The 72089-nt window shown below is 39.8% G+C and overlaps 1 pseudogene; it reads right to left on the reverse strand.

Annotated features, from left to right (window-relative positions):
* Positions 1-510: 510 nt before the first annotated feature.
* Positions 511-59444, reverse strand: LOC122733954 (annotated as a pseudogene).
* Positions 59445-72089: the final 12645 nt, after the last annotated feature.

The raw sequence follows: 72089 nt of genomic DNA on the forward strand, positions 1-72089 counted from the left end.
CAATTATAAATATAAATCACAATTATGGTAGTAATTTTGTTGGTGTAATATAAATTAAACTGCTCTAACTGCAACATGCACAACAAAAGTTACAGACTATGGTACTTTAACTACCGTTATGGGGTTGTAGAGATTATCCTGCACCTTTTGATGTTAAAATAGGAATAGGTGAATTTTTTAAAAAAACAAACTCATTGTGTTTCTGGGTTGAATAAGTACCAATTGTTAAGAAATTGGGGAGTGGGATTGAAATGAAGAATTAGGAAGAGTTCTTAAATAAATGATTTTCAAATTCTTTCCGTGGAAGTGCAATTGGCAAGTGCAAAGTAAATATAACCACAAGATTCATTTACTGCTCGATATCCAACCGCAAGATTATGCAATTTCTAGCAGTGGCTTGGATATTAAAATTGTTTTAAACAGTTGCATTCAAATCAATCACTAACAATTTTTGCCTTAATTGGTGACTATTTTATTCAAGAGGTACTCCTGAATAATAATAACAATATACTAGGGGAAGTTATTCTTGATTTTTCTTTTAAAAAGCTTCCTTATGTGTTTTATATCCATATATTTTAGCTTTGGAGGGAAAGTAAAGGATGAGTATTCAATTTCTTTTTGTTTGTCCTGTGAGAATGAACCTGATTTAATGCCTAGAGGAGTCCCTGTGGAATTGTTCTCAAGAAACCAGTAGAACGAATACTGATCCTGAAATTCATTTTCATTGGTAATGTGCTGGACAACTCCTCCTTGTAAAAGTATCTCCATACAGCACAATTTCATCAAGGTCAGAGGCAAGGCCAACTTCAGCTAGCCAGTTCACCAGGTCATAGCCACAGAAAATTCCTTTAGAAGTCTTTGCACTACACCTGCTTTCCTTGACAATGCTTCTAACACAGAGATGATAGTGATAATGGACAAATTGCTGACAGGTCATTCTGATTTCCTCCTGAATGGGTGATGATCCATTTTCTGCTGTTTCTTTATTATTCCACAGAAATTCAAACCTTCTTTTGAAGGGCAGAATGATTAAATGTTTTTCTAACCCAAAGTTCCAAAGAAAATTAAACCTTAATAAAAATTAAATATGGCACAAAAACCATAATAATAATAGCTAATGTTTTCTTTTTTCTTTCTTTCTTTTTTTTTGGGGGGGAGTGGGGCAGTGAGGGTTAAGTGACTTGCCCAGCATCACACAGTTAATAAGTGTCAAGTGTCTGAGGCTGGCTTTGAACTTGGGTCCTCCTGATTCCAGGGCTGGTGCTTTATCCACTGTGCCACCTAGCTGCCCCCTGTAATAAGAATAATAGATAACATTTTTATAGTGCTTACTATATGTTAGGTATCATGCTAAATGCTTTTCACTTTCTCATATGATCCTCACAACAACCTTGTGAAGTAGGTGTTCTTATTATCCCCATTTTACAGATGAGGAAACCAAAGCAAATAGAGATTAAGTGACTTGCCCAGGGTCACACAGCTAGTAAGTGTCTGAGCCTGGATTTGAATGCAGGTCTTTTTGACTCCATGCCCAGTGCTCTAGCAACTGCACCAAGAACCAGGTTCCTGGTTGAGCAACCACCACAAACAACTGGAAAGATAGCCAGTAAGCTGACAATTAGTAGTAAAAACTAGCAACATATGTCTAGCCAATTGTCTCCAATCTGTAGAAACTGTTCTTCCTGAGCTAACATGCAGCTCTGAGAATTACACTGATTCACCCAATGCTCATTTGTCCCCAAGGATGGAGTTAGGGTTTCACCTGGACTGGTATTTGCTATTGGTTCTACAGCAGAAATGGCACAACTCAGCATTGTCTACTGAACATGAACAGGAGCTTTTCCCGATAGTAGAACTTGTAAAAGGTTTTGGTTCCTTTACTGGCATTGGTCTCCTTAACAGCAGTCTTTTCAGCCTCTCCTCTTTGCTGTTCTGAGAATGATGATCCAATCTCTCATAATTCTCTTCCTATATACTCTTGTTAATGAGTGATATGCCAGATACTAATATGCCACAAAATACAGTGATTACTTGTGGTGATCATCTGATCTTTCCCATAAAAAGTCTGAATTAATGTTATCACCATTATGTTTTCTAGATATCAAAACAATATCCACAAGAAGGGCAGGGATTTCTCATCCAGGTACAATGAAAATTCCTGCAAGAATCTATATTGTCTCTTCTTCAACAGAAGCAAAGAAACTGATAGAAGCCCTGCCTGTAGGTAAGTGCTATATTGGAAACTATATAACAGAACAAGCACCAGAGTTTGTTCAACAAAATTTTTCTCTTTAACAAAATTCCACACCACCATTCCAGAATAGACAATAGACTGACAATGAATAAATTAGTTGTTATTAGATGAAGAAGCTCTTTATATTTCTAACTCAGAAGTAGAAGAGCAAGAGACCAGATCAAGGAGACTAAACTGATCATACTTATATCAAAGCTAACATTCTGGATGGCATATACCATTTGCTTTGGATCTATGGAGGGAATGGTCAGTAACCAAGCAGAAATATCTATCTATCTACCTATCTATCAGTAACCAAGCAGAAATATCTATCTATCTACCTACCTACCTATCTATCTATATCTATCTATCTATCTATCTATCTATCTATCTATCTATCTATCTATCTATCTATCTATCTATCTATCTATCTATCTATCGAAAAGTGCTTATCACCACCCTTGGGATTGTAATCACTACTTCCATCTTGAACACTGTGTTGTGAAGATAGGCACTCTCAGTGCTACTTGAAAGACTCCATATAAAAAATGCATAATTTGATAAGCTAGTATGATTTATTAAACCACTGATCTTGTTCAGGAGCTCCACCATTTCTCTACGCAGAAGTGGCATCACCAGGAGTTTAGCTGTGGTGAGCAAAAGTGTTGCAACAAATGCAGATTTCTTCAGTTTCTTTATTTATCCCACCATTGTGAGACCAAGATAAAATAGTAATGATCCAGAAAAAGAACTCCTAAACCTATCTAGAAAAATTTCTAGAAATGTCTCCAAATAAACTAACGTGTTCTGACCAAGAATAAGATTTAAGGCGATTCCAATAAAGACCATAAATGCTATTGGGTTCTGCAACACATGCAGAAGTTCAAGTCCAACTATTTATATTTTGCTTTAAGATGCATCGTAATTCTCTTTCCATTTTTGTGTCTCAAGGAAGATAAATCCCATAGGGTTTACAATCCTAAGAGATAAAGGAGCCATCAAATAAATGCATTCAAGTTATTCTGAATAAGTAGATATAAAGCTTCAACCAAAGGATATCCCAATACAAATTCTTTATATAGCAAAAATAGGGAAGAATCCAGCTTTATCAAATTGACTGTCAGGAAAGGCAACTAATAATATTAACATATGCACAATAAAAATACAGAAGCTTTGGTAACTAAAATAATATAAAGGAAGAAACAATTTATTTTAGAAAAATTAAATATAACCATGTTTTTGAATAGTAAAGCTGGAAGTGTGAAATGGAAAATAAAATTCCCTAGTCCTTTGGCCTGAGTTGATGCTATAATATGGTCCCTTCCTGCTATGTATTCACAAGGGATTATACTGAAGCCTTTTTTAATCTCTTATTTTTTTCCAATTACATGTAAAATAAATTTTAATATTAGATTTTTTGAATATTGAGTTCCAAATTCTCTCCCACTCTCTTGCCCCTCCCCCTTATTGAGAAGGAATGCAATTTGATATCACTTATACATGTACAGTCATGCAAAACATATTTCCATATTAGTCATGTTGTAAAAAAAAAAGCACAGACCTCCTCCCCCCCCCAAAAAAAACAAGAAAAATTTTAAAAGTTAAACAAATATATGCATCGATCTGCACTCAGACTCTATCAGTTCTTTCTCTGGAGGTAGATAACATTTTTCATCATGAATCCTATACCAAAGCATTCTAACAAGCCTGGGGAAAAACGAGTTTTTGACATTGTTGGAGGATTACTAGTAGAACTGAATCCATAGGCTACTGTTGCTGGTAAAGACTTCGTCATGTTGACTGATGAGGTGAAGTTAATTGGTCAGGTCAGGAAAAAAATCATTTTTCTGAACTAGACTACTCCAACTAAAATTCTGAGGATGAAATGTAGCCCCTGGAGACTCGAAGCAGAGAGCGTGAAACTGTGCAGGGGTTCGTCCTTCTTTAATCTGGTTCAAGAAGCCACTACAGACATTGGTCTGTCTTATGTTAAGAGCCTCTTGAAAGATACATTAGTCCAAGACCAGATGTTCCACAGCCTCAGGGCCAGTCATCCGCTCACCAGAGCCTCAGGCTTGGCTGGAGTTTGGCGGAGTGCTGCATAGGGAGACAGTCCCAGCATCTCCCAGCTCCCCAGAGCCTACCCACAGAGCAGCAATGGCTGGTGGCTCCAAAGGCACTTTCCTTGAAGGGAGAATGAGATACCCCTTCTTCATGCTTCCGAGAGCTCCAAGCTTCTCTTTCTGCGGGGTGCCCCCCCAGGCTCCTACCCTGCCTAGCTCAGAACCCACCTCTGTGGAAGCACATCTGTTTTCTAATTCCAAATGGGTTCTCCTTGCAGCATGGCAATCATTCTATTACTCCCTAATTGATTCCCTCACAGTGGCTATGCCAGATGATCTTGTTTCTCTTCTAGCCTCCCACAACAGACCTTCCTTCCACCCTCATAGCTAAAGCTTTAGTTTCATATTTCCCTGAAAAATTGAGACTATTTAACATGAGCCTCCCTTCTCACCTTGTCTTTCATCTCAAATCACTGAGACATCTTCCTCCACTATCACCTGGTTCACTCAGATATCACACGAAGACTTAACCCTTCTCCATGCCAAGACAAAGTTCTACCTGCCTCTTTGATACCATCCCCTCATGTCTTCTCCAACAGATTGTCTTCATAATCATCCCCACTCCTTTTGTTTGTATTCTCTCTCTGCTGGCTGCTTCCCTACTACCTATAGATATGCCCGTGTTACTCCCTCCCATTCTTTAAAAAAAACCCTCCCTCGGTCCAACCATTTCTGTAAAGTATCATCCTATATCTTTCCTCTTTCCTGGCCTGTTCTTCAAAAAGTCACAATTGGTACCCATATTTGCTCTCCTCTCATTCTATTATAAACCTTCTGGAATCTGGCATCCATCCTCATTATTCAACTGAAATTTCTTTTTCCAAATATGCCAATGATTTCTTTTCTTTTTTTTTGACTGAGGCAATTGGGGTTAAGTGACTTGCCCAGGGTCACACAGCTAGTAAGTGTTAAGTGTCTGAGGCCGGATTTGAACTCAGGTACTCCTGACTCCAGGGCTGGTGCTCTATCTACTGCACCACCTAGCTGCCCCTCACACCCACCTCTGTAAACTCCAAATCCGACGAGCTTTCTAGTATACTGTGCTGCCTTCACCCCATATATCCAATCAATTATCAAATCTTACTCTTTCTACCTTCACAACATTTCCCACATCTGATTATTTCTCTTTTCTCACCCAGCTCCCACCTTAGTTTGGGCCCTCATCATCTCTTTTTTTTTCCCTATCTTTTCCTTCTCTTTTTTTTTACATATAAGGTATTTTATCCTCATCATCTCTTGCCTAGATTATGCCAATAGCCTCCTAATTAGTCTTCCTGCTTCAAGTTTCTCCCTCTAGTCTATCCTACAAATGCTGCCCGAGTTGTTTTCCTCAAATATAAATCTGACCACTTGACTTCCCTTTCTCAGTAGACTCTAGTGTCTTCCTGTTACCTCTAGGATAAAATACAGATTTCTCTGTTTAACTTTTAAAGTCCTTCATAACTTTATTCCAATCTACCCCTCTAACTTCATTGGACCTTACTCCCTGTCTCACATTCTAAGATCAGTCAGATTGGCCTTTTCTTTTTTTTTCCTTACACACAACACTCCTTATACAGTTTCTTTACCTTTGTACTGGCTCTTCCCTATGCTTCAAATATACTCCCACTTTCCCTCTACCTCATAGAGTCCCTCTCTTTCTTTTAGATACAGCTCAAGCACAATTGCTTTAATTTCATATTTATTGGTGGTGAATTCACCCTTTTCATTTTTTGATCCTGGTAATTTGGTTTTCTTCTTTCCTTTTTAAAAATCAAATTAACCAATGATTTATCTATTTTATTGATTTTTCCATAAACCAGCTCCTAGTTTTATTCATTAATTCAATGTTTTTCTTACTTTCAATTTTATTAATCTCTTCTTTGATTTTCAGGATTTCCAATTTGTTAAGTGGAGATTTTTAACTTGTTCTTTTTCTAGTCTTTTTTTAGTTGCATGCCCAACTCATTTTCTGAGTTTGAGGTCTGAGCTGTCCCCACTACTACTGCTGACTTCTGAACTTCCTTTTTTTTACATTGCCCAGGGCCTCATTACCTGGGAAAGGCAACTTGCCCATCTCACTGTCCCATGCTCCTGTGCAAGTTTCCCTCTCATTCCTTTCAGGATCTAAAATCCAGGATTAGTTAGTGGGTTACCAAGCTTCTGTTTTGTACCTGTCCTTGTTGCAGTGCCCTAGGATCAGTCTGGGGGTGTACCAGTATGGTTCTGGGATCATGCTCCTGCCCCAATTCTGTCCCCAGTGTCTGCAGACCTCTCCCTCTGTCTCCCTATGCCAGCCAGGGATGGACAAAGGATTCACTGTGACTTTATTTGAATTTCTCTATCAAGATTTGGTCTGGTGCATTTTAGAAATCTGTTTGGAGGAATTGCTGACAGGAGCTCAACTGCATTGTTGCTTTATACTCTGCTATCTTGGCTCTGCCTCTCCAACAAATATTTATTAAGTGGTCTGCTTTATGTAATGTGTTCCTTTGGGTTGGGAATACAAAGATGAAACAGAAACAAAAAGTTCCTGCCTTCAAGGAACTTATATTCTACCCTTGGGATACAAGGAAAATGGAGGGGAGAGAGAGAGAGAGAGAGAGAGAGAGAGAGAGAGAGAGAGAGAGAGAGAGAGAGAGAGAGAGAGAGAGAGAGAGAGAGAGAGAGAAGCCTACAACTGGAGGGATCAAGGAAGGTTTCATGGAGGAGGTGAATCCTGAACTGAGTCTTGAAGGAAGACATGAACTCCTAGTTGTAATGAGGAAGGCATGAATTCTAGGCATATGAGCTTTGGGAGGAGTGTACTTTTGGGGACTAATTAGTAGTTCCCTTTGATTGTGTTTGTGAGGAGTAGTAGGAAATAAGGCTAGAAAGTTAGGTGACAGCCAAATTGTGAAAGGCTCTAAATGCCAAAGCAAGAAGTTTATATTTTATCCTAGAGCAGAGATTTTTAACCTAGGGCCCATGAGCTTGTTTTTTCCCCCTTAAATTTATAATTACATTTCAATATAATTTATTTCTTTTGTAATCCTAGGTAGAATTCTTTATATGTTTAAAATCATTTTCCTGAGAAGAGGTGCCTAGGATTTTCCTAGCCTACTGCCAGGAGGGTCCAGGATATACAACAAAGGTTAAGAAGCCCTGGGCTAGAGGTAAGAAGAAGCTAATAATGTTTTTTGAGCAGGAGAGTGACATAGTAAAGAAAGTCCTGTGCTTGAGGAAGATTATTTGTGCAGCCCTTTGGAGGAGGTGTGGAGAAGGAAGAGACTAGAAATGAAGAAATAACTTAGGAGGTCATGGCAGTTGTCTAGGCAACAGGTGATAAGGGTGATAAGGCCATGAATTAGGGTGATGGCTGTGTGAATGGAGAAAAAGAGATGGATGTGAGAGATGCTATGGAGGTAGAATCAGCAAGACATAGTAACTGATGAGATATAGGGGATGAAGAAGAGGAAAAAGTCATGTTAGGATTTCTAGCTTGTGAATGTTAGAGCCTAGAGAGATGAGGAGTCTCTCAACAGAACCAAGGAAGGTTAGAGAAGGAATGTATTTTAAAAAAGAGAGAGAAGGAATGTATTAAGTGTGGGGAAGGGGAAATGAGTTCCATTTTGGACTTATTGAGTTTTAGATCCTAATGGGACATTGAGGAGGAGATATATCAGGCAGTTGATGATGTAAGACTGAGGGCTAGATACAAAGATATGAGAGCCATTTACCTAGTGATAGTAACTGAACATTGGGGAGATGTTGGTATCACCAAGAGAAAGCAAGTAGATAGGGAAGAGAACAGGGCCCAGCATAGGCATGGGATAGTGTTCATGCTAAGTGGGGAATAAATGGATGGTGACCCAGCAAAAGGGAGACTAAAGAATGGGTGGTAAGGTAACAGAGGATACTTTCTAGGAGTTTGTCCATGAAAGAAGGAGGATGATAGTTCGAGGTGACATACAGGCAGGAAAGCTTTTTAACCTTATGAATCTAGGTTTTACTAATAATTAGTGAAATATTACTAATGAAATTACATTTCCATTTGATATGAAACCATAGGGAAGTGGGGGGGAGAGTAGGGGTCAACCACAGCCCACAAGCCAGGGTTAGAGTTAAGGTTATATCTTTGAACCAAGGAGTGGAATTCAGTTAAAACAGATTTCAGTGGAAGAAAAAAAATGTTGTGGTTGTTTGTCCCTCATTTTCAAAGAGGACCATTGACATCATGGGCGATGTCTTGACTTGGATTTAAGTGAGGCAGAGCTGTGCAAGGAATAAAAAATACATATAAGCAGAATTGTAACTTGTGTGCAAACACATCAGGGGGTGTGCTACTTCTTCCCTGTATCAGTCTTCTAACTAGGGAATGGAATGTATGGGAGACTCCAGGTCCCCTTTAGATTAGTTCTGACATAATTAGCAGGCAGCAAAGGTATCTACTAGAAAGATGCTGCTTTTCCAGACCAGGTGTGGCCTTATGCTGAGAATACAGCATAGCTATAGGACATCTCTGGGATGAGCAATAGGCTATAAAGTGGTTCCCTACACCATGATTCCATACCACCCAACTCAGTTTGCCCCAGATGGCAGACTTTCTAGTTATAGTTCTGCCCCATGTTTCAAAATGGACCCCTTTGATGGCTTTAGACCCAGAATATAGTTACCTCAAACCTCTAGTACGTTATAAACCAACTGATAATCCATGAAGGAGTTCACTGACATTCAATAAGACAGTTGTGTAGGGAACAGTAGAAAGTATACTAAAGCAGATCTAAAGGCAGATTCTTTGCATCCTTTGGGATCTATTCTCCCCTTGATATGCATATGTTTCCCAATTGGTCTTAATTGAGTCATTTGCCCCTATTGAGGGCAGAACCAGGCCTTTAACATGCTTGGCTGAATTATTCTTATGTAGAGAAGAGATAGTGTAGGGGCTATAAAGTTTTTATTGCAGAGTTAGGATTGACTGAATTACATTATTCACAAGTGGGAATCCTCTTTGGGGTGCCAGATTGATAGAAGGAGAGGTCATTCCTTCCCTAGACCTATTCATAAATGAGCCTCCATTGAGCATCCCAACAAAGGCCAATTAGTATTGATTGTGCCTGCCTGGTTTGCTAAGGGTGGACACCTGCCCTGTGGCAATGGGCCCTAGACCACCAACTCATGCCACCTCTGCACTTATCCCACCCAGAAGTCATCTGAGTACAACAGCTGACTGGGAAGCAAACACCGTGCTCTAATCCTTGCTCCAGCACCTGCTATATTGAGGACAATCCCATTGCTTCAAGGCACATTTTCTCCTCCTCTCAATCTTTATGAAATCTGAATGCATTGTTGTCATTGTTAAGGTGAATCCAGTACAATAATCTATCCTGTTCTTTAAAAAGAAATCACATTGATTGACAGTGTACTTTTTCTTGTTGAATCATTTCATTCACCTTTTGTTTGGGGGTCCCTTTGGTGTGTTCTAGTTTGAATGTTGTGCCATTGACATATCAACGTATAAAAATGTACTTAACCAATGTGATTGTGGCTATCAATTGAATGAAAATAATTTCTTTCTTAGGATCCCAGAGGATTTCACAGACATTACATCATTCATTCCTTTCTGAAAACACTCTGTGGAGAGTGGGTATTGTTCTCCCCACGTTTCTTTGGGGAGCTATAATGATTTAGCAATTATTTAATGAAAAAAACAAAGGTAGAGCCAGATGTTGAGAATGTAGTCCAGAGGGACAGGAAGTAGTCAGGGAGAAGAAGGCTCATAAACATTTATCCTACCGTCTGTGCCTACTTTTTTGCTTCTTTGGAGGCAAAGAGTTAATATTTAACCAAGAAGCTGATGCCTCAGTGCAGCTGGTAGTGATTCAATGAGAACCCAGCACCCACATGTAGGCACACAACTCCCCCCCCCAGGCTTAACATCTGTTCTTTCTTTCTCTCATTTGGCATCTTGGTAAAGGTCCTGGAGGATCCCATCCATTACTAGGAATTGGAAACTTAAATCTGGAGATATTCTCTGTCTCTCTCCTTTTTCATGAATAATCAGAGTCCTAAACTGATATTTCAGAAATCAGATCCAATTCATAAATACTGAATTCTGAATGCCTGACTACTTTTGATAATCATCTGAGTCATTTGACAGATGTGGAAAGTGTAATTTTATGTTATGCCCAATCTGCATCGAATTACTTGAATAATAGCACACACTGTATTTATTTTCCTTTCCAAAACAGTAATCAAACACTAGGGAATAGACTTGAGAGAGGAATTGAAGGGGTTATTCATTTTCCTGATAATTCGAGGAGTGACAAACATAATTTATTTTACTTGGGTGCTGCTTCTGCAAATATTCCATGGAAAGTTCCCCACATCTTCCTGAATGCATCCTTGTACAAGTCTGGCCTTTCTAGTATTAGGATTTGGAAAGCATTTAATGAGCTCAAGACACCAGTTTCCCTCCTGGGTCCATATTGTCCAATGGGGACCTGGTGTTTGCAAATACCGTTTTGATTGACACATTAATGAGCTTGTCTTCCTTCAAAAAATGTCCTTTTGCTACAGGGGGAAAAAAGGCAAATTGATAAGTTTCTGGTTTATGAGTTAAAGAGCTCAGCTTCTGTTTAAATGAAATCCCCATGGAAACTTGTATTTCAAAGGTAAGACTGGAGAAGAAAAGCTGCATGTCAAGTTACAAAAGGGACAAGCCCTGTACAGACAGACAGAGTGATGGCCTTTGCTAGAGAGAATACCACATAGAAAGTTAAGTGGGCAGGTGTTCCCTGGCAGCTTGAGAAGGGAACATCTACAGTTGATTTTTTTTGCCCAGGCTTCAGTGAAAATTAGTGAGGAAATGAGAGTGAATTGTTGTCTAGAAAATGAAGTCGTCCTTTCAGACCATAGTCTAAAGAATTGAAAGATAATTGGGACAGTCCATCATGAAAGCCTAGTGCTCTTTTCTCCATTCACTTAAACATTGGGGGATGAAGGGGAGGGTCGGAGCTCTGGGAAGGCAAGAAAGCATCTGATATCATACCCTCATTTGAGCATGTTCTATGGCTCACATTTAGCAAGGTCCTTTGTATCTGAAAGTAATGCTCCTGGGGGACTCACAAACAGTCTAGATAAAGGATTGCACTGCCCTGGCTCCCCCCATTTGAAAGAACTCTATGCTGTATCTTTCCCCCTTTGCCTCCGGGGCACAGTCAGGAATTCTGCTAATGCAGCCTCTAAGGAGGGGGATCCTTGCAGAGGGAGGTTTTTTGACTTTGTGTGTGAGAGATAATTCTTGCCATCTTTTCCTTCTGTTACAAAGCTCAGCATTTCAACTTCAGTTAGTGACTAGGGTAAGGCAATAGTCTTGCTCCATATGTGTGTGTATGTGGGGAGAGAGAGAGAGAGAGAGAGAGAGAGAGAGAGAGAGAGAGAGAGAGAGAATGAACGTGTGTAACCCAGTTTCCTTCTTAGTGGCCTACTGCTTTAGTGTCTCCCAATTAGATCTCAGGCTGATACAGTGAAAGAACCATGGGTTGAGAAGTGCTGGACCTGACTTCCAGTGCCTGTGATGTCTGCTTTTGGAGAAGTTTTTGAACCTAGGTAAATCATTTCACCTCTCTGGACCTCCGTTTCTTCATGTGTAAAGTGGGAGGGAGTGAACTAGATTTACTCTAAGGTTCTCTTCCAGGTCCAAATTCTGTAATTTTATTCTATTTACCTCCCCTCCCACTGTTTCCTTTTTGCTCACTGTTAGGTGACTGTGTTGGAGTCCTGTAACTGAGATCTGACTCCAGAACACAAGAAAGACTGGATAAATTGTGAAAACTTGAATTTCTGGGTTATTCCTATAATGGTAAACAATTGAAGATGATCATAGACTTAGAACTGGAAGGGACACGAAATGTCTCTTATTTTAACCCTCTCATTTTTACAGTTGAGGAAACTGAGACTCAGAGAGGAGCTATGACTTACCCAGGGTTATAGAGCTAGTGAGTGGTCAAGCAGGGATTTTGAATACTGTTCTCTGACTCCAAATCTGGAGTTCTTTCCACAATAACATACTGTTCACCCCCTATGAAACTGCCTAAATCTAAGACCATAACTAGGAATGTTTGTACCTAGGGTAGCTATGATGAAATTCTCCCTTGGTTGAGAGAGGGAGGGGTGACAAGGGAGGCTCGAAAACTGCCCTGTGAGAAGTAGGAGGAAACAGAAAACATGAAATTTTGGTTGAAAGTCCCTGCTAGGGAAATCTCAGAGTGGGAGAATATCTCCCCAGCAAGTCATCTAATAACTTCCTATTTTAACTAATTATTCTTGCTAAGTCCTTTTGTTCCTATAACTGCTGAAGCATGGAAGTGCTGTTGACCTCTAAAGTAAGCACCTTGGGGCATAGTCCTGGCCACCCCAACCTGGTTATGGCTCTGACTGAATTTTCCAGTTTTGCCATAGTTGAGATACAGATTAGCTTAAGTTACAGTTAAGTATCCAGTCCATCTCCATAGACTAGATAAACTCTAACAATGTCTTGTTTCCTTTGCTCAGACCTGTAGACAATTAATAGTACCCATTTATTACTGATGAATACTGTCCAGAAGTAGATATAGGTGTTATGGAACCTCATCCTTACTACATATAGCACTTCTGATTTCTCTAAGATAATGGAGAAGAGAGGAATGGGGTCAATAAACTATAACTATAAGGTGTTATTAAGTAATGAGACTTTAAAAAATTAAATGTTTATTTATTTAAAAAAAAATTTTTTGGCGAGGCAATTGGGGTTAAGTGACTTGCCCAGGGTCACATAGCTAGTAAGTGTTAAGTGTCTGAGGCCGGATTTGAACTCAGGTCCCCCTGACTCCAGGGGTGATGCTCTATCCACTGCGCCACCTAGCTGCCCCTTAAATGTTTATTTTTAAAAAAACAGACAGACCAGGCCTTATAAATCCAATGTGTGTTGTTCTTTGGAGTAGTCTCCTTAGTACCACACTGGGTCCATCAGAGCTGCCAGGGCTCAGGCTATTTTGAGAATTACCCTCAGAGCCAGCTTACAAACTCCCCAAGAAAATCAGTGTCCTTATGTAGTCACACCTTATTTTTGAGACATGAAGAGATTCTTCCAGCTAAATCATCCACTTTTTACATCAGATTTTTTCCAAGTTACTTTTGACTAGTTTTAAAATCCAATCATAATTGTAACCAATTTTGATATAGAAGACATAATGGAACATTCTTCCCTCCTCTTTGTGGAGAGGTGGGGGTATATGGGTGTGGAATGGTACATATGCTATTAGTTAGTTTTATTTAACTTTTGTTATAGAAGAGGGCTCAATGGCACAGTGGGGAGGTTGTTGGGGCATGTAATGTCATTTCTAGTGATATAAAATGAAAAGTCATCAAGACTTTAATTACATAAAAGGAAAGGAAATAAATTTCAATCAACCAGAATGTTAAAGGGTAGTTCTTACTGTGTGATCCCTAAGAAGCTTAAAGACAGAAAGCTGGCATCCCCCCAGACCCCCAAAGTAGCTCCAGCTGCCACTTCTGTAGCCATCTGCTCTTGTGTTGGTGGCCCAGGCCTGAGTACACAAGGTTTCCTCATCACTCTGGATGGTACTGTTTTTCTAGTTAACTGGGGGTTGTACCTTGCTTCTCTTTGAGAGTGAAAAGAGAGACAGGCTTGTCTTGTTAGAGTTGACCTGAGTCTGTAATAATAAGAGACCATGTTGGTAAAAAGATCTCTGAGGTACTCTGATCTGCTCTAAAACATTCACTGTCATGCTTTGTATTTGTGCCCAAACAGATTCACTTTAAATGGTATATAGAAGCATGGAAGCTGAGTTAGAAGAAAACTCAAAAGCCATCCAGTCCAACCCATATGTGAATACCCTCTTCAGTACCCTAGTCACCATACGGGATTTTCAATGATGGGGAACATATCATATGAGGCAGCTTATTCTACTTTCAGCATCAAAATGTCCTTCTATCAGACCCAAATCATCGCTTTGCAAGTACTACTTATTGTTTCTTTGGAGCCAAGCCAAAAAAATGTCTATGCAAAAAAAAAAAAAAAATTCTGTGCCTTCTTCCACATGTCAGTTCTTCAAATACTTGATGACAACAATCATGTCCTACCCTAAGGACATGAGTCATCTCTTCTCCAGGCCAAGCACATACAGTGCCTGCATGGTTTCCAATCTTCTTCCCATGCTGGCTACCCTTCTGGGGACATGCTCTTATTGTCAATGTCCTTCCTAAAATGTGGCACTCAGAACTTCTTTAAGACTTGATGGAGGGGGCAGGTATGTGGTGCAGTGGATAAAGCACCGGCCCTGGATTCAGGAGGACCTGAGTTCAAATCCAGACTTACTAGCTGTGTGACCCTGGGCAAGTCACTTAACCCCCATGGCCCTGGAAAAAAAAGACTTTATGGAGTTCAAATTCAGCCTCAGACACTTGACACTTACTAGCTGTGTGACCCTGGGCAAGTCACTTAACCCTCATTGCCCTGCCAAAAAAAAGATGATGAAAGAGGCCAATCCCACTTCAGGTTGCCTCTTTAGTCAACTTGTGAGGAAGACTCAAAGCTTGATGAGTCCCAAAAGGGAACTGGCCCCTTGAATAGTCCCTAAGAGGGGCTGGCAAAGGCTGGAGCCCTCTCACCTCCCTCCTCACTTTTTACCTTTCTTACTTCTATGCCTCATCCCTCACACAGAGCAGGACATTCATCTCTACCAATAAGGAGAAAGTCCCATACTAACAGGCTTTGGGACAGGGGTTACGTTCATATACTACCTATAGACCACCTTGAATACTCTTGAGTACCATTCATAAAGAACTACTGGGGCAGCTAGGTGGCACAGTGGATAGAGCACCGGCCCTGGATTCAGGAAGACCTGAGTTCAAATCCAGCCTCAGACACTTAACACTTACTGGCTGTGTGACTCTGGGCAAGTCACTTAACCCCAATTGCCTCACAAAAAAGAACCACTGTGCCATCTTCATTTTCTGTGGGGTAAAATAAAGGCTGTTTTCTTCCAAATATGCATTTGTAAGCTTGAGTACTTACGTGGGATCTGGGGACTTCTGTTACTCACATCTGTGGAAACCTTGGCACAAGGCTCTCTAGAGATTTTCCAGAGTAAATTCTGGATAGAACATAAAAGACAAAAGAGAATAATGACCTTTTGGGGTCTGTCTCAGAGACCAGACCTGATCCATGTGAACTGAGAGTTTGGGGGTACCCTGAGCCATGACTCCAGTTGCATCACTAACAAGTTAAAAATCTTTTGACTCTTTGAAAAATCCCCACTCTGCTAGTTACCATGGGTGAGAAATTGAAATTAGGCTAAGGTTAATTAGGAGCAGGCTTAGGACATCCTGAAGAAGGGCAAGTTCAGAGACCTGAAGTTCTCTAACTGATAGACCTTGGAGATATTCACACCTAGACCCCTTTGCCGTTTTCATGGTAGTAGCTATAGTATACTCAGTATGAACAAAATCAGAACCATACAGTGCATTTTGTTGAGTATATTTGTATGGTCCAACACAACCTACTGGCATTCCTGAATGATAGCTAATACTGCTCAGAGGATCCCTCCAAATCATATACAAGGAGGAGGCCCAGGCTATTGGTCACTTATCACCGTGTCTCTGAGTAGCCTAATTTAGAACGCTCATAAGATGTCCTAAACATAGCTTCCTTCAACACCAGGCAAAGGGCCTTATTCCCATTTCAGACATTTCTTCTGTAGTGCACATGCAAACACGGGCTCTCCCTCTCTCCCTGGAAGAAAGTCACTTTAGCAAATGGTTATATCTTGTTACTGTGACATGATGGAAGCAGCTGCCTAGCAAATATAATAGTACTAGCCACATCGGAGCTGTCCAGCCCTAGAATCACCATGGCTACCTTGAGTGAAAGCAGACTTTCCGATGAAGGGGGAGCTCATTGAAAGAGGTGCCAGCTGCATTTTCTTTTGGAGAGGTGGAACCTCTTCAGAATGATGACTATCAGGTGTTAGCTTTACAATCAGACAATCACTCTTCTCAAAACTCCTCAACTTGCTGAGAGGTATTAGTGACCTTCTCATGACCCTACCCCTATTCTCCAAACCTTTGCCCCCAGTGAATAAAATCAAGAGTGAGAGACTCTTTGTAGATATCTGTCTAGTACTAACCGTGTACAAGTCTATCCTCAGTGGGGAGGTTAGTATATGAAGAGGGGCTTTTATATCTCTCAGAATTAGAATTAGCAAACGTAACATAGTCTTCAGCTACCTACCTAGTTCTCATCACATCATTATAACCAGTTCTACCTCCTTCTGTGTGCCAAATTGGAAAAGAATAACTAATATTTATATAGCTCTTTTCATACATACTCTCATTTGCTCCATATGACAGCTATATGAAATAAGTATAACAGATATTTTTGTGCCTTTTGTACAGATGAGGAAACTGAGGCCCAGAAAGATTAAGTGACTTGCCTGGGGTCACAAAGCTGGTATCTGAGGCAGAATTCAAAAAAATTGAAAATTGAAAAGGTCTTCATGACTCCAAAATTCATCATTTTATCAACTGTTCTATACTGACTTTTTTTGCACCGGGGTGGAGGGTGAGGGGGGCCTAACTAGCATCAATTGATTATATAATGGCTCATGAATGAAACCTACAGACCTACAATGTCTTGTTCTATGATGGAACATTAGCCTTCATGCCTAAGGTTAGGTAGTAAGTACATCGTCTCTACCATTTCTGCCTGGAGACTATTGAAGTCATTGGGGGTAGAGTCAGTGGGGTTGAAGAGACAAAGCATGAAAACCAAGTCCCTAGGAAGAGATAGCTTGGGGAGATAAAGAGACCACCAAGTATCCCCTGTGTAGTCTGAGTGTAGACAGATGCAATTCTTGTCAGACAGTGGAAATAAAAAACAATTTGTCGTAAAGTACTACAAGGGAATCAAGTTTGGGAAAGTTAACCAAAGAGTTAATCTTATGGAGAAGAAGTTTATTGGGTGTGTAACTTCCAGACCGCAGGATTTTGACTTTCTCATTCTATTATACAGTCTACATGTTTCTAATAAGCGTGTTACTAACATCCTGGAAACCTTGACCCCTGGCCTACCCTTCCTCTCAGGAAGGCTTAACTTTGCCAGAACTAGTTAGGAATCATCAACAAATAGTGTAGTTACCAAGATTTCTAAGATACTGTGGTGTCGAGTGCTATTTCAACAATCACTTGATTTATGTTTAACCCTCATTAGTGACATACCAATGTACACTAAAATGTAAGTGATTTGTAATTGGAGGGTGGGGAAAGAGGAGGAAGTCTTGCCCAAATGAATAAAAGATTTGAATTAGAAAATATTGTAAGAAAATAATCATGATGGTAAAAGAAGAGCGAAAGAAAACAGTTTTGTTAGGAAAATATTCTCTATACTTCCCATACAAGTGGAGATGATCGATGGTGATTGCTCAACATGCACCAAACTGGAAACAATAGTAGTGATGGATAAACTTTGGATGTTTTATTTACCATGAATCCTAAATTGTTGGATTATCAATGAACAACATATAATTTATATATTTGTACAAGTGCTTTAAGGTTTGCAAAGCACTTTATCTGACTCAGTCCTCATAACAGCCTTATAAGATAGACACTATTAGGCATTATTAACTGCATTTTATAGCTAAAGAAACTGAACCTTACAGAAGTTAAGTGATTTGCCCATGGTGACATAGGTAGCAAGTGGGAAAACTGAGATATAGTATGAGGGTCTGGTCTTGGGTTCTTTTTTTAAATTTTTCATGTGTGTGTGTGTGTGTGTGTGTGTGTGTGTGTGTGTGTTGGGGGGGGGGGAATGAGGGTAAAGTGACTTGCCCAGGGTCACACAGCTAGTAAGTATCAAGTGTCTGAGGCCGAATTTGAACTCAGGTCCTCCTGAATCCAGGGCTGGTGCTTTATCCACTGCACCACTTAGCTGCCCCATGGTCTTGGGTTCTTAATGAGTAAACAGGATAGTGAAGGGCCTTGAGTTTATGCCATATTTGAATACTTTGAAACAATTGGGAACGGAAACTTTTAACTGCATGAATGGAAGTAGACTGCACACAAGACAACTCAAGAAAAAAAAATTCACACCAAACTAAGTAATGATTGAAAACAGAACAAAAGCTCTATTAGAAGCCAGTAGAAAAGGAGAACACCAACAAAGCCAGCACTAGCACAAGCAAACAAGAAAGTATCCTCTCAGCAGGACCATGGAAGGACCAGAGACTTAGTCTATAAGGCTCTGTGTCTGGAGGCTGCAAGAATGGAGGGCTCCCTGGAGAAGCCACCAGAATGATTAAAAGAACCTGGGAAGTGCAAAAAGAGTAGGGGTGACCAGTGGGTCTCATCATAGACAAGGAAAACCCAGGCAACCAGGGATTCCAAGGGACCTAGCATTCTGCTGAGCTACAATAGAGGCCTCTGAAGACTCAGTCTTCTAAACAACAAAGGTGCAGGGGGTCCTAACCCAGGAGATGCTGGAGGTCAACACAGAACCACAGGTGACCTAGATTGAGACAACCCAAAAGTGCATCAAGGGGCAGTGTTTGGCCATGGTACAAAGCCCCACTCCAGAAAATAAAGCTGGAGATATGAGTAAATTAAGAAAGACAAAAAATAGTAAAAAATAATTATTGTTGATCTAGAAATACTCCATAATTTAACTTGGAAGGAGAAAGCAACAACTGGAAGGAGGAAACTCAATTTTTAAAAACATGGATATTAAATAAGTACTACATGAATGCCTAGAGAAAAAATGAGACAAGAGATTAAAAAAGGTTCTTGATAAAAAAAAATGGAAGGATAATAAATTACTTGGAAAAGAAAGTAGTTAAGCTTACCTAAGTAATGGATTCCTTGAGAACTAGAATAGGCTAAACAGAAATCAGTGACTTTGTGAGAAAGCAGAATATTATTAGAACAAAATCAAAAGATTGAAAAAGTAGATTATGTAAGATATCTGATAGAAAAAACAACTGATTTGTAAAACAGGTCAGGGAGATTTTATTTAAGAATCATTGGACTCTCTAAAAACCATGATTTTTATTTTGAAAAGCCTATATACTATATTTCAAGAAATAATAAATAAGAACTGCCCAGATCTGTTAGAACCAATGAGCAAAAAATGATGGAAAGAATCCACTGGAGGGGTAGTGCCAACATAATGGAATAGTAGAAGAAGTACAACCTAAATTTATCCCATGACTCCTCCAAAAAAAATCTAGAAATCAGACTGAGTCCTGATTAGGAAATCCAAGAAAAATTCATAAGAAGTAATTTTTTTAGCCCAAGAAGGCATAGGGAGACAGAGACATCTGCAGACATTGGGACAGGCTCTAGATAGAAATGGCCATACAGAAGAACATTCTAGCACAGGGAAAGATTATGCACCAATTGGCTAACTTTTTTTTAAAGAAGAAAATGACATTTTCCAGTATCAAAAATGAAAAGGGGGAATTTACAACCAATGAAGATGAAATAAAAAGTTATCAGGAGGTAATTTGCCCTACTATATGCCAATGAAACTGACTATCTAAGTGAAGTGGATGAACATTTACAAAAAATTCAAGTTGCCCAGATTAATGGAACAAGAAATAAAATAAATAACCTTATCTTAGAGAAAGTAACTGATCAAGCCAGAAATGAACTCCCTAATAAAAAACCCCAGAACCAGATGGATTTATAAGTGAATTCTACCAAATATTTAAAAAACAATTAATTTCAATACTACATAAACTATTTGAAAAAATAGGTAAAGAAGGCCTACCAAGTTTCTTCTATGACACAAATAAGATCCTGATAACTAAAGCTGATCAACGTGATAATATACCATGATCTTCCATAATTCCAGAGAACTGAAAATGATGCATGCTACATACCTCCTGGACTTAAAATGCAGAATGAGAAGAACATTTTTGGACATGGTCAATGTGGGAGTTTATTTTGTTTTTTATTCATATTTCTTAGATGAGTTTTTATCATTTCGTTGAGTGAAGTAAATACTTATTAATTAGAAAAATGATAAAATTAATTTGTTTGAAAATGAAAAAAAAAACTGGGAATGATTACCTTGGGTGAAAGAAGGCAGGTTTTGATGGTACATGGTAGTTGTCTTCATTTGAAAGTTATCTGGGCAGCTAGATGGTGCAGTGGATAGAGCACTGGCCCTGGAGTCAAGAGGACCTGAGTTCAAATCTGGCCTCAGACACTTAATACTTAACTAGCTGTGTGACCCTGGGCAAGTCACTTAACCCCAATTGCCTCACTAAAAAAAAAAGAAAGTTATTGTAAAAAAAGAAAGAAAGTTATCATGCAGAATGGGAATTTAGAATTATTCTGCTAAACTAGGAAAAATGAAGGGAGTCTGGGGAGTTAGAAGGAGGGAATTTTGATTTGATATAAAGAAAAAAGCTTATTACTATTTAGAGCTGTCCAAAAGTGGGCTACCTTAAGTAAGTTGCCTATCTTTGGAGATCTTCAAGCAGAAACCAAATAATCACTAATTTAGGATATTGTAGAAAGAACGGATTCTTATTCAGTAATGGTTTGGGTCAGATGACCTCTGCAATAAACACCCACAGAAATGTATGGGCATATATCTCAGTGGGTTTCTGAGCACAAGGATCCCAATTGGTACAAACCACTCTAACAATGTAAAATGTCAGTTGACTCTCCAAACTTTTGTCCTCCAGCTCCTATAGTCCTACAACTCAATAGCTTTAGACTCCACTACTAACTTCAATGAGAACATAGCCCAGAGATTCAGCACTTGGCTAGTGCAAAGCAAATGAGGCATTCTCAGCACAGACTCCCAATCACTCCTGTTTGAGATCTGCTGAATGATGACTGAAGCCTTGGGTAAGAGAGATGGGTTCACTTAAGAATAAGTATCATATGGGAGTAAGGAAAAGGCCAAAGAAACCCAGGACCCTACAGAGTGCTGGGGAGCCAGAGCGTTTTCTGTGGTCACTCCCTTTGCACTAGCAAGGATGGAGATGCTTCCCAACCCATTCAGGCATTGATAGACTCCCGAGGAGATAGTGGCCATACTCCAGTAGTCACTGTAGTACACTGGCTCCGATCAAAGACTGGGCCCTGCCAACCTGCCCAGAGGGGACAATGGTAACTTTGATGAGAAAGAAGCCAGAAGCAGACTGAAAGCCTGAGGACCTAAGAGAATACAGGTACCTGCTGTGATCCCCACAAAGGGAGGGGAGGAAAGAGACTTCTTTACTATCTGCAGGTTTTCTTCAGTCAAACAGCTTTCTAGTCTCACTGCCCTGCCATCCCTGGCTAAATGTTGACAGATTCATTTGTGGGTTAGCTCAGAGAGCATAAGCTGTGTTAAGCACTGGAGATACAAAAAGAAAAGCAAGATAGTTCCTATATTCCAGGAGTTCACATTCTAATAGGAGGAAGCAACAAATATAGAAGATTGCATCTGTAAATCCAATGATAGGTCCAGTGGTCCTAGACGAGGGCAGTATAGTGTAGGGAAATGAGCAATGAACTTGGAGTCAGGAAGACCTTGGTTCAAATCTCAATTCTGACTCTTACTAGCTATGTGAATATGATCGAGTCACTTCTCCCTGAGCCTCAGTTTCCTCATTTGTTAAATGGAAAATAATAATATTTATCCTACCTGCCTCAAAGAGTTGTTGCAGTGAAAGCATTTTGGAAACTTTAAAGAGCTACATGAACATGAGTTCTTGTGAATATTAGTACCTCTACACTAGATTTTTCCAAGCTTAGAAACAAATAGTAAATTAAGCTCAATTCATCAAACATGTATTAAGCATATACTCTGTATAAAGCACTCTAATTGGAACTAGAAATAAAAAATATTAAATGACTATTGTGCTATAAGAAATGATGAGGAGGCAGATTTCAGAAAAACCTGAAAAGACTTAAGTGAACTGATACTGAGTGAAGTGAGCAGAACCAGGAAAGTATTGTACACAGTAACAGCAACATTGTGCAATGATCAACTGTGATAGACAGCTCTTCTCAGCAATACAATGATCCAAGGCAATTCCAAAAGACTCATGATGGAAAATGCTCTCCACATCCAGAAAAAAGAACTATGGAATCTGAATTCAGATTGAACCCTACCATTTCTACTTTTTTTTTTGAGGTTTTTCCCTTTTGTTCTGAATCTTCTTTCACAACATGACTAATGTGGAAATATGTTTAATGTAATTGTACATGTATAACATACATTAGATTGCTTTCTGTCTGGGGAGGGGAGAGAGAAGGGAAGAAGGGAGAAAAATTTGGAACTCAAAATGTTACAAAAAACAAATGTTGAAAACTATCTTTACATGTAACTGAAAAAATACTATTAAGATTGAAAAAAATATTAAATGGTATTGCCTCAAGTGTCTTACATTCAGCTGGAGGAGAGAGGCTGGCATTTATATAGAATTGGAGGGCCTCAGATATGTCTTTCTGGGCAGTCTGCTAAGCACTTTACAAATTTTTTTTTTTGGTGAGGCAATTGGGGTTAAGTGGCTTACCCAGGGTCACACAGCTAGTAAATGTTAAGTGTCTGAAGCCAGATTTGAACTCAGGTCCTCCTGAATCCAAGGCCAGTGCTCTATCTACTACGCCACCTAGCTGCCCCCATTTTACAAATTTTAACTCATTTGATTCTTGCAACAACCCTGGGACATAGGTGCTATTACTATCTCCATTTTACAGTTCAGGAAACTAAGGTAAACAGAGGTTAAGTGATGGGCCTAAGGTCATACAGCTAGTGTCTGAGGCTAGATTTGAACTCACATCTTCCTGACTCCATCCCCAGCACTATTCACTATGCCACCTAGCTGCTGTAACATACATACTTTTATACTTTGATAGGTCTTTGCTCTCATCAATGTGACTACTCCCTGCAATGATGCAAATAACCATCCATCCATCCATGCTTTCTCACCCTATGCAACTCTTGTCTATCCCTTCTCATAAATCCCCTGTAGAGAATCCAGCCAGTTTGAGAGAGGCTGTCTTTTAAATTCCCTAGATACCAGTACAGCACTTGGGCTCTCCACGTCCATCCATTACTTTGGCTATATGACTAGCTCACTTCTTTTCCAATCATACCTGTTTCTGATGATGTCTTTTCTGCTACTTATTGAATATGTCATTGATGGTCAAATGCCATAGCCCACCAGCTATCTGTCTTTCCATTGCCCTTTGAATTACCTGTAATTTTGCTTCCTCAGAGATTCCATAATTCACAGACAGGCAGCATCACCAGGAGACTGTTGGTAATAAATTGTGAGGTTTTCTATCAGGGGCACCTTGGAATTGTTGAAAAGCACTGTGCAGTTTCCAAATAGAGTCTAGCTCAATCCCCTTTTCTTTTTTCATTTCCAGGCCCAATGTGTTGTTTATCTGTAGCATCTGCCCAAGAGTGGATCACTTGAAGGGCTTCCTCTGTAGGCTGTCCATCTAATGGCATGGTGTCATTTGGACAATAGGCATTCTCTACTCAGGTTGCTTTTCCTGTGTGAGTTGCCAGGGAGTGGTAGTGTGGTATAATGGAAAAAGCAGTAGACTTGCAGCAGTCAGGTGAGATTTGGATTCAAATTCTTCCTCTCATATTCATCAGTTGTGTGACTAAGGATAAGTAATTTAAATTATTATTATTAATCTCACTTCCCTCATCTATAAAATAGAGGTGATAATATCTATTCACATCACAGAGTAGTTCTGGGGATCACATGAAATTGTATAAAGTGCTTTTATAAGCATTAAAATGCTATATAAATATTATGATGTCATAGATTTAGAGTTTGAAGGGATCTTAGAATGTATTGAGTACAACCCCTTCATTTTTTTTTGTGAGGCAATTGGGGTTAAGTGACTTGCCCAGGGTCACACAGCTAGTTAAGTGTTAAGTGTCTGAGGCCGGATTTGAACTCGGGTCCTCCTGACTCCAGGGCCGGTGCTCTATCCACTGCACCACCTAGCTGCCCCTCAACCCCTTCATTTTACAAATGAGAAAACTGAGTCTCTAAGCAGTTAATTGATTTGCCCAGAATCACATAGCTTGTAAGTGTCTAAGGAAGGATTTGAACTCAGATGGCATAGAACTCTGATGCCAAGCTGAGTGCTCTACTATATTACCTAGCTGCTTATAAAAATAGGAGTATAGTTGGTAGGGTGCAAATCCCATTGTGTTTCCAGTCCATCACTTTAACCATTTAACCAAAACAACAAGCTTGTTTTCTGCATTTCTTAGATGCCATGGGGAAAACGCGGTCTTACTCTACCTTTTACATTTCCTCTCGCATAGATCTGTTATCAATCTGGGAATTCCCTCAAGTGGTACAGATGGTGACCAATCCATGCCTGCCCATCCTGTTCAACTCTTATCCATGTCCTCCCACAAGTTTGCTGCAAGGGGTTCACCCAGAACCTCAACATTCTGGAGACTTTTCTCACTTTCTCCTGGCAGCACAAGGTTACCAATGAAGTACTTGGGTTATTCACCTGTTATAACTTCCCCTTTCCATGTGGCCAGCCCATCTCTCTCTCTTTCTAGTGTAAAATTCCTTGATGTCGTCATTTATTCCTATTCCTCTTCAAAGCTCCTAATTAGTTATATCTTGTAATAATTAATATTATAGACCAATCTCTTTTGAATGGCCATGTATTTTATTGAGGAGACTGTAATATTTTAGGGCTCAATGGAATCAATATACAATCACCTACAAACATGGAGAGTTTGAGAACTTCACAATTTATAGGGAATTTGTCTTCTATGTGAATTCTGTATAGGACATTAATCAAGAAGCATAAGTCACTTAACCTCCTTGAGCCTTGGTTTTCTCATATAAAATGAAGTGGACTAGATAGCTTCTGAGGTCCCTTCTGCTCTGGATCTTATGATCTTCATCCATGATAAGATATCCCTTTTCCACTTGCCTTCTAGGTTCTGGAGATAGAAATGCAAAAGTGAAACAGTCTTTATCCTCAAGGACCTTACATTGGGAAACACCTTTTGTGGTTTCATGTCTCCTTGTTTTATGCTTCATTTGAAACATATCCCTAAAGGGTTCTTCAAATGCAGTCAGTTTCATCTTTTATTGTGATATTTGGTACCTACATATCCTGTGTCCTCCAAGTCTTTTTATTTTTTTACTGAGGCAATTGGGGTTAAGTGACTTGCTCAGGGTCACACAGCTAGTAAGTCTGTAAAGCGTCTGAGGACGGAGTTGAACTCAGGTACTCCTGACTCCAGGGCCGGTGCTCTATCCACTGCACCACCTAGCTGCCCCCCAAGAAAGTAATTAAGCTATACAAGTATGAAACTTGTAGGTAATATATAAGCCATTGATCTCTCCCATTTCTTAATAATGAGCCATATATTTCAACATATTGTTCATTGACATCTCTCATGCCTACTTTTGCACTGAATTCACCAAGTATATGTTGACTTAGGAATATATTTTCTAGTTTTCTGTGGAATTTCTCTCCTTCATCTTTTGCAATAGATTTTGGGGCATAAGGTACAAGTGTCTTCATGATTTCTTCTTTACTTTGGGTGTATAATGGGACTGACTCTACAAACTCCTTGATTTGTCTCTTCAAGAGGAATGACATTATTTGAGACTTGGAAGAGACCTCAGTGGCCATCTAGTCCAACCTTGATTAAAAGAATCCCCACTTAAATATATCCAACAAGTGATACTAGGTGATGCAGTGGATAGAGTATTGAACCTGGAGTCAGGAAGACCTGAATTCAAATGCAACATCAGATTCTACTATCTGTATGACCCTGGGCAAGTCACTTCACTTCTGTTTGTCTGTTTTCTTGTCTGTGAATTGAGGATGGTAATAGCACCCACCTCAGGTTGTTTTAAGGATCAAATGAGATAATATTTGTAAAACATTTAGCACAGTGCCTGGCATATAGCTGGTACTATGTAAATTCTTATTCCCTTTTTGCCTTCTTAGCATCAGCTTGATTGTTGTTTGTCCTTCATTCTCTTTTTTTTTCTTTTTTTCTTTTTCAAGGCAATGAGGGTTAAGTGACTTGCCCAGGGTCACACAGCTAGTAAGTGTCAAGTGTCTGAGGCTGGATTTGAACTCAGGTCCTCCTGAATCCAGGGCTGGTGCTTTATCCACTGCACCACCTAACTGCCCCCTTGTCCTTCATTCTCAAAGAGTACCATGACATCAAGGGGATGTCTGACTTGCAGTGAATTGTATTTAAGTGAGGGAGAGCTGTGCAAGGTCACCAACCTTACTCTGTCCTCCAAAACCATCTGGGTCCAGTGGCAAGATATACATCAGGATGACTGGAGATGGCTCAAGATGTTTAAGGTAATTGGGTTTAAGTGACTTGCCCAGGGTCACAAAGCTAATAAGTGTCTGAGATGTGATTTGAACTCAGGTCCTCCCAACTTCAGAACCAGTAATCTATTTACCGTGCCATCTAGCTGCCCCATCTCAGCTTGAAAAACTCCAAGGAAGGAGAAACCACCACATCCTGAGACAACCCATTCCACTTTTGGACATTTTTAATTGTTGGGAAGACATCAAGCATAAGTTGATCTCTTGGCCATTTCTACCCCATTGGTCCTGCTTCTTACCTCCAGGACAAGACAAAATAAGCTATGTCATCTATACAACAATTCTTCAAATATTTGAAGATGGTTATCATGTTTCTTGAGTCTTCTGTGGGCTAAACATCCCCAGTTCTTCAACTTTTCCTTATTGTTGCCCTTTGCCTCTTTGATTGGAAGGTGGGACCATTGTTAAGGGCTAAAATTCTAGCTAAACTGTCTAAAATATCTAATGAGTGGTCGCCAATAAATTATAAGCTTTAGCAAGAATTAGACTTTTAAGCATTTATTAAGGAGAATGAGAATTTGGTAAAGAGAGAGAAAGGCCTAGATTCCTATCTATTAAAGGGAGAGCACATTTCTAGCTTCACTCTCCACCAGAGTCCAAAGGAAAGAGAGTCAGACCGAGCCACCAGTCTCTTCCTTCTTCCTTCCACTAGCCCGCGTCACTTCCTGACGCCAAAGAAAAGACTCCTGGTCTTGCCTTCAAAGACCTTCGCTTCATGGGCGGAACTCTTCTACAGTAAGTCTCCAGCAGGTGGCGTCATTCCAATCGTTACACCATGAACTCTAAGCCTCCATTTAAGGAAAGAGTTCAGATCAGATATCTCCTCATTTTTCACCTCGCTGCACTACTTTGGGATTTCTCTTACTTCTCTACTGTGATCTTGTGTTGGGTACCTTCTCCTCCCCCTTCCCAATTTTTCAGCTTTCTTTTGTATGGGGTCTTCTCACATTCAATTTCAAGCTCCCTGAGAGCAGGGGCTATCTTTCTTTTTCCATAATTGTATCCCCAGCACTTAGCACAATGCCCTGCACATAGGAGGTGCTTAATAAATGTTTACTGATTGATATGGAACCCTTGGGGGTTGCCTTCTTCTGGATACTGTCCAGCTTGTCAGTGTCACTCTTTATAGGCATATGCATCACTTTTCATTGTAACCTGGGAATTTTTTTTGCAGGGCAATGGGGGTTAAGTGACTTGCCCAGGGTCACACAGCTAGTAAGTGTCAAGTGTCTGAGGCCGGATTTGAACTCAGGTACTCCTGAATCCAGGGCCGGTGCTTTATCCACTGTGCCACCTAACTGCCCACCTGGGATTTTTTTTTAAAAGGCTAACATTGAATTTTCAGCAATAAATAGCATTGATGGTATACATCAAACTAAAGAAATTAAAACGTAACTAAATATAATTCTTAAAAATTTATAGTTAAACTTTACTTAAAACTGTAATATTTACTCTTATCTATTACTGTAACACTACAGTCTCTCCCCATAATTTTCCTTCTAATCTGGGTTGCATTGATTTTGTTTGTACAAAAACTTCAAAATCAAAACTGTCCGTTTTACTTCTCAGAATGCTCTCTATCTCATTTGGTCATAAATTCTTCCCTTCTTCATAGATTTGACAAGTAAACTATTCCTTGTTGTCCTAATTTGCTTGAGCTATTACCCTTTATGTTTAAGTCACATATCTATTTTGATCTGGTATATAGTGAAAGATGTTGGTCCTTATGCGATTTCAAACTGGATATCCTAGAGGAATCTCAAATGCAGAATGTCCAAAGCAAAACACATTACCTTTTCCCCATAACCTCTTCCTCTTCCGAACTGGAAGCAAGAACCACTGTCTTTACTCATTCTTGTTGGTAGTTCTCATAGTCCATCTTTTTGGCAAACTGATTTTTGTCCCCAAAACATTGAAGACATCTATTAAGATATGAATTACAAGAAAAGTATGCGGGTCAGTTATATAGCTTGAGTAAAGAATAACAGATAGCCTGGATGCTTTTCTAGTATCCAAGAAGTATTAAAAGAAACAGAGGGAAATATCTAGTGCATTGAGTAAAGCCTTTGTGAAAGCTTTATCAAAAGCTATGGACAAGAATCATACAGAAGGTAGGGATAGATCATTATCTGCACCTGTTGAGGGAGAGATTACCCAATTCATGAGATCACAGATCCATTAAAGTGCATAGTGATTTTCTTATAATAATTCTGTGATATAGACTGGCCAAATATTGTTCCCATTTTACAGGCAAAGAAACTGAGACTCAGAAAGGTGAAGTGATTTTCCCAGTTTCACATAGCTAGTAAATGTTGGAGCTAAAATTTTGAATTCAGCTCTCATGATTTTGGATTCAGTACTCCTTCTATACCCTGTATCCTAAAATGAAAGCCTAGAATCATTAAGTAAATTGTAGAAATTGAATAGGAGTAGGAGATCTGACTTCTAGGTCTACATCTGGTACCAACTCTGTGACCTTGGACAAGTCACTTTGATGTTGAATCACCCTACTATTCTCTGCAAAATGAAGGGGCAAGGCTAAAGAATCTCTGAGGTCCTTTCTCTCTCTGACAGTCTAAGTCTACCAGATGAAGAAGATTTCTTCATCTATGAGATCATTACTGCATTAAAAAACTCCATTTCAATCAACAATGTTTATTGATTGTTGATTGATTGGTCTTATAAGAATCAAGATTAGAATGCATGATATCTTGCATGTGAGAACATTATCAAAAATTGTTTCTTAGTTAACTGTTTGCCTTCTTGTTTTGTTTTTACAAAAACTTTTTTTTACTTTCTATAATCCTCTCTATCCCTTGTTTGCTCATGAACTTTTTCCTATCTAGTGATCCAAAAGTTGATTCTTTCCTTGTCAGTCCTAATTTGTTTATGATACAAACATTTATATCTAATTCCATTTGGATCATATTTTGGTATATAGTGTGAGAAGCTTGTTCTATACCTAATTTCTGCCAGACTGCTTCCAATTTTTCTAGAAGTTTTTATCAAATGGTAAATCCTAAGTCTTTGGGTCCAACCTCTTATTTTGTAGAGGAGCAACCTGAAACTCAGAGCATAGTGAATTCCAGTGGTATGCTGTTAAATATTTAACAACTGGCTTTCTGGGAAGGGTGTGTGTGTGTGTGTGTGTGCTCATAACACTCTTTTAAGTTTAATTTACATTATTAACATAATCTTCATCACTTTCTTAAGACTAGACAACAGGGCCAGCTAGGTGGTGTAGTGGATAGAGCACCAGCCCTGGAGTCAGGAGGACCTGAGTTCAAATGCGGCCTCAGACACTTAACACTTACTAGCTGTGTGACCCTGGGCAAGTCACTTAACCCCAATTGCCTAACCAAAAAAATAAAAAAAAAAGACTAGACAACCAACAAAACAACAAACCAAGCTGTGATTTGCAGTGTTTTCCTATTTCTGAGGTAAATAAATGCTCACACTGAAATTTTAATAATTGTTTCTCATTTATAAGCTGGTAGTACAATAAGCCACCTAGCTATTGAGCCTTAGAGTTAAGACCCAGTTGTTTGTTTGGTTTTTTTTAAACTCCTGGTCCAGTGTTTCTGTTAAATGCAATCAGCACATTTCTCAAAGAATCACAAAATGTCAAAGTTGGATGGGACCGTAGTCATTTAGTGGAACCCACACCAGAAAAATAATTCTTTCTACTACTCTTTAAACAAATTGTCATCCACCCTTTGGGAACCTTCTATGAGGTTCTACCTCCTAAGGCAGTCTATTTCACTGTCAACAATTCTAATTGTTAAAAGCTTTGGCTCACCTCAGGCTAAATTTATCTCTTTGCCACTCCCACAGATTTACCTTAGTTCTGGGCCCTGAGGCCAAACAAAACAAGTCAGACCTCTTTTCCCCTTGACAGCTTTTAAGTACTTTTATAGGCTCCATGCACAAATCAGGTAAATTTCTTTTCCTGTACAGTCAGTTGAGTGTCTGGTAGAGACTGGTCCATATCGAGTCAGAAGACCTAGGTTTGAATTCCATTTTTGCCAACCGTGTTACCTTGAGCTCGTCTCTTCCCATTCGTTCCCCTACCTTTTCTGTGGCGTGAGAGGATTGGTCTCAATTTCTAAGGGCCTTCCTACTTCCAAATACAATGATGCCTGCTTATTCTCTTGCGTTCATCTGCTGTATTTGTTCCGTGTTGTTTTCTGGCCTTGGCCTTTGGCTGCTATCATTCCCAATCCAATGGTAATTTAAGAATAATCTGTGATCCATTCGGTTCTCAGTATTCTCATGGGCATGAGTGAAGTCTGTAAGTCTCTGAAAGAAACTGCTCCGTTGATAGCTTTGGCATAGCAAATCATTTGATCCATCTGTTCTCAATAGGCAGCATCAGGGCAGCTGTCGGATCAGTGAAAAATAGTTTTGCTTTCTTAATTTCAGAAGTGATGTCATCTTGAACTTTGTGGACCTACAAGCCCATAAATTTATTGTGGATTTTATTAGCTAAGTGCCCTTTTATTTCACTCATTGCTCCTGGATACAGAATAGGCAAATGTGGGGCATTCTGAGCAGTGGCTTTTGTGAGCAGCAGCTCTAGAGACTGAGGTTGGCAGCTGCTCCAAGGTACTTCCCTCCATCTCTTCAAGGTTCAGGTCCAGTGCCATCTCCTATAGAAAGCCATTTTGGATTCCCCCATCTATTAGTGCTTTAAACTGTTCCCTCCAAATTACATATATGTCTGTATCTCTGTGTGTAAATTTGTATATGTGTGTCTATCCATCCATGCATCCATGCATCCATCCATCTATGGATTAACTTTTCTGGTTTTTTTCCTGTCTGCCATCTTGCCTCCCCCCCCCCCCCATTTAAACTCCTTGAGGGTAGGGATTATCTGGAGTATTTTGCATTTGTTATTGTATCTTCAGTGCCTGGCACATGGGCTTCTAGATCCAAAGCTGGAAAGAAACTTGGTGGCCCCAGCACATGTCGCAGAGGAGGAAACTGAGAATCACAGATGTTCAGTGACTTGCCTCAGGCGGAAGTAGGGGATATGAGTCCTCTGACTCTGAATTCAGGACTAATTCAACTGTATACATAGAGAGTGCCTAATAAATGCTTATGGGATTGAATTGGACTGACAGGAGACCTGAAGTATTTAAAGATGACAAAGCAAACAGGGATTCCTATAGGGAGCCAACATTTGAAATGGAAACATGTACCTTTGGCTGAGCCCATTACTCTGTGTGTGTGTGTGGGGGGTGGGGGAGACTGATGGGAGGAAATTCAGAAAGGGGAGAAGAGGCAGGACAATGGAGAGTAGCAGCCAGTTCCTATTCTCCTGCTAGTAGGGGCAAATTAGGGACTCATTTGTTGTAAACTCCTTTTGACCTTAAAGGTGCACTCAGGTAGGCCCAGGCAACCAGATTTGGACTTTCTCTCCCAGGCTTTCTGAAGACCGAGAGCGACAAGCCCAGGGGGTTTTTGTGTTTTCTAAACAAAGCCCTTGAGGAGAGTGAGCAAAGGGGGAGGGTCTGAGTTTTGTGGGACAAAGGCCTGGGGCGGGGCCCAATGGAAATACAGTTCAGTGGGCCTGAATTGATATGCTCATCCTTTAAACCCCTAGGGCTAGGAGATCACAGGGCATGAAAGTCCATCAAAGAGCACTTCTCTGCCTTGATCCAATCCCAAACGCTGGAGCAAGGGAGCGGAAGGTTGGTGGGGGTCTGCTGAGCCCAAGGAGGCTTCTGCAGATTAGTGGCAGCCTTTCTTAGGCCCCTTGGAAGCCCTCTGCCCAACAAGTTGTCATTCAGAGTTTCCTTACCAGCTTGGTTGGGGGGGAGGGAAGGGAGGGGGAAGGAAATCAACAGACTTCTCCTAGCATCAGGCTTGTCCAAAAAATAAATGTGTTGGGTGGTGGTAGTGGTGGTGGGCTGGGGGGAGAGGGGGGCCCAAATTGAACAACCAGCTGTGGGCCACTTGTTGCTTAATCCTCAGTGGCAAGGTTTGCTTCACTTGTGATTTCAGGCTCTGTCCCCAAGTGTGGCCCCCTTTATGTTGTGTACAATTTGAGGTCCAGCAAAAAAGCCTGTCTCTGTGGGTCTCTCATTGCTGCTCCCTCTCCTGCATACCCCATCCCCCATGGCTAGTTTCCAGTGTTCTTATTTGAAAAAGACTGCTGGGTGGAGTGGAAGAAGTGGCTGGTCTGAAATCCAGGGAGACCTGACTTCTGTTACCCAGAAACTCAGTAGCTATGACCCTGTGCAAATCACTTCCTTCACCTCTGAGAATGGAGATGAGGATGAGATGGTGGGAAATAATACCTGTAGTACCTGCCTCCCAGAATAGGGTTTTATTTTGTCATAAACATGGAGCTAGACTTAGGATTTCATCTTTATAGGGAGTTCTAGGTAAGGAAAATCCCTTTACCAATGCAACATTGCAACTTTCGTACAACTTATTGTCTTAAACAGATGACCGGAAGACTTGAAAGATAAAGTGAACCCACTTGAGTCACAGCCAGTATGTGTCAGAGGCTCAACTTGAACCCATATTGTTGGGACTCCCAGGTGGGCTCTCTACCTACTGGGCTGTCTCAATCCATAATCCACCCTCTATCAAAGAATCAAAAAAGAGGGTGTGGAACAACTCTATATATGTCAGCTATTCCTCCTAGAAGCCAGTAATTGATTTGGGTTTTTGTTGTTGTAGGGAGAGAGGCAAATTCTGAGATACTGAGTTTTATTTTATTCCCCCTCCTTGCCTTGCACAATACTTTTAATAAATGTTTGGAGTTAGGAAGATTCCTCTACCTGAGTTTATATCTGGCCTCAGATACTTATTAGCAGTGTGACCCTGGGCAAGTCACTTCACCCTGTTTCATCATAAAATTAGCTAGAGAAGTAAATGACCAACCACTCCAGTATCTCTGCCAAGAAAACCCCAGATGGAGTCAAGAGAATCAGACAGACTGAACAACAGCAAAATGGAAGATGTACTGCTAATAATAATTGACTTATAGCCTTTTTTTCACGTAGAGGCTTTCTAAGCTCAGTTGTTCTCATGTGAACTTCACAATAACCTAACCCTGTGTGGTAGGTGCACAAATTTCTCAGTATCCCCATTTTGCAATTCAGCACACTGAGATGCCAAGAGGCAACATGACTTGGGTGGGCAGTCCCCTAGAGAGATGGAATTGGAAGTAAGATGCCCAGGGTGGGCCTCTTTTAAAGTGGCTTCTCAGTTCACTGTACTTGTTTGCACATCTGGCCTATACCATGAGATATATTACCTCTGAAGATATATTACCTCTGAAGACTCCAAAAGTTTTGTTTGACTTCCAAAGTAACAACAGCCCTGGAAAGTCTCTGAGCCCAGAGAGGGTGTGCAGAGCTCCAGTTTGCATAAAAGGAATAGCTGGAATAGTGATGAAACAGTTCCCCAGCGGGGTTCCTATACTAATGGAGCAGAGACGTAGAATTATTGCCCAGGAAAAGATTAAGCCAAGTCTGAACAACACTGTGATTTGTGAGTATAAACAGTTTCACTATAGGTGAAGCAATTTGTACTCAGTAAAGAGTTTACCTTCCACAGCCACTTTTCCTGATTTGTAAATTGTAATTGATGTGAAATTCTTTAAACCCTCCAAGGATTTCACTCGTATAGAGGGAACCAGGCCAGATGACTGAGGATGAACGTGCTTTTTTTGGTAGTGAATCAGTGTTGTTCAAACCAGATTATATGACATTCAGGAAAGGAAATGTGTTTTACTGTGAATCATTATATAGGCACTGCATTTATTTTCAATTTATTTCAACAAATATTTCTTAAGCGCCAATATGGGAGACAGAGTCATGGGGAAGAGGGCAAGACACAGTTCCTACCGTCAAGGATCTTATGTTTTCATAAGATGGAGGTAGAGAGAAACAGGGTATAATTCCATACATATACAGAGATGCTCAATTTATGGCACGACAAATTAATATTATCTCATTTCAACTAGGTACTCACAGCTGCATGGCAATCCCTTTTTTATTCACTCACTGACTTTGTCCCAGTTCTCCCAGGGCTGTTCCAAACCCTCTCTTTCCTCAAGCCTCCTCTTCCCCCAGGTGTCCATGCTTCCTGCTTTACAGAGTAAACTGAAACAATCCATGGTTACCTTCCTTCTTACCTCAAAATACCTTCATAGTTTTTCAGACCCCGTTTCCAAAATACTTCCATACTTCCTCGTCCTCATTTCCTTCACTTGAGTGTCCCAGGATAAGATGGCCCTTCTCACGAAGGCCACTCGCTCTGGGTTCTTGGTCTCATCCCTTCCCCTATCCCACATGGAAGAGCTTATCCCATTGATCTTTCCCGAAGCCACCCTCTTCAGTCTCTCCCTGTGTGCTGGCTATGTACCTACTCCCTGCAAACATACTCAGGCCCCTCCCATCCTTAAAAAACCCAAAACTGTATTTGAGCCAGTCATACTCTCAAGTTATCATTCTGTAGCTGTGTTCCTTTTCATTGCCAAATTCCCAGAAAGAATTCTCTGCTTGCTACCTCTACTTTTTAACTCCTTTGCAGGCTGGCTTCCCCAATAATCTCCTTCCTTTCACCAAGATTCCATTAGTCTTTTTTTTTTTTTTTGGTGAGACAGTTGGGGTTAAGTGACTTGCCCAGGGTCACACAGCTAGTAAATGTTAAGTGTCTGAGGTTGGATTTGAACTCAGGTCCTCCTGAATCCTTGGCCCATGTTCTATCCACTGTGCCACCTAGCTGCCCCACCATTAGTCTCTTAATTACTAAATCTGATGGTCCTTTCTCTGTCCTCATCCTGTTTGAATTCTGATCAGCATTGTAGATCATATACTTCTCTTCCTGAATACTCTGTGCTCCCTTGACAGTGCTCTTTTCTGGTTCTTGACCTGTTGTTCTCCTTTGCTAGAGGATTTTTCACGTGGTACTTACTCTCTGACTGTAGATGTCTCTCAGGGCTCTGTCCTATCTGTTCCCTCCCTCCATTCTTTCCCTTGCTGACTTGCTCAATTCCCATGGGTTCAGCTATCATGTCTTTGTAGATAATCCCCAGATCTATATACTATGAGGAGTCTTCTTTTCTTGGTATCCCCAGCAATTAACACTGTATCTGGAATGTAGTGCTTAATAGATGCTTGTTGATTAATTAATTGATCACTAGTGTCCCCTTTTACAGTTTTTCCCATCTGCAATATTTCCTTTATATAGTGGCCAAAATAATCTTCTTAATCACTAAGTCATTTCTTTCCTACTCAAAAATCTTCATTGGGAAGGGGATGCCCATCAGCTGGGAAATGACTGAACAAATTATGGTCTATGAATATACCACAAGAAATGATGAAGGGGATCATTTTAGAGAAACCTTGTAGGAACTAATGAGCAGTGAAGTGAGCCAGGAGAACAATTTATACTATTATGATAACACTGTAAAACAGTTTTGAAATACACAATGACCAGCCACAATTCCAGAAGACCAGTGACAAAGTATGGTACCCACTTCCTGACAAAGAGGTAATAGACTCAGAACACAGAATAAGACATATATACATGGACGATGCTGGAATTTGCTTTTCTTTACCATGTGTATTTGTTACAAGGGCTTTGTTTTTAATTTTTCTTTTTCAGTGGTGGAAGAAAAGTAGAGAAAAATGCATTTTTGTTCATTAAAAAGTAAAATATAATTTTAAAACAAAAAAGTGACCCTGGGCAAGTCACTTAACCCTCATTGCCCCGCAAAACAAAACAAAACAAGTTAATGGGATGTTCAGCTGCATTGAAAGGCATGAAGTCCAGAAGAAGGGAGGTAAAAGTCCTGCTGTCTTTTGCCATTGTCAGACCATGTCTAGGGTTGTTTATTCAGCTTCCTTCTAGGTACCCCATTTTTAAAAGACATCGATAAGCTGGAAAGGGCCCAGAGTAAGGATAACCAAGATGGTGAAGGGCCTCAAGTTCTTGGAATATGAGGTTGAAAGAACTAAAGATGGTGAGCTTGGAGAAGAGAAGACTTGGGGAACATATTAGCTGTCTTCATGAATTTCAAGAGTTGTCATGTAGAGGAGGGAATAGGCCCATTCTGTTTGGCCCTAGAGGGTGGGACTAAGTAAGAGCAATAAATGGGAGTGTGAAAGAGGAGGATATAAGGTGGATATAAAAACTCACTAAGTATGAGAGAGCTGTCCATAATCAGAATGTATTGCCTTCAGGAGGTAGGAGGTTCCTCCATACTGAATGAAGGTGTTCCAGTAAAGGTTGCCTGTGGACTTGTCAGGGATGTTATAGAAGGAAATTCTTATTTAAATATGCATCAGACAAGGTAGCCTCTGAGATCCCTTCCAACTTTGTAATTCTGATTAGAAATTCTATATTTAGTGGAAAGGACACTAGTCCTGAACACACACACACACACACACACACACACACACACACACACACACATTCTGCATTTGCATTCATGCCCTGTCTAACCCTTGGAAAGTCATTTGCTTCTGTCAACCATTTTCCCCATCTGTAAAATGGGTCTGGTGGTACTTGTACTACCTATGTCACAGAGTTTTTATGAAGAAAGTCCTTTGTGATTAATAAAGGATCAGCAAAATGGGAGCTGCTTTTATGACTAAAGTAGGGCTCATTAACCTGTATTGTATCCTGAACCCCTTGGGCAGACTGGCAAAGCCTATGGATCCCTTCTCAGAATATTTTCAAATGCATAAAATAAAATCCATACAATTACAAACAAACCTAATCTTATTCAAATGCAATTAGCAAAATATTTATAAAGCAAGTTCACAGACCCCAGGTTAAGGACTCTAGAGTGTTGCTAGCCTTAGTGCTTTTTCAGTCTCTCACACTTTGCTTCTTCTAGGCCTTATTTCCTAGTCACCCTTGCTAGAGGTTCTCACAGATATCAGTCTCAAAGCAATGGATTGGATTTGGCAGTGGTACAGGTGTTTTTAGTGATGCTAGAATATATGTTCTTAATTCTTGGCTATAAGTAAGAATGCATTTGGACCTAGACCTGGGGTTCTTAACCTAGAATCCATGAACTTATTTTTAAGATCTTTTATTGACTGTCCTTATCAAAATCCCAAAGGGGTCTGTGACACAAAAAAGATTAAGACCCCCTGGCCTAGAAAGATATTGTGCCCTTCCCACTTGCTCTTTCTACAGTGTCTCCACACTGATGCATACTTTACAGTTTCATTTTGGAGAAGAAAACGTAAAGCCCAGAAACTGTCTACTTAGCCTTTTGTCATACTATGTGCTACCACTAAACATTGGAGGGCTTGACTTTCTTTGGGAATTGTACAAAGGTAGACAGCAAAAGAAAAATCCTTGCTTCATTGGGATCATTTGATAACTTTTGGGGAGATGGAATACTAGAATTTTCATCTGGTGTTTGATTGGATTTGACAGATTTCTAATATTCTCCCATTCCTCCTGGGAGCTGGGGGCAGTGTACATGATGTGGCAGCTAGAAATCAAGGGTGGAATAAGTCTCAAGTAAAAATGCATTCTCTATGCACACAGCCTGGGAGATTTGGCACCTCTCTCATGGTTTGGAACTTGAGGCAGCCAACCTGAATGATGGGGGTGGGGAGAGAGAACCAAAGTTGGGAATCCACACCATGTGTTGCTTCATTAGAATCCGCTTACAAAAAAAAAAGAAAGAAAGAAAGAAAGAAAGAAAATGGGACTCATCTCATCAGCCTGATTTTATGGTATCTGATTAGACCACTATTTTCTCAGCAGGCCTCTTTTCTTTAAACTGTTGACTATGGATGGCCTGCTGAATAGAATGAACTTTGGACCACTAAATTGCAACATTATGGTTATTTAGTGTAATTTATGGGGGGAAAAATGAGGGAAGCCATGATCACTTACTTCATATTGCTAGTTGCTAATGATATCTCCATTTTATCCGAACAGGTAAGTGTTTGGTGCATTCCCTCCCCCTTTCCTGGCTGCACTGTCCATCCACCCCCCACCCCTTCCCCGTCATGGAACACTGTTCAATGAGAGCCCAAAAGGAATGGTGTTTACCACCTGTATAGATTGTAAATTTAAAATTAATAGTTCTTATACAAGTATTTATAAACATCAGCTATCAACTCCCTCTTGATACAATTCCATATTGTAAGTGTGCTTATTTAATAAGTCCCTTGATCTAGCGCTTTCCTTGTAATTACACAGAAATTGGTAAAAGCCTAAATTGGCTATAGTGGTTTGCCTTGTATTGTCTTCCTTCTTTTGAGACACAAAGGAAGGTGGTGAACTGATGTATTATTTGTTTAAAGCATCCTGATGATTAAAAAGAATGTGGAGTGCCTTTTTTCTGATTGGTCGAGGGAAAAAACCAAGGAAATAGGCTTCCAGCTATCCTTGCTATTGAAAAACAAAAAGACATATCATAAGACAACAGAGGATGCAAAGCAGGAATACTCCAGTTTGATGAGGGTGAGAGATGCAAATTATTTGTAAGGAACCCAATGCTGTTGCCAATGATTTCCAACTCTCCTTTGGTGCACAAAAGACTGACTGTCTCCAGGGATCCAAAGGAGTCTCTCGAACATGTACAAACATACTTTATTTTATTTAACTACATTTAAAAAAAATTATATAGCACTTTCTCTTTTTTTGACATGTAGGCAGACAGATGAGATTGGGAGTAGTATCAATAACATCAAAATCAGAGAAGAGCTAAATGGAAGCTGGGCTTTGGGTAATTAAAAAATCATCCTAGAAAGCAGATAATAACACATGCCTCCCTCCTTTTGATAGTGACGTGAGGGACTGTGAAGACAAAATGTTGCATACATTGTCAGACATGGTAACTGGACTGGGTAGTTTTGCTTACCCACTTTTCTTTTGTCACAAGGAAGGGTTCAGTTTTGAAGGGGAGGGGATAATTCTAGGAATTATTGTGATGTAGAAATAAAAGGCATCAATAAAACTTATTCTTAAAAAAAGTAAACTGAGTATTCCACCTACAAAGTGGTTGAGAATTACCCCCTCTAAGTCTACAGTTAAGCCTGTTATCTTACAACAAAAACCATTTGGTGACAATGATACCCAGGGCTCCCAATAGCTACCTCCTAGATTGTAAAGACTATTAGTCAACAAATATTTATTTATTAAGTATCTGTTATACACCAGGCACTGTGCTAAACTCTGGGTATACACAGAAAAAGCAAAAACAGTCCCTGACCTTTAGGAGTCTATATTTTTTAATTAATTAATTAATTAATTATTAGTGAGGCAATTGGGGTTAAGTGACTTGCCCAGAGTCACACAGCTAGTAAGTGTTAAGTGTCTGAGGCCGGATTTGAACTCAGGTATTCCTGACTCCAGGGCTGGTGCTCTATCCACTGCGCCACCTAGCTGCCCCCTGGAGTCTATATTTTTAAAAAATTTGGAAGCAGTTGGGATGAAGTGACTTGCCCAGGGTCACATAGCTAGTAAGTGTCTGAGGCCAAATTTAAACTTAGGTCCTCCTGACTCCAGGGCCAGTGCTCCATCCACTGTGCCACCTAGCTGCCCCGAGGAGCCTGCATTTTAATGGAGAAGACAACATATGCTTGTAAATATCCACTCCCCCCCCTCCAAAAATAAAGTTGGAAAATGACATCAGGAGCAGTTCACAAAGGTTTTCTGTGATAATGTAATCATAATGGCCAGGAACAGCACTAGGAAAATCAGGTTCACTGAATGGTTAATATGTCTAATGTTGTCACCAATCCCCATCATAGATCTGGACCATATGAATTAAAACAATTAAGAAGTCACAGGCCCTTGCATGCAACCTATGCCAAGGCCTGTGTTGATACCAGACCTCATCCCAAGCATTTAGTGTTCCTAGGCCCACCAGTGAAAGCCTCGCCCACCTTAGAATCGCATTCAGGGGGGATAATACCAAATATTGGCTTTTTTAGAAACCTGACTGGGGTACTACCATCTTCTTCCATGGGGCTTGAAGAATACTCCTCCTCACCTTTATCCAGGATTTAAAAATTACTACTAAATAAATGAAAGAATCTGGTTTTTTTCTCCAAGTAAACTTTTAGTCATCATGATTCCAAAAAGATATTTTTACCTCTTCTCTGTCATTAAAAAGCAAAGTCCCTCCCAATAATTTTACCCTTTAATCCCCCAGACCCTTTCTGGGAAGGAGTTATATGAATCATCTCAGAGAAAAAAAAAACGTGCTAATCAAGGGGGACCTGAACCAGTCCTCCAGGTTGCATGGACCCTTTTAAGAGGACAAACTCAAGAATCAAGTGACCCTGTACAGAGAATGGAATGAGGAAGAAAGAGCCAAAAGGATCATCTGGGAATTTATCCAAAAGTAGTCCATCCTGCTCATGAAAGTCCTCTTGAAGGGCAGATCCAAGAAACCACTGGAATAGAGAGCCCTCCTTCTTCTTGAGGTAGCACTGATTTATCAAAGACCTCTGGAACATCGGCTAGTGAACCCTGATACTCAAGAGTATGATGAGAAAGCTGAAGTCCATCCAACTATTCTATGATGCCAGCTTCCTGAGGATTTTATGGAAGATGGTCAAATGAACAATTATGGTAGTAATGTGTGCAGTCCTGAAGCTTTGCAGTGAAATAGGCCCCCCCGATGAGAGGCAATACAAAGGGGCCCACAGTGAAGAAGGTTGTATTCCATAAGGGCTGATAATATCTACAGCAGTAACAAACTTAATTAGCACTGCAATCCCATATCCTGAATAGGTATAGCAAAGGCAAATAAACTCTCAGGTAGAGGAAAAGGGCCAATCAGCTAACGAGAGGCAGGTCGGAGGCCACATAACATTATACCATACTGATCTCTCAAAAGTGGATACTGATTGGCAATGAAGGGCAATGTTGGGCAGAAGTGGCTACATCATTGTTGGTTAAGGGAGTCATATGGTCCCATACCCACTACAACATAGCATCATGGTCCCCATGTCCATATTGATGCTGAACCTAATCTCCAGCCCCAGCTGTTCTTTGAGGTCATGAATGAACCTGGATATTCATTTTGTGAGAGGGCATAGGATGGGCAGGACACAAGAGCCTCTCCGTTTTGGGGTCAGAATTAATGGAAGAATTTTACTGTTGTTTCTCACAACATATAATTGTTTTGTTGTTGTGGTGGTGGTGGTGGTGGTGGCGGCACATAGCCCAAGTGTGCCAGGAGCAGCCTGGAGTGGACTTAAGCCAGAAGTGGGAAGTCCCTAACTAGCTGGGTGGGCAAGAAGCATCACAAGTCCAAGGTGGGCCAATAACAAGGGTTGTATTACTGAAAGCCCTTATCGCCTCATGCCTAGTCTATTACAATAACTTACTGGTTGGTCTTCCTGCCTCAAGTATCTCCCCACTCTATTCCATCCACTATTAACCTGTCAGATTGATCTGCTGAAAATACCCCACCCCCATTAATTCAACTTAAGTTGGTCTTATTCTATCAAAATCATATGCCATAACTTGTTCAGCCATTCCCCAACTGATGAGTATCCTCTCAATTTCCAAGAGCTGCTATACATATTTTTATATACATAGGTACTTTTCCTTTTATGTCTTTGAGGTACAGACCTAATAGTGGTATTTCTGGGTCACAGTTTTATAGCCTTTTGGGCATAGTTTCAGATTATTCTCCAGTATGGTTGGACCAATTCATTACTCCACGAGCAGTTCATTAATGTACCTATTTTCTCTCATCCCCTCCAGCATTTGTCATTTCTGATAGGTGTAAGGTGGTACCTCAAAATTGTTTAATTTGTCTTTCTCTAATCATTAGTGATTTAGAGTATTTTTTCATATGACTATAGCTAGCTTTGATTTCTTCTTCTGAAAACTGCCTGTTTATATCCTCTGACCATTTGTCAATTGGGGAATGGTTCTTATTTTTATAAATTTGACCCAGTTCCCTATATATTTAAGAAATAAAGCCTTTATCAGAGAATCTTGCTATAAATCTTTAATATTACTTCATTGTCGGTGGTACTTTTAGCAAAATGTAGTTTCCCTGATTATTTCTTTCAATTAGGTCTAATTTTGCTTTTGTTTCATTTGAGATCATGTTTGCCACACTCTCTTCTTCATTTCAGCTGATGCAGATTAGACTTCTCCATCCCTTCATTTCAACTCTTTGTGTGTTTTTCCATCCCAAGTATGTCTCCTGTATACAACATATTGTTGGATTCCGGTTTTCCAATCCATTCTGTCATCTATTTCTGTTCTTTGGGTTAGTTCATCCCATTCACCTCTTTATGGTTCTCTTGAGTCTTCTGTTTGAATGTCAAATTTTCTATTCTGCTCTGATCTTTTCATCAGGAATGCTTATAAGTCCTCTATTTCATTAAATAGTCATTTTCCCTCTGAAGGATTATAATCATTTTGTCTGGGTAGGTAATTCTTGGTTATAATCATAGTTCCTTTGTTTTCTGGAATATCATATTCCAAGCCCTCTGATTCTTTAACATGAAAGCTGCTAAATCTTCCGTGATCCAGATTGTGGCTCCATGATATTTGAATTGTTTGATTCTGGATGGTTGTAACATTTTCTCTTTGACCTGGGAGCTCCGGAGTTTGGCTATAATAAAATTTCTGGGAATTGTTATTTTCTGGTCTCTTTTTGGAGGTGATTGGTGGATTCTTTCAATATCTATTTTACCCTCTGGATCTAAGATATTGGGGTAGTTTTCCTTGATAATTTCATGAAATATGAAGTCTGGGCTCTTTTTTTGATCATGACTTTCTGGTAGTTCAGTAATTCTTAAATTATCTCTATTTGATCTATTTTCCAGGTCATTTTTTTTCTAATGAGGTATTTCACCTTTTCTTCTATTTTTTCATTCTTTTTGCTTTGTTTTATCATTTCTTGAAGCCTCATAGAGTCATCAGTTTCCATTTGCCCAATTCTAATTTTTAAGGGCACAAGGGATAGAAAAGCGGGCCTGAAGTCAGGAAGACCTGAATTCAAATAAAACCTCAGATACTTACTAGCTATGTGATCCTGACAAGTCACTTGACCCTGATTGCTTCAGTTTCAAAATCTGTAAAATGAGCTAAAGAAGGAAATGACAAACCGCTCCAGTATCTTTGCTAAGAAAACCCTAAATGGGGTCATGAAGAGTCAGACACTACTAAAAAAGAGATAGCTAGATGCCACAGTTCATAGAGTACTGGGCTTGGAATAAGGAAGACTCATCTTCCTGAGTTCAAATCCAGCCTCAGATGCTTACCACTATAGTACCTTTACCAAAAAAAACAAACCAAACCAAACCAAAAAAGGGGTCAAGAAGACAGGGATATGACTGAAAATAACTAAATAACAAAAACATTTTTAAGGAGTTCTTTTCTTCAGTGAATTTTTGTGCCTCTTTTACCATTAGACCAATTTTGTTTGTTTTTTAAGGTGAGATTTCCATTCAGTATTTTTTGTGCCTCTTTCACCAAACTGTTAATTCTATTTTTGTAATTTCCTTGTATCATACTGTAAAAGAATTGTTATTTGAGGTTTTTACTAATTTCTTTTCCCAATTTTTACTCTACCTCTCTTATCTCTTTATTTCACTCTTTCAGGAAATCTTGCTGACCTTGTGTCCAATTAGCCTTTTATCTTTGAGACTTTGCTTGTAGCTATTTTCACATTGTTATCTTCTGTTTATGCCTTGTTCTTTCTTGACACTATAGTAGCTTTTTATGGTCAAATTCTTTTTTTGTTGCTTTCTCATTTCCCCAGACTATTTCTTCACTTTCAACTTTATGTTAAAGTTGGGCTCTGCTCACCTAGGGGTGGGGTGGCACTGTGCCAAGTTTCAGGGCTTTTTTGCTACTGTTTTCAAAGCTAGTTCATGGGGGTCTGTAATTGTTTAGTGCTTGCAAGGTAGCATTATTCAGGGAGAAGTATAGTCACTGCTCTTCTGTTCTGCTCTCCCATATTAACCCAGGAAGGGCCCCTGTTACCCTGAAACTGTAAGTACTAGCACTCTTCTTGGTCCTGGAACTGTGACAATGGCCCCTGCTACCTTATGACTGACCACAGGTACTCCTCTCCATCCTGGAACTGCAACCCATAACTATTTTTGGGCAATAGAGTTGTCAATCAGTGCCAGCTGTACCAGATGCCAGCAAAGGGTTCCCTGTAACCTCTTTCTGACCAGTTTTCCCACCCCCTTACCATCTCTGGCCTGAGAGGTACTGAAGCTGCTACTGTTGCTGCCACCTGTAAGACTCACCACTTGTGCTCCTGCTTCACTTCAGGCTTGTTGTGCCCACCCTAGTGTTAGAGGCCTCTCCTATGGACCTCCTAAGTTGTCTTTGGCTGGAAAATTTCCTCCCTCTGATTTTTTGTTGGCTCTGCTGTTCCAAAATTTGATTTGAGGTATTATTTTAAAGTTGTTTGGAGGGGAATGTTGGGAGAGTTCAGCTGGGTCCTGGACTATACTCAGCACTGCCTGCCCCCCATCCCACAACCCCCCACTAATTTGATTTTCAAGATTTGTATTTCAGTGTTTGGTAGATGAGTTTTAATTTGTTGGTTTTCTAGGGTTTATTTTTTTAGGTTCATGCCCAATTCATTGATTTGTTCTTTCTCTGTGCTTGATGTAACCATTTATAAATATAAAATTTTCTCTATGTTCAGAGATGACTGCATCTCTCAAATTTTGGTATGTTTGTCTCATTGTTATTATTATCTTCAATGAAATTATTGATTATTTCCATGATTTGTTCTTTCACTCACTTGTTCTTTAGTATTCGTATTTAGTTCCAATTAAGTTTTTTTTTCTTTTTTTCCTTTCTTTCTTTCTTTTTTTTTGTGGGGCAATGGGGGTTAAGTGACTTGCTCAGGGTCACACAGCTAGTAAGTGTCATGTATCTGGGGCTGGATTTGAACTCAGGTCCTCCTGAATCCAGGGCCAGTGCTTTATCCACTATGACACCTAGCTGTCTCTCCAATTAAGTTTTTTTTTTTTTAAGTGAGGCAATTGGGGTTAAGTGACTTGCCCAGGGTCACACAGCTAGTAAGTGTTAAGTGTCTGAGGCCGGATTTGAACTCAGGTACTCCTGACTCCAGGGCCAGTGCTCTATCCACTGCTCCATCTAGCTGCCCCTCCAATTAAGTTTTAATCTATGCTTCAAAGACCCTTTATTGAATGTAATTCTTACTGCATTGAGATCAGAAAAAGATATATTTAATATTTTTGCTTTTTTGCATTTATATATGAGATTTTTATGCCCTAATTAATACATGGTCAGTTTTTGTGATGGCATCATGTACAGCTAAGAAATAGGTATGGTCCTTTCTATTCCTATTCACTATTTTCCAGAGGTCTTTCATGTCCAACTTTTCTAAAATTCTATTCAGTTCTTTAACTTCTTTCTTATTTTATGGTTAGATTTATCTAGGTGTAAGAGAGGTAAATTGAGGTACTCCCCCTCTATAGTTTTACTGTCTATTTTCCCCTGTAACTCATTTAACTTTTCCTTAAAAAATTTAAATGATATGCCATTTGGTGCCTATATTTTCAGTATTAATATTAATTTATTGTCTATGGTATCTTTTAGCAAAATGTAGTTTTTCTGTTTATCTCCTAATTTGGCCTATTTTTGCTTTTGCTTTGTCTGAGTTTGTGATTGCCATCCCACCCTTTTTTACTTCAGCTAAAGCATGTTAGATTCTGCCCTTTCTTGTAAATCTTGTATAATCCCAAGTGTGGCTCCATGGTACTTGAATGTTTTCTTTCTTGCTTCTTGCTGTCTGTATCTTTTCTTTAACTTGCATGCTCTGGATTTTGGCTATAACATTCCTGAGTTTTACTTTGGGGATTTCTTTCAGGGTAGTTTTCTTTTATGATTTCTTGCAACAAGATGTTTAGATATTTTATTTTGTTCATATCTTTCATAGATGGTAATTTATTCTTAAATTATCTCTCCATGATATATTTTCTAGGTCATTTGTTTTTCCTATGAGATATTTCCTATTTTTGTCTGTTTTTTCATTCTTTTTATTTATTATTTTATTTCTTAATGTCTTATGGAGTCATTGACTTCCATTTGGCCAATTTTAATTTTTAAGGAGTTATTTTCATTAGTAAGACTATATACCTCTTTTTACCAAGCTGTAAATTTTCTTCATATCTTTCTTGCATGGCTCTCATTTCTTTCCCCCTTTTTCCTCTACTACTCTTATTTGGTTTTAAAAGCATTTTTTGCTCTCTATTTAATTCTTTAAAAAAAAAAAAGAAACCTCTTCTAGGAATTATTGTTTTGCTTGTGTACAGTCTGCATTTTTCTTTGAGACTTTGTAAATGTTCAGCTGGGTCTTGTCATTACCATCTTCTTTGTGTCTTGAGCTTCCTTGTTATCATAGTAGATCTTTATGGTAATGTTCTTTTTTTTTTGCTCATTCTTTCAGCCTACTTCTTCACTTTTGACTTTATATTAGTGCTGGGCTTTGTGGACTTGTGTGTTTTTCTGGTGTGGGGTGGATATCTGGCTTGAGTGCTTTTACATCCTTCTGCTGCTTTCACAGATCAATCTGAGGACCTGCAAGTTTTCAATATTCCCACAGTGGTGTGATATGTGGTGAGGTCTATTTATTGCCCTCCTATTTTGAGCTCTGTAAATTCCTGATTCAGATTTGGGTCTATTGACTTTGTGGGTAATTGAGTTTCAGTAAACATCTCCTGGACTCAGTAATTTTTTGCCTGCTGAGAGGTTTGAAGGTTCAGAGGAACTGAACTGCTTGTTCTCCTTTATCTTTATCTTTTGCCCTTGTTCTATGGAAGACTTATGTGCCTACAAGGCTAGAACTGAGTTATCACTGCTTCTGGGTAGCTACCTTTCTGGAACTTGTTCCTTGCTCAGTGCTCAGCTAGGACCCCACATATTCTGACATCTCTTCTTCATCCTGGATCTGTGACCTGTAACTAGGTGATAAGAAATAGAGCTGTCACATGGTACCTGTTTCTGCACTCAGTGCACAGAATTACATTTTAGGAAGATCATTTTGACAACTGAGTAGAGGAGGAACTTGAGTGGGTAGGCAGTGAAATCAATGAGAAGGGTATTGCAATAGTACAGGCTTGAGGTGATAATGGCCTGCACTAGTGTGGTAGCATTGTGAGAGAACAGAAGGGGACATGTACTAGATATGTTAAAAACATATCTAGGGGGACAGCTAGGTGGAACAGTGGATAGAGCACTGGCCCTAGAGTCAGGAGTACCTGAGTTCAAATCTGGCCTCAGACGCTTAACACTTAGTAACTGTGTGACCCTGGGCAAGTCACTTAACCCCAACTGCCTCACTAAAAAAAACATATCTAGGATTCTAGGATTTGGCAACAGATTGTATGTACTGGATGTGAGAGAGTGAGGAGTTGAAGATGACAGATAGGTTATGAATTTGGGTTCCTAGTAAGACAGAGGTAACAGAAAAATTAAGAAGAAATAAGGGTTTAGGGGGAAAGATAATGAATCTAGTTTTGGATGTGTTGACTTTAAGATGTTCTATAGAACATCTACTTTGAGATATCCAGGTGACAGTTGAAGATTAGACACAGGAGTTTTGGAGAGAGGTTAGGGCTGGACAACTATATCTGAAAGTCATTTGTATAGAAGACTGTAATTGAAACCATATGTGCTGATGAGTTCCTCAAGTGAAACTGGATAGAAAGAGAAGAAAAGATGACCTAGAACAGAGCTTTGGGGTAATTCTCACAGTTATTTTCCTTGACCTGCATAAAGATACAATCTTTGGAATTCCAATCACCTACTGATGAGGCTGAATGGCTCAGCGTGCAGTCTGAACCCAGCCAGGGACAGTGCTTCCAGCACCTGTCAGAGTCTTCAGCATCAACAGCTTCTGAGGCTCTGATCATGGACTGGTGAGGGGGTTCGGTGGTAGGCCATGGTGAAGTGGAGGCAGTATCTGCTGGAGTTGGGGCAAAACACCCTGGGTCTGAACCAGTGGGCTGAATCGAGTGGTGGTGGCCCAGTGGAGGAGGGGCAAAAGCACACCAAGCTTCCAACCATAGAAAATCAGAGTTCAATCAGACTTCTGTTTCTGAGTCAAAGAGAAAGCAGCCGTGATTACTCACAGGCCAGGCAGGCTAAGAAGCCCAGTCACCCCCTGGGCCATGCTGTAGCATGAATAATGTGTCCTGGAAGCAGCGCTACACTTTAAGAAGGAGTTAAAAGCCAAGAAATAGTAAGCCAGGATGAGTAGGTAGAGAAAGCAGAAGACCATCAAAAGCTTCTTGGGGGGAAAGGTAGACCACAATACAACCTCAGAAGAAGAAGATAATAACAGGGTCAAAGCTCCAACATCCAAAGCTTCCAAGAAAACTATGAACTGGTCTCACGCCATGGAAGCTCTCAAAAGGGACTTTAAAGAGAAAGTAAGAGAGATAGAAGGATGATGTAGAGAAAGAGAGGAAAGAATGGAAAGAGAAATGAGAGTGATGTAGGAGAGTCATGAGAAAAAAGTCAACAGTTTGAAAATGGAAAATGAGATTAAAAAACTGTCCAATGAAAATAATTGCCTAAGAATTAGGATTGAACAAATGGAAGCTAGTGACTTTATGAGAAACCAACACACAGTAAAGCAAATCCAATTGAATGAAAAAATAGAGGGCAATGTGAAATATCTCCTTGGAAAAACAGCTGACCTGGAAAATAAATCTAGGAGAGATAATTTGAAAATCATTGGACTACCTGAAAACCATGACCAAAACAAGAGCTTAGACACCACCCTCCAAGAGATTGTGAGGGAAAATTGCACTGATATTCTAGAAGCAGAAGCTAAAATAGAAATCAAAAGAATCCACCAATCACCTCCTGAAAAAGATCCCAAAAGGAAACCCTCCAGGAATATTATAGCCAAATTCCAGATCTCACAGGTCAAGGAGAAAATATTGCAAGCAGCTAGAAAAAAGGAATTCAAATACTGTGGAGCTCCAATAAGGATAAAGCAAGATCTAGCAGCTTCTACATTAAAGGACTGGAGGGCATGGAATATGATATTCCAGAGGGCAAAGGAACTGGGACTACAGCCAAAAATCATGTACCCAGCAAAACTAATCATAATCTTTAAGAGGAAAAAATGGAATTTCAATGAGAAAGAGGACTTTCAGGCATTTGTGATGAAAAGACCTGAACTGAATAGAAAATTTGACTTTCAAATACAAGACCCTGGAGAAGCATAAAAAGGTAAACAGGAAAAAGCCTTCGTGAGGGATATTAAAAGATCAAACTGTTTATATTCCTACATGGGAAGATAATACTTCGAACTCATGAGAACTATCTCAGTTAGGAATTCACAGAGGACACAGGTCTGAACTGAATATGAAGGGATGATATTTATGTTTTCTTCTTTGTGGGGCAGACAGGGTGGGGTGTCTTATGTCTGGGGCCAGATTTGGGCTTGGGGCCTCCTGGGTCCAGGGCTGGTGCATTGTCCACTGTGCCACCTAACTAACCCATGATGACATCTTTAAAATAGGGTTGAGGTGTAGGTGGAATAGACTGGGGGAGGAGAAAGAGGAGAGATGGTCTGGGGAGAGGTAGTTCACATGAAGGAAACAAGAAAAACCTTATGGAGGTGAGGGGAAGAGGGGTAAGGAATTGGGGACTGGGTGAACCTTAATATCAGAATTGGCTCAAAGAAGGACTAACATACATACTCAAGTAGGTATAGTAATATATTTTTGCCCTGAGGGAGGGGAGGGAGATAAGGGAGGGGGAGAAGAGGGGAAGGAGGGAAGGGCAGATTGGGGGAGAGAGCAGTAAAAAGTAAAATACTTTCGAGGAAGGTGAAGATGTTCTGCATTACTGCACAAGTATGACATATTGAATTGCTTGATTTCATAGGGAGGGTTCAGGAGGGAGGGAGGAAGAAAATTTAGAACACAGAATAAGCTCAAAGACCTTAATCTCATCAGAGTGGGCTCATGGAGGGAATAGCATTCACACCCAATTGGGAGGAGTAATCTATTTAACCCTACAGGAAAGTAGGAGGGGAAGAGGATAAGGAAGGAAGGGTGAAAAAAGGGAGTGCAGAGCAGGGAGGGGACAGGAGGAATAGGTTAAAAAAGAGAAAATAGAGTAAATATCATGGGAAGGGAATAGGATGGAGGGAAATAGTTATGATGATTGATTATAATGGCAAAATGTATGGTACCAACCTTGCTGGGATATTATGAAGAAAATCCTCTGTCAAGTTTAAGGTACTATATACAGGTTATGATGAACAGGAGACTCTCAGAAAAACCTGGAAAGACCTACATGAACTGAAGCAGAGTGAAATGTACTGTATACAAAATAACAGCAATAGTGTAAGATGATCTGCTGGGAAGCATGTGGTTATTTTCAGCAAGGCAATGATTCAATATAACCCTGAAGGACTTATGAAAATGGCAATCCATCTATAGAGAAAGAACTGATAGGATCTGAAAACAGATGGAAACACATTAAAAAAATTTTTTTTCCTCTTTGACAATTCCTCAATCTGAAGTTTTGGGGTTTTTTGACTGTTTTCTCTCACAACCTAGCTAATGTAGGAATGTTTTCTATGACTACTCATATATAACTTATTTTGAAATGCTTGATTTCTAGTGGGCGGGGCTGGAAATGGAGGAGGAAGAAAAGTTGGAACACAAACTTTTAAAAAATTGATGTTAAAAATTGGTTTTTACATATATTTTGGAAAATTAAATTCTATTCAATAAAAAAGATACAATCTTTGAAATAGAGTAGGAAAGGTCAAACAGAAGAACCAGGAGAGAATAGTGTCACAAAATCTTGAGAGAAATGAATACCCAAGAGAAAAAGATGATTGACAGTGGCAGAGGTTTGAGAGTTCAAGAATTATGATGATTGAGAAAGGGCCATTAGATTTAGCAATTAAGAGATTAATAGTAAGCAACTTTGGAGAGAGCTGTTTCCATTGAATGAAGAGGTTGGGAGCCAGACTTCAAAAAGTTAAGAAGAGAGGGAAAAGGTGGTAGAGGCAGCTATTATAGATGATTTTCTCAAGGATTTTAGCCTCAAAAGGAGAACTATGAGACAATAGCTAATCAGGACAGCCAGATCAAGTCAGGGTTTTTGAGGATAGGGAAAGACATTGGCATGTTTGTAGGTGGTAGGAAAACAGCCAATAGATGAGGAGAGATTGAAGATAAGTGAGATAATGGGGATGATAGAGGGGGTTCACTATACTGGCGAAGACAGAAAAGAATGGGATGATTTGTTCATAGAGACACAGTAACTCCCGTTACCCCCATGTAGCCCTCCCTTGTAATAAAGAAATCCAGTCAAGCAGAATAAAATGACATGTCTGAATATATATGCCTTAATCTGCACCTGTTGTCCACCACCTCTATCAGGAGAAGCATTATCAGCCCACTGCATTAATTAGAATTCTGAACACTTTGACTGTCAAATTTGTTCTTACAGCACTTTGTCTGGAGCTCTCCATGGATGTTATCACATTCTCCCCTCTGTTGTACTTCTTCTTTTTTTGTATTTATAGCTATTATATTCCTCTATTCAACTATAAACTCTGTGAGTGCAAGGATTATGTGACTTTTTTACCAGTGTATCCCCTGCCCTGCCTCCCCACACCTAGCACAGTGCCAGGCACAAGTAAATAAGCATATAAATTCATAATACCATCTACCTAGAGTTGGCCCCAAGCCATTTTAATTAACATTTTGATGCCATTTGTTTGAACGTTATGGTTATTTCCTAATAAATTACCCTCCACACACACACACCTCGTGAGCCTTCCTTTATAACAAAGAAAAACAGTTAAGTAAAACCACCATTTCTGACAGTTTATGCAATGTTTCATACCCATAATCCCCCATCTATCCAGTGAAAGAACATCTCTTTTCAGGGCCAGAATTTGGTGACAGTGCTGGACTCTGTTTTCCAGTACTTTTCCTTACATGGTTGTAGTTGGTTTGTATACTGTTCTCTGGGTACTGCTAACTTTATTCTGTATCACTTCATGCAGTTTTTCTCTTGTTTCTCTGAATTCCTTCTGTGCATCATTGGTTATCGATAAATCAGTTCTGAATGACTCATCATTACTTATGGTGCAATAATATGCCATTATGTTTAGATACTACCATTTATTCAGTCATTCCCTAATCGATGACCACCTACTTTTGTTTGTTGCTCCTTGCTATTAGAAAATGTGCTCCTATGAGTATTTTTTCTATTTATGGGACTTCTTTTTTATTCTTCTTGGACTGTATGCCTAGCAGTTATCCCAGACCATTTTCATGGCTTTTAGCCCTCTCTGTTCTGATTTCTATTCAGCTGCTGTGGGGACTCCCCAATATTTATGATCTCTTTCATACGGTTCCTTTTGAAGGCTGAATGCATTCAAGCATTTCTTAGTTTTTGCCCAACCTTAAGTTACTCCTCTGATCCTAACTTCCTAACCTTTGTAGCCTCTAATTTAAAGAACTTTGCAATTTCTCAGACTCACTTTTATTTTTCTCCTCTTCAGTAATGGGTCCAACTCATTGTCCAGCTGCAATATCAGTTCATGTATAATGGGGGGAGGGGGAGGTGTGACCTGGTGTGGCCTGCAATTCCCATGTGAAAGGGGCTGATAAAACTGCTTTCAGAAATGCTTGATGACATTTAACTGAAGTGCCTTTTTTCTCTTTCATTTTTAACTGATTCTGATCTGTTAGCTGCTGAATAGATGGACTGCTGACTGACTGCAAAGCTAGAACTAGGATACATTCAAAAGACACTGACCAGCAAAAAGTAGACCTCATGATCAGTCAGTAGTCATTTATTAAACACTTACTATATACCAGGCACTCTGCTAAACTCTGGTGATACAAAGAAAAAGAAAAACACAGTTCTTGTCCTCAGGCGCTCACATTTTCATGAAGGAATTAACACATAAACAACTATGTCCGTGCAAGATAGGTCCAGAAAAATAGAAGGTAATCTCAGAGGGTCAGCACTGGGGATGGAGGCGTGAGGAGGAGAGTGGGAAGATCTCTTTCAGGAGACAGGATTTGAGCTGCCTTGAGGGAAGCTAGGTGGAACAGGTGAGGGAGAGAACATTGCAGGTATGAGGAACAGCTCAGGCAAAGACACTGACTCAGGAGATGGACTGTTTGTCTAGACCGCAGAGGACATGGAGGGGAGGAAAATGAAAGAAGACTGGGAAGGTGGGATGAGGCTAGCTTGTGAAGGTCTTTGGAAGACAAAGGGAGACACTTGTGTTTGCTTCCAGCAGTAATAGTGAACCACTATGGTTTGCTCTGGCTTTTTCCTGTCTAGTTGCTATCCGGGTGCTATAGACAGTAATAGACAGGAAGATGACTTGAACCCTCCAAATGCAAGCCTGCCATGTGGCCTGTGGATACAGGACTCTGCACTTGGCTTTTTTAGGTGGAGTATTGGAGGTAGCTGGGACATTGTGAGCTTTGAGCGAAGGGTAAGAATGATAAGCCACCAGTTATCTAGCAGCTAGAGTCCACATGAGGTTTTCTGTCCTTTTAGGTGAACCCTGTAGAATGTCCTGAGTAACCCAGCCCAGTGACAGATGAGGCGAACATTCCCTGCATTTGAAAGTGAAGTTTGTGGGGTGAAAGCTGTGTTAAAACTTCATTAAGTTTTAACCCCCACTCCCCAGAAACATAGGTGGTATTGGAGAGAGTATGTCCTAGGCCTTGGTGGGAAAATTTTGTACTTCTTGCCAAAATTTCAAAAATACATATTTGTTAAGTGAAACGAGGTGGAGGCGAGCAGTGTGGGGCAACACATTAGAATGGAAACTTCAGCCAGTAGCATTTGAGAAAGTCAGCCAATCAACAAGCATTTATTAAGTGACTACTATGTGTTCAACACTAGGGATACAAAGAGGCAAAAAAGAGAGATACCCTCAGCTCTCACAGGTACCCCTAGAACTCTGAGGGGGGAGATGTAGCCTTCCTCACTTTGGTAGAGTAAGGCCCTAGTGTCTCCCTATACAAGATATTGGCATGGATGGCTAAGCTGTGTGACTGGTGATCCTACTGTATATCCCAGTTGGATCAACAAGAAGTCTTCATCTGAATAGCTCTGAAAAAAGGCCCATCTTTGTTATATCAATATTCTTCTAGTGATAGCCCATACTTGTGAGTCATGAAATACTACAGTTTCTGAACAAGTGAAGTTGTGAATCACCCAGAGAATACAGCAGATAGCAACATATTGAATAAGGAATTGCAGGGGAGTGGCTATAATGAGTGTCATCAGAGAAATGTGGGAACCAGAAAAGAAAATAGATGGGACATGTAGTGAGAGAGGGACAACTGATGGTCACCTCAAGTGCTCCACTGAAATCTACATAGCAGCTGCTTCAGATAGGTACTAGCTATGCAACCCTGATCAAATCACTTATCTGCTCTATGCCTCAGTCTTGTCATCTATAAGATGAGTTTGGACTGGTTAGCCTTGAAGGCTCCTTCCAGATTTAAAGCTATGATCCTATGAGATTTAAAGGAAAGTCCCTAATGTGTTGGGTCTCTTACTCCCAACCCCCATGGATTTATGAGAACATGGACTGTGAGTTACACAGAATGGTCAGGCGTGGATGGATTGTATGCTGCATCAGTGGAAGGAACACCTATGTTTATGATAACAGTTGTGACTCCAGAGACTCATTTATTGATTTGGTCATACTAAGTAGAATGAGACAAAGAAAGTGATGGAAAATCACGTGCTTCATGAATTGGACTCATTTTCAATGTTTTCAGATCTCTGCAGTGAAAAATGGGAAGCCACTTTATGCTTTACAAAATTGAGTTAACCAGGGGAATCTATTAGACATACCAAGTAACTCAAGAGTAATAATGTAGATAGAAAATTGGTCACTAGATTAAATGGAAGACATAATAGTTGATTTAGGGTAAAAAAGACATGAGTTCAAATTCTATCTCTGATACTTACTGGCTGTGTGACCCTGGGCAAGTCCTATAACCTCTCTAAGCCACAGTTCTTTCATCTGTTAAAGTGGATGTACTATAATAATATATGAATATATGTAGTAACTATCCCCTAGTACTGCTGTGAAAATCATAATAGATATTGTATGCAAAGTCTTTTACAAATATTACCTGTCAGTACAAGATAACATTATTACTAAAAGGGTATCCGGCATTATAGTGCCATCCTGGGTATTGTAGGTTGGGCTTGATTCATGTCCTTCTGCAGTTTCAGGTTTGAAATCACAATGAAATGAGACACCCGTAGATAATCTAAAAGTTAAGGAAGTTTACTTAGTCAAAGTATGGAAAGGAAACTCTGCAGGAAAATAGCACTGATTTAGTTAAACAAGTTTCCCTGCCTCTGTGTTGAGAGAGCAACTCCTGCCTTCTTGTGGGTTGGCTTTTGTACTCAGGTTAACAAGAAGCAATATCAGGGCAGCTAGGTGGTGCTGTGGTGGACAGAGCACTGGCCCTGGGGTCAGGAAGATGAGTCTTCCTGAGTGCAAATCTGGACTCAGATACTTATTAGCTCTGTGACCCTGGGCAAGTCACTTCACCCTGTCTGCCTCAGTTTCCTCATATGTAAAATGAACTGGAGAAGGAAATGGCAAACCACTCCAGTATCTTTGCCAAGATAACCCCAAATGGGGTCAAGAAGAGTTGGATACAACTGAATAATGACTGAACAATAGCAACAAGCTATGTCAACAGCTCTAACCAATCTCCTTTCCAAACCGACAAGGATAGTTTCAATATTTTTTACCTAGACTACGAGGCAAATGTTGTTCCCATCTCAAGGGGAAATGTCAGTGATGAGATTAAACTTTGAAAAGCCTCCTCTTGCCCTTTAAATAGAGAATTCTTTAAGATTTCCTGAACACTCAATTGGCTTCTTCATGGTATAGAAAGGAAAAGTAGAAATATCTTAGGAAGCAAAGATATTTGATGTCCAAATGGCTTTGGTGGCTCGTGGGCACTACTACCTGCTTCTGGCAATCACATCATTTTGAAGTGTTGGAGCTGACAGCTGTTTGACACAACTTGGCCAAGATTGATGCTTCAGGATGTGGCAACAAATCAGTAGAGAATATACTATTGTAGCCTGACTATTCCCTTGCTCCCAGAGAAACTGTGTTTCTAACTGCCATGCTGCTATCCTGGTGGGAGCAGGGTCTAGCTACTTTTGTTAGAATGATGCCAACATCTCTTATGTTCTTTTCTTGAAAAGACCCGAATCACACTCTGAGCATTTCTTATGTTTTTATAAATTAGTTAGAAAATGAAATCTCCTATTTACTTCTGCTTAGATGTGTATGATAACAATAGCCAACATTTCCATAGCACCTGAAGACCTGCAAAGCTCTTTACATATATTCTTTCACATGGTCCTCTCAAAAGCCCTGTGTGGCAGGGTCTACATGGTGTGACTCATGGTGGCTAGAACTCCACATTTGGAGTCAGGTAAGACCTTGGTTTACAAACTGCTTTGGACAGTTCCTACCACATGACCTTAGGAAAGTACCTTGAAGGTGAACCTTGATTTTCTCACCTTTGAAACCTACCTCTTAGGTTTTTTTTTTAAAGATCAAATGAAAGAATGCATATAATTTTCTTTGCAAATCTTAAAACAGTATGTAAACACTAGATATTGTGTTCACGGTACATGCTGGGTAGATAGAGTGCTGGGACTTGGCATCAGAAAGGTTCCAATCTTACCTCTGACACTTATTAGCTTCATGTCTATAAGAATGGCATGATCTCCTTGTATATGAAAACAAAGATACAAACAGTTGTTACTACTTCTATGTGGTCAAGTTCCACAATCAACCTGTCATACAGCCACCCTGAGGTGCAGAAGGTTCACCTATCGCAGATGACTATGAGCTTGGGTGCTTGGAAGAACAAACTGAAGTGGGATGCTGTTGGGAGGATGAGCTGGTTGTTGAAGGGGATGTGAGAAAATTGAGATACTAATGAACTCTTGATGGAGTTGTGAAGTGATCCAACCATTCTGGAGAGCAATTTGGAACTACGCCCAAAGGCCTATAAAATTGTGCAGACCCTTGACCCAGAAATACCACTACTAAGTCTGTATCCTAAAAAGTTTAAAGGAAAAGGAAAAGGACCTACGTGTGCAAAAATGGCAAGCAGGATGGTTTCAGAAAAACCTGTAAAGACTTATATGATCTGATTCCTAGTGAAGGGAGCAGAACCAGAACACTGTGCACAGTAACAGCAATAATGTATGATGATCAAGTGTGAATGACTTAGCAATTCTCAGCAATGCAATGTTCCAAGATAATTTTTGGATTTATGATGAAAAATGCTATCTACCTCAAGAGAAAGAACTGGTTGCAGTCTGAATGAAGATCAAAGCATACTTTTTTAAGCTTTATTTTTCTTGTTTTGTTTTTTCTTATCTGTGTTTTCTTTTGTAACATGGTTAATATAGAAATGTTTTGCATGACTGCAAATGTATAATCTATATAAAATTGCTTGCCTTCTCAATAAGGGGAGAGGAGAGAGAATTTGGAACTCAAAATTTTAAAAAGCAAATATTAACATATATCAAATTGCTTGCCATCTTGGGGAGGGGAGAAGGGAGGGAGGTAGAAAAATTTGGAACTTAAAATCATATAAAAATGAATTTTGAAAACAATCTTTACATATAATTGGAAAAAATGCTATTTACAAAAAAATTAAGCCACAAATGATGGTTTTACCATGTAATTGGAAAAAAAATAAAATATAAAAACGTAAGGAAGGGGCAGCTAGGTGGCGCAGTGGATAGAGCACCGGCCCTGGATTCAGGAGGACCTGAGTTCAAATCTAGCCTCAGACACTTAACACTTACTAGCTGTGTGACCCTGGGCAAGTCACTTAACCCCAATTGCCCTGCAAAAAAAAAATGTAAGGAAGATGAGCTAGTTGTGAATTTGTCCTGAGATACACTGAACTTGATTGAGGTAACCAGAAGAGCAAATAAGCAAAGATAATTGAAGTGGGGTGGGCACTCTGTTCCAAAGGGACAGAGTAGTAGAACCAAGACTAGGAACCAGGCAATTGAAACAGGCACCCCTTCCAGGTCATTTCTGTCAACTATAGCAAGTGAGCTAGGAAAGGAAGAGAAAGGAATAAAGAAGCAACTCAGGTACATAACATCAGCCCTAGCTACCCAGGCAAGGGAAGTTTGTTTTACTGCCCTTCAGCATGCCATAGGGGGAGTGTAGAAGATCTGGGTTCAAATTCTACATCTGTCACTTACTAGCTGGCAAGTCTAAAAATGGGGATAACAGGGACTGAAGGACATATTTCAAACTGAAGTACCTGTTTCTCATAAACATTGGAGAGAGAACATAGGGTGATTCACAGACCCTCTCCCCACTGCCATGGCCATGATTGTAGAGATGAAATGGGTGAAGATTGTTGACTGCCTATCACATTTCCCACAACCACTGTTCTAAACCTTTTGAGAACTCCCCTGCAGCCCCCACTGGACCCCCACCCAACCGTTTGCATTCTCAGGAGGCAAATTCAACTTCGGATTCTTCACTATCCCTCTCTCCATCCTGAAATGTCTCTGGCTCTTTATCTGTCTTCTTTTTCGCTTCCTGCTCCCTCTTTCCAGTCAAGGCTAACCTCTTCACCTGTGCTCTGGAACAGGTCTGTTCCCACCTTCTCTGGGGCCTTGCTCCCATTGCTTATCTTCGGCATCTTCAATCTTTTCCCTCTCCTCTGGCTCCTTCCTGTCTGCCAAGAAACCTGGTCAGGCCTCCCTCTGGGATCCTAAAGACAACCTTTCTTCAAACCTGCTATCCCCTCAAGCTACAGAATAGTTTGCACTTCTCAGGCCTCACACCACCTGCTCAAGCCCTTAACCCTTTGTAATCTGACTTCCATTCCCACCACTTCACTGAAATTGCCAGAGAGAATATTCATGTGGTCCTCTTGAGTGTGCAAAGAACTTTGCTCACAAAATCTTGCAAAGCAGGGAGCATAGGTATTATTATTCTTTCCCATTTTACACATAAGAAAGCAATTTGAGGTTAAGTTTCTTTCCTGGGATCCAAAGATCAGAACCAGGATTCAAATCCAGGTTACTCCTGGCGCAGAGTTCAGGGCCCTTTCCAGTGGCCCTCATAATCATCAAATTCATTGATCTTGTCTTATTCCATAAACCCCCTGATATAGCTGTTGTTGACCATGTCTCTTTGAAACTCACCCATCCCTTTTGTTGCTGGACTCTGTTTCCTTTCTTTGTAGTCTACCCCTCTGTTCCTTCCCTGGCCCCTCCTTTTCCTTTGGTACCTTCCCCTAATGAAGTCTCCTGGGTTTTGCCCTCTACCACCTTGTCATCCCTTCTTTCTCTACCTTCTCCTTTGTTGTTTTCATTTCCTACCTAGGCTTCCGCTAGCCTCTCTGTTCCTAAAGAAATCTCTTCTTTCTTCCAGACTTCCCTCCTAGGCTCCAGTTTCCCCTTTGCTAACTCTTCCTTCTACATATCTGGATGTCCTGTCAGCATCTCAGATTCAGCATCAACTTACCTTCATCTCCCGAATCCCAGATTTCTGTTTTGAATTCCTGGTCTCCTCTGATGATTACACTGTTCTTTGAGGTATAGAAATCTCACTCAACCCAGAGTAGTGACTTTTCCTCATTACCTTACACTCCCTCTCCCCACTCCGAGTCAATAAGTTGTTCAGTTAGGTATAACTGAGGGAACTATGGATTTGGAGTTGGGGGACCTGGGTTTAAGCCCTAACTTTGCCAGTTACTAGCTAAAAGACTTTAAAGAAAGTTGATTTTCCTCTCTGGGCCTCAGTTCCTTCCTCTTTAAAATGAAGTTAAACGTTAAACTAGATAATCTCTAAAGTCTCTTCTAACTAAATTTATGATCTACTTGATTCTTCCTCCATCATGTCTCTCTAGCTCATTTCTCCTAGTTGAAGCTTTCCTTACTTCTCTCCTAGACTATGTCTTGTTGTTCGTTTTGATCATGTCCTGTTGTGACCCTATTTGAAATTTCCTTCGCAAAGATACTGAAGTAGTCTGCCAGCTCATTTTACAGATGAAGAAACTGAAACAAACAGGGTGAAGTAACTTGCCCAAAGTCACACAACTAGTAAGTGTCTGAGGCTGAATTTGAACTCAGGTCTGGTGCTCTTTTCATTCTACCACCTAGCTGCTAGACTATGGCAGAAGTCTGCTAATTGTTCTTCAGTCTCTGTCATCTCCAATTCATTCTATATAAATTAAAAGCATATTGATTATGTTATGATTGATCATATCACTCACAACCCTGCTCACAAACCTTTATCAATTCTCCATTTTCCATAGAAGTCTAGACTCCTTACCCTAACTTAGGCTGATTTTAAAAGAGCCTCCATGTTTATGGCTATGCCCTGTTTTGTCAGCTTTATCTCCTACTACTCCTTTGCAAGCTTGCATTTTAAGCAACAGCCAAAATGAACTACTTGCTTTTCCTTAATTGAACCTCTTATGTGCCTTTTCTACCTTCATACTTTTGCTTATACTATTATCCCTGCCTGAAATCACTTTCCCTATCTCCCTCCCCCACCTGTGGAGATCCTACCTGTTCTTCAAGACCTAATTCAAATACCACTTCTTCTCTGAAGCTTCCCCGGATCCTGAAATAAAGATGTAATTTTCCCTTCCTCTGAAAGCCCATAACACTTTGTGCCACGCTTATGGCTCTTACCATGTGTTGTCTTTTATTACTATTACTTGTGTGAATGTTGCTATATTACCTTTTAGATAGAAAGCTCCTTGAAGGCAGGGATTGTGTCTTATAATAATAGCTGAAAATTTTATAGCATTTGAAAGCTTGCAAAGTACTTATATGTAATGATTTCATTTGAGGCTCACTGCAGGTTTGTACTAAAAGTATAAAGCACTACAGGTATTTTTTCCCTCATGATCCATATGAGGATAGTGAGGCTCATAAAGGTTAAATGACTTCTCTGAGGGTACACAGCTAATGAATGGCAGAGACGGGATTTGAATTCAGTCTTCTTGCCTCCAGCATGCTATCCAGTTAATCTTGCTTTGGGTCCCACAAGAACAGTACCATACACATAGTAGTAAGTATACTCGGTAAGCTTTTTTTAAAAGCTTAGAGACTGAGTTGAATTGAGAATTAGATAAAGATTAGAAAAAATACCTCAGAAAAGAAAATAGTTCCTCAGAAAAGAAAAGGTCTATTTGTTTTTATTATGTTTCTGTTTCTTTGCCAATTAGAATGATCATTGAATTGAGAAGTACTGAACAAAAGTGATTAACAGGGAATTGAAGTCCAGGTTAATTTGAGAGAGTGCTTAGATGTCTTCAAAGAGTTTAAGGCACCATGCCTAGATAAACTACATTCTAGAGTATTTGGAGATGTGATCATTAAGCCATTGGTGGTGACATTTGAAAAGTCATAGAAAATTGGTGGAATATAACAAGAAGGCAGACAGGCAAATGTCTTATTTTCCCCAAAAAGAAAAGGTAGATTCTTCAAACCATAGGCTGGCTAGTTTAACTTTGATGATTAGCAAAATTCCAGAGCATATTGTTAAAGGGGATAGTTTGTGACCTTTTAGAAAAGGAAGTAGTGATCACTAATTGCTAAGTTGGCTTTATAAAGAATAGGTCACATCAGAGTAGGTGGATGGTGTTAGACTTTGAGAGAGTGAAAAAGACTTAGAACAGTTTGAGGAATATATTAAGGAGTGAATGATATGTACCCTGTTCGATCTGCCACAGGTTATTAGGCAGATTAATGGAATACCATAGAATACCTAAATGTCAGGAAAATATTTGACTTAGTTTCTCAACATATATTTGGGTTCACACTAGAGATACATAGATTGGCCAATAGATGATTGAATGACCTGACCTAAAGAGAACTAATTATTGGACAGAAGGTCTCTAGTGGAGGAAGGTCTCTAGTGGAGGTCACCAAGGATCTTTTGTTGACTTAGATCTGTTGAATATTTTTATTATTCAAGATGACATCAGAGATGGCACATTAATCAAATTTTAGAAGACAAAAGTGAGGGATAGTCAAAATATTGGATACCATTTGGTAGCTAAAAAGATCTCAATGGGTTAGAATAGAATAATGGGCCAAATATAAACGGTAAATTGCAATAAATTATATAGATTCCAAAATTAACTGCACAAGTATTGAGTGTGGGAGGCATGACAAGACAACACTTATTATGAAAAAAGACCTGCAGGTTTTAGTGAACTGAAAGCTCAATGTCAAATATACTTTGAAGAGCTATACTCCTCTTTTTGGACACCAGATATTTTGACATGACAGCCAAAAAAGCTAATAAAATCTTTGGCTGTGTCAAGGGGGCCATATTGTTCAGGACCAAAGAAGTCAATAGTTTTTTGTTTTGTTTTGTTTTGTTTTTTGTACACTTCCCCAGTCATATAACATCTAGAGTGTGTTTGCTTTAGAGCATCGAATTTTAGGACAACTTTTTGAATATGTTAGAGAGAGAATGCCAGTTCAGATAAGGGGTGGACTAAATGACATTCGAGGTCCCTTGTAGTTCTCAGATTTCATGATTCTGTGAAATGGAGAGGCAGAACACCACTGTTAGCTTGGAATTTGTAGTTAAAGTGAATGGTTGACTTGATCCTATCAAACTTCATGCCCCCTTCCCAAGTGACCAAGTGACATTTCTTTGTCCAACGGCAGTTGAATTCAGCATAGAGGAGAGAAGGAAGAAAACATGAGAAAATATATTATTCACAGTTTTGAAAGTACACCCCATGGTGGATAAAAGGCTGGACTCATGGACAAAGGAAGATGATGTGGGTTTTATCTGTAATGTCACAGGCAAGATCTCAAGTACTTTTCCTGTGGTTGCAGGTGCTTCACGTGTGTAGGAATTTTGTGATGATAAAAATAATCCAGAAAAACGAGGAAACAAATTGTTCAAACTTGAATTATTTTCCATTTAAATATCTAGGATTACAGAGCAGGGAATCAAATGAAGAGGGTGGAGACATGGGGCATTTGTAAATTTCCAATGCTCAGAAGGTCTTGTCTGGCTCAAAAAAAAGTTTAAAGTTTTTTGGAGAAAAAAGGGACTCGTCCTGTTTTCTCCACAGAAGAAAATGACTCTGCTTTGGCAGGGACTTTTCACAAATTCCTTCCTACTTGGATTTTGTTTCCTGGTCTATATCCTTTGCAATTTACAACCCCTGAGGGGGGGCGAGGCGGAGAAAGGGGGTGGGGGGGAAGCAGGATTCAGAGGTCCTGGAACTCCACTGAGTTCAGGTTCACTGATGTTATCTCATTATCTCTGAAGTGCAAATTGGTTCCCCTGGCTCTGGCACCCAACTTCTCCCCTCCCCTCCCCTTCCCCACCCCCATGAAAGACTCATTCCAGAAAGGTCAGTCTTCCATCTAAAGTATTGGGCTATTTGAGCTGAGTGGTTGTTGATAAAAGGGAAAATAGTTCCAATAATTGCTTGTGGATTTTCAGAGGTAAAATTTCTCCCTCCAGAACTGGTTAGTTACGTGTCCAAAACTACTAGGCCATATTTCCTGGAATCTAGCTGTGAGCTTCAGAGATAGAGTCCCTGTCCCCTTCCCTAAACTAAATTATATGAGTGTCATTGTTGTTGTTTTTAAATAGATGTCAGTAAATGAGAGTTTTGCTGGGGAAAGATGGGAAGGGAATTCCAAAAGCAAGTACTTTCCCAAGGAAACAAACACCTGCCTTCTTAAGATGTGAACCTGGGGCATGTGTATAACTTTCACTAGCTTTGAGGATTCTTGTAAAGAGTAAGGGACCAGGGCGGCTAGGTGGCGCAGTGGATAAAGCACCGGCCCTGGATTCAGGAGGACCTGAGTTCAAATCCGGCCTCAGACACTTGACACTTACTAGCTGTGTGACCTTGGGCAAATCACTTAACCCCATTGCCCCACCAAAAAAAAAAAGAGTAAGAGACAGGGGCGGCTAGGTGAACACTTACTAGCTGTGTGATCCTGGGCAAGTCACTTAACCCCAATTGCCTCATTAAAAAAAAAAAAGAGTAAGGGACCTCCCTTACTGCCCTACCATGAGTCCCCTAGCCCTGTGCTAAGGAAGCCAATGGCAATTCCCTGAGTGTTGGTTGAAAAACTTCTTTCTATGTACCCCCATGCTCAAGATTCTGGGGGACAAGAGCATGTGACCTGTGCTCTACCTACAAGGGTTTTCTCTGCCTCACTTAAATCCAATTCACAGGCAAGTCAAGACATCACCTGCAATGTCGATGGTCCTCTGAAAACAAAGGGCCAACAACAGCTACAGTGTAGGTGAGACAATGAAATACACATGTTAAACAATTACACAATACAATGTGTGTTGTATACAATCAAGTCAGCAAGTACTGATTAACTGCTGACTGTGTACCAGACACTATCCTGGTATACAAAGTATACAGACTATACAAAGAAAGGTGTGGGGGGAACAGTCCCTGCAGTAAATGCTATGAGAAGTCAGAAAAGGGAGAATTTGACCTGTAGCCTGAAGGGACTATGAATGGACCCATATAATTGGGTATTAGACAAAAACAAACTTGTTATTTCATTAATAATAACAATAATGATAATGTTAAGAGCTAGCATTTATATGGCACTTTTTTGCAAAGAACTCTACAAATATCTCATTTCCTCCTTACAACCCTGGAAGGCAAGTGCTATTATTATCCCCATTTTACAGATGAGGAAACTGAGCCTGATGGAGGTTAAGTGACTTGCTCTGGGTCATAGAGCTAAAATCTGAGACTGCATTTGAACTGAGGTCTCTCTGACTCCAGAGGCACTACTCTTTCTCTTCTTTGCCCTCCTTACCCCCCCCCACTTTCCCCTATTCTACTTCATTCTGCTTTTCCTCTTCTATTTTGCCTACTCTACTTCTCCTATTCTATTTCATTATTCTCCTCTTTTTCTTCCCTTTACTCAACCAACATCACCTTGTTCCCTCACTGGCCAGTGCCCTAGACCTACCAACCGCACCAGCAGAGTTGTTTTTAGGAAATTACTGTTTTAACGTGAAGAACTGTGGTGATGGTGTTTTCTGTAGAGTTTAGAAACTAGGTATATGGGTCAGGAGTTGCTGATGTCTCTCAGTCATCCTATTGGCTTTTAAAGTCCTTCCAAATCTGCCTCCATCTTATTTTTCTTTCTTTCTAAAAATAATAACTGACATTTATCTAGTGCTTTATTGCTTGCAGAGCATCTGGCCAATGCTCTCATTTTTGAACCTTGTAACAGCCCTGTGAGGTAGGAGATATGTGTGTGTGTGTGTGTGTGTGTGTGTGTGTGTGTGTGTTCTCAACAAAGAAGGGAAGTCCAGCCTCTTTCCAGACTGATTTCACAGTATTTCCCTTCACATTCTCTACATTCTAACCAAACTGGCCTACTCTATGAAATCACCCATACACACACACACACACACACACACACACACACACACACATACACACACACACATACGTCTATTCCTGTAACACTTTCCCTTCTTCCCTTTGCCTCTTGGAATTGCCAGCTCCTTTCAAAGCTCTGCTCCACCCACAGCTCCTAAGCTAAGCCTTTCTTGATCCTCATAGTTTACTATTCTCCTCATCAGTTACTAAAACTGCCTGGCTTTTAATAAATTCTAATTGAATTGTATTAAATTGATAGTGTAATAATATTGTTTGTGATTTTTCTTCTCAGTCATTTGGTATCCTCCCTCTAATAGGGTATAAGCTTTTTCAGAGCAGACTTTTTTTTGTCTTTGTGTCTCAAGCACCTAGCATAGTACCTGACACATAGTAGGCCCTTCATAAATACTTGTGTGATTCACCCAGAGAAAGAACTTATGGATACTGAATGCAGATCAAAGCATACTATTTTCACTTTGTGTGTGTGTTTTGTTTTATTTTTACTTTTGGTCTGTTTCTTATTTCACAGCTATGACTAATATGGTAATATGTTCTACATGATTGCACGTATATGACCTATATTAAATTACCTGCCATTTTCAGAAGAGGGAAGGGAAGGGAAAAGAGGGAGGGGGAAAATTTTGGAACTCAAACTTCTGTAAAAATGAATGCTAAAATTTGTCTTCACATGTAATTGGCAAAAATAAAATACTATTACAACAACTAAATACATTAATACTCGTGGGATCGAATCGAGTCCTCCTTTTTGAGCACTATTAAAAATCACTTTGCTTTCATAATTGTGTCATCTGGAACACAGATTTCTTTGATGTGTATGTTCTCTCTCTCTCTCTCTCTCTCTCTCTCTCTCTCTCTCTCTCTCTCTCTCTCTCTCTCTCTCTCCCTCCCTCCCTCCCTCTCTCCCTCCCTTATCTTAGCCTATAGGATTTAAGAAAAAGGGATACAGTGCATTACTCACCTGTTCTAATTTACTTATATCAAGACAAAGAATATCAACTCTGGGTCCCTTTGATCTTTATTTGGGACATAACCCACAGCACATTGGAGAACCAACTAGAAGCTGGACAGCTCTATAAGTTTTCATATTTACTAGAGTTGTTCACCAACACTGTGCCTCAATTTCCTAACTGTAATATAAGGATAATAATAGCACCTACCCTCCAGGATCATTATAAGGATTAAATGAAATAATATTTGTAAAGCACTTAGCACAGTGCCCAGCATGTAACTGGTGCTTAATAAATGCTTATTTCCTTCCTTCTGTGATAAAATAATGGGATTTAGCAGACCACTCATGTCTCACAGATAGCTTCCATCCCTTTTAGGGAAACATTAGTCCAGCCTGTGTTGCAGGAATCCTAAAAGATGTTACTCCTACCACAGTCTGGAATTACAGAAATATCTCTGGAGCTCACTAGCTGTCTATCTGTTATCCTCCATGACCAGCTCATCTCTTTTTTGCTTATACATTTTTCGATAACATATTTTACTCAATTTCTGGTTTCATAATTCCATCGTCATTATTGAAAAGAAAAGAAACACATAGAAACACATTCAACTTTACACCTAGAAACATTATCACAAGTCATTGCTTTTGCTACACTGCATGGACCGAGGCATACTTTGGGCTGGTATACATGCATTTTCATGAGTTATCTCAATATTTCTTCAGCCTTTGCTCCTCCATCTTTTGTGACTTATGAACGTTTTGACCATAGTGTTGAAATGTTGGAATATATCTAGGGACATAGGGCAATCGCATTTCAAACTAGAAGAGACCTTGAAAATCCTGTGATCACTACCCCCTGATTTTACAGAATGAGAAACTGATACCCAGAGAGAAGAAGGTCAGAAAATTGGTGACCTTCTTGTTAGAAGCTAGACTGCAGTGGGGGGATGGGGTGAGAGGGTTATATAAAATGATCTTTCTTTGAAACAATGTGGTAGATCATCTGTTTTATCCTCAATTTCTCTTTGGTCTTATTAAACAAAAACATTTAAATGGTGGGTATTTACTTGTTAGTCTTAATTCTAACAAATCACAGAATTTTTAAGCTAGAAGTGACCTTAGCCATCATCTAATAAAAGTCCTTCATTTAAAAAACAATTATTGCTATCTTTTTTACGTCACTTTCATTTTCAAATATATCCCTCTCCTCCTTCCCCCACCTAGAAAGTAACCAAAAAATAAAGAAAGGAATTCAGCAAAACTAACCAGGGTATAAAAAGTCTGATAGAATGTGAAGTGTTCCACAGAGTTCCCCAACTTTTCCAGAAAAGAAAAGAAGGTAGTTGTTTTTTTTCATTTCATATGTTCTTTTTTACAGAGAAGGGGACTGAGGCCCAAATAAGTGAGTGAATTAACTGGCCTAGGGTCACATAGCTAGGAAATGGTGGAGTCAGAATCTGAACTCAGGCCTTTCCATATTTCATAGCTGCTTACTTATCTAACAATAATGAACTAGTTGCAGATAGGAATCAACATTTAAATGGGATCTGAAAGAAAGATTTCTACTGGGTAACCTCATACCCTAATTTCATTTAATGGGTCCCTAAGTACAGAAGAGGCTGCATGAGTGATAGAAGTTCCTCTGAGAAGGTGAATTTGGGAAGTCTTAGCATTCTTTACATGGGAGGAAGAGTCAGGAATCAATACTGGGCAATATTCAAATGATTTATGTCAACTGCTAATTTTTGAATTGAGTTGCAGGGCTAACTGGGACTCCTAGGTATTCTGACCACAGTAAATGAAATAGCACTTTTGATCCTCCCTGTCACCATAATAACTGGTGTTTTTTTGTTTGTTTCTGATTCATATTTTCATTTTAATTTTAGCCTCTTTTGTGCCTTTTTAAAGTTGAGTTATGCTTCTGGGGTACAGCATGCACTGACTGTCCAGAGCTTCTGTTGCTGGGGGTCGGGGGTCAAGTCACTGGCTTTCTGCTCTGAGGTATCAGAAGCATGCAGCTTCTCACTGCACTGGAGTGGCATGGATTAGTTGGGCTTGTTGGGTGGCCACTACCCCAGCTTGCAGATTGCCTTCTGCATTGGGCTTGGAGGTCTCACAACCAGCCAGTTGTGCCACTAACTTGCTGTGCTAGGACAGTGGCTCTTCAGCTGCTGAAGAGCCTTTTGTTGGCTCCCCCAGACACTCTGTGTGCTGAGCGGTGCTCCCCTTTCCCCCGGAAGAAAGAGACTTTTTCTAAAGATCTTCTAGTTTCAGAAGATTGTTTCACTCCATTTTTTTGCAGGTTTTAAAGCTCTAGAATCTGTTAAGAAGCTTAATTTAATGTTGTTTTTGAGGGAAATTTGGGAGAGCTACATTTCACTCTACCATCTTAGAAATAGCACTTTCATAACACTGGATGAAAAGTCCTAAATGATAGTCTTCATAAGATTTTTTTTTTTTTTGGTGAGGCAATTGGGGTTAAGTGACCTGCCCAGGGCCATACAGCTAGTAAGTGTTAAGTGTCTAAGTCTGGATTTGAACTCAGGTCCTCCTGACTCCAGGACCAGTGCTCTATCCACTGCGCCACCTAGCTGCCCCCCCAAGTCTTCATAAGATTTGAAGCTGGAGGGATGAACCTTAGAGACCATGTCATGAAACTGTCTCATTTTATCTAGTTTTTAAAAAAATTCATTGATTCCTTTTGTTTACATTGTTGTAATGTGTCCTCTAAATTCTTAATATATTTTATTGATATTTTTCATCATTACATCTGCTTCTCCCTCCAACTTGAATCTTCTCTGACAAAGAAAAAGGACCAAAAGTGACCCAATCCAGTAGTATATATAATATCTTATCCTAGTTGTCCCCTACCTCTACACTTTCAGGGGGGGAGATAGTTTTCATCATCTGTTTTCTGAGACCTTCATTAATTTTTTTGTTATTTAGAGTTCAGTTTCCTTTTAGTTATCTTTTCATTTACATTATAGTATTCATTTTAAATATACAGTATATTAATATATAGTATATTCAATAATATACATTATTCTCTTGATTGCTATATAGAAGTTCATCTAAGTCTTCCTATGTTTCTCCAAAATCCTAATTTTCATTATTTTTCATTGTACAATCATATTTCATTAAATTAATATAACAGTTTTTAGCTCTTCCTCCATGGATTAGTACCTACTTTGTTTCCAGTTCTTTGCTACTGTGAGGAGTGCTGCTACTAATATTTGTTATATTTTGGACCTTTTTAATGTTTTTTTTTACTTCCTTGGAGTATATGCACACTATTGGGATTGATGATTCAAAGGGTATGAACAGTTTAGTCATGTTCCTATATAATTTCAAGTTGAAATCCAGAATATTTGGACTACTTCACACTTTCACCTAGAGTGCATCAATCAATATGCCTGCCTTCCCACAGTACTCCAACATTGACTGTTGCCATTTTTGTTATATCTACCATTTACATGGTGTGTGGCTACAATTTGGGGATAAGCCTTCTGCCCTACCATTCCTTCCTAATCCCCAGTGTATCTTCTATTGTCACAAGAGAAACAATTAAGGAAAAAGAACCTATATAGTAACCACTTCTGCCAATAGATGAAACTTTGTATTAAGAAGAAGGAAGTATATTTAATTATTACCCAGAACCATTATTGACTTTTCAGTTACTCAGAGTTCAGCTTCATTTTATAGAATTACCAGGATTTGAACACAAGTCCTCTGATAGCAAATCTATTAGATGACTTTAAAGATCCCTTCTAGTTCTTTTCTCCATTGTACAAGGTACTGTGCTAGGTGCTAAGAATTTTTCTGGGTTTTGCTTCCAACCTGTGATTTCATTGGTGTGGGATATTCTCTCCACAGATGCAGTTTAGCAATTCATCTGTAATTTATATTACTACCAGGGATACAAAGGCAGAGACAAAAACAAAAGCACCATTCAAAACAGTGCCTGTCCTCAAAGAGCTTACATTTTGGAGCTGGAGTTGGGGGAGGTGGGGTGGTGCGCTATGGAAAGATACAACAGGTACATGAACAACTAAACACGAAGAAATTTAGGGAAGAAAAATTAAATCAACAACTGGGGTATCTGGGAAGGAGTCTCAAAGGACATGAGACATGAAACTCCCAGGAAGTCGAGGGGTCTGGGAGGGGATGGCTGCATTTCAGGCATGGAGAAAGAGTGGAAGAAGGGAGCTAAGAAAGAGCCTAGAGACAGAATGCAGAATTTGAAGAAGAGCTAGTAGTCCAGTTTGGCTGGACCATAGAGTATATTAACAGAAGTACTATGAAATAAGATTAGGAAGGTAAGTTGAACCCAAATCAGGAAGGGTCTTAAATGCCTGGCAGCTCCCATCTATGGAGGATAGACTGGAGAGAGAAAAGATCCAAGGCTTGGAGACCCAAATTAGGAAGCTATTGTAACAGTTCAGGTAAGAGATGATGAAGGCTTTGTACTGCTAGGAACTGTGTGAGTTCAGAGTATGGATGGGTGTAAGTAGTATCATGGAGGTAGAATGGACAGAACAGGAAATGATTGGAAGTAGAGGGATATGGGAGAATGAAGAATCAAGAAAGTTTTTGAGTTTGCAGACCTAGATGACTGTAAGAATGGTGGTGCCTTCATCAGAAACTGAAAAGTTTTGGGGGGGCAGCTAGGTGGCACAGTGGATAAAGCACTGACCCTGGATGAAGGAGGACCTGAGTTCAAATCTGGATTCAAACACTTGACACTTACTAGCTGTGTGACCCTGGGCAAGCCACAACCCTCATTGCCCTGCAAAAAAAAAAAAGAAAAAGAAAAAGAAAAAGAAACTGGGAAGTTTGAGGTTTGGGGAAAATAATGAGTTATATTTTGGACATAAGATCATAGATTTAGAGATTGAAGGGGTCTCAAAGGGTATCTATTCCAACTCCCCATTTTACAGACAAGGAAACTGTGA

Source organism: Dromiciops gliroides, chromosome X (assembly GCF_019393635.1).
Source record: "Dromiciops gliroides isolate mDroGli1 chromosome X, mDroGli1.pri, whole genome shotgun sequence".
Taxonomy (NCBI): Eukaryota; Metazoa; Chordata; class Mammalia; order Microbiotheria; family Microbiotheriidae; genus Dromiciops; species Dromiciops gliroides.